Source organism: Rattus rattus, chromosome 5 (genome assembly GCF_011064425.1).
Source record: "Rattus rattus isolate New Zealand chromosome 5, Rrattus_CSIRO_v1, whole genome shotgun sequence".
In the NCBI taxonomy this organism is placed as follows: Eukaryota; Metazoa; Chordata; class Mammalia; order Rodentia; family Muridae; genus Rattus; species Rattus rattus.
In genome coordinates, this window is record NC_046158.1 from 47,812,588 (window position 1) to 47,875,198 (window position 62,611).

The following is a 62,611-nucleotide window of genomic DNA, read 5'->3' on the forward strand; positions in this document are numbered from 1 at the left end:
GTGAATTAGTACAGAGATATGGAAAGCAGTATGGATGGATGCCTCTAAACTAAAGATGAAGGAAAGGAAGGAGGAAGGAAGGAAGAAGGAAGGGAGAAAAAGAAGAAGGAAGGAAGGAGGAAGGAAGGAAGGAGGAAGGAACGATCGAACGACAACCACCCAACCCATCAGCAATTCTATCACTAAGTACCAATCCAAGGGAGGTGAAATTATATCAACGAGGCACCTTTATCCCCGCTTTATGCCAGCACCGTTCAGGGAAGCTAAAACACAGGCTCAAACTAGATGCTCAGCAGTGAACTAGGGGATAGAGAAACCATGATGTGTACACACAATAGACTGTTTTTCAGCTATAAAGAGAATGAAATCCTGTCATTTGGAGGTCACTGTGCTAAGTGAAATAAGCCGGGAGTAGACAGATATCACACACTCTCATCTGTTCATAGAAACTAGTAATTCCCACAGAAGATAAAAATGATAGCCCTTAGAGCCTGGGAAAAGTAAGGAAGGGGTAAGGAGCTAGGAAGAAATTCTTTAAGGCCTGCCAACACAGGGAGAATTAGTTTAGTTTTTGTTGTTTGGTTTTGTTGTTTGTTTTTTGTTTGTTTGTTTGTTTGCTTTTTTATAGCATGTAGCATAAGTGCTAGTTAAAAGAATTTATGGTATGTTACAAAGTGACAAAATTTTCAGCACATAAAAATGATTAATGTTTAAGGTCTCGTTGCCTTGGTATGATTATTACCCACTGTATACAGTTATCAGATTACCATAATGTAACCCATAAAGAGGTACAGAAATCTGTCTCAATAAATGTCTCAATAAAACATAAGTGGCTATAATTAGATTTGAAAGCACTGGCGCTCACTTAAAGAAACTATCTTTTCCCAAACCCTTAAAGTCAGGCAAGTCAGTATGTTCAATTAACAATATGTGAGCTGTATGCTTAATTTAATTCTATATGTGTAGTCTTTAATTTTAGATTTAGAGAAACCAGGCCCAAAGCAAACTCAAAACATACAAACACAGCTAAATTCAATTTAGCAAGTAATGATATAATGTTGTCTGTAATTTAGCAAACGAAGAGATAATGTCTGCAATTAGGGTATAAGGTACAATGAAGGCTCAAAGGTGAAGGAAATCTTTTAAGAACTCTGTGTGCCAAAAGAGAGAAACTGCACGCACAGATGACCAGAATACAGGACTAAGGTCTGCCAAAAGCAGCCTCTAAATACAAACAAAATTCCTCAACCAAAACAAGAGAAAGGGAAATGGCCTCAGGCAATAACAATGAGCTGATTTAGTCTATGAATGGGTATTCTGCTTGGAAGAACACTCCACAAGCTACACCTTCAGGATTCAGAATATAATTCAACGATTACCCAGAGATGACAGCTCAGGATTGACTGGTTCCCATGCCCCAGCAAAAACATCAGTGGGCTCGTATGCTAGAAATGCAAATCCAGGGGCTGGGGGCACAGCTTGGCAGGGTACATGCCCAGCATATACAAGGTTCTGAGTTCTATTCCCTCCCCAGGGCTACAGGAAGCCAGGCATCACAGAGCATGCCTGTGATTTCAGCACTTGGAGTGGAGGTGAGAGACTAAGAAGTTCAGAGTCATCCTCTGCTACCTAGTGAATCTGAGGATAGCCTGGGCTAATGAAATCTTGTCTCGAAGATGAGAGAAAGAATGAAAAGGCAAATCCATAGATCCAGTCCCCAAGACTTACTGACAGCCCGTGTGTCTTGGCAAACCCTCCAAGCGTGCTAACTTGCTTAAGCCTTGGAAGTCACTTATTTCAACCAGTGTAAGAAAGAAAGTCTGTGGAAAGGAACCAGAAACTAGCCTAACACATTTCTCACAAGTTACTTTGGGAATGGAAAACGAAGGACCCACTTGGCTGAAATGTCCCCTTAACTAAGACAATTGGGATGGGCTGCCAATGAGAAGACAGTAATAAAAGTCTTAATCAAAAAATGGTTCCTATGAGCACAATATGCAATTACATAGACAGTCCTTTTATAGTATTTAATGCCAGTCAAGGTTAGATTTTAAGTTATAAAATCACGTATTTCGTGTCTTATTTCTTCTTTCCTTTCATTATAACTGTATAAAGTCACATATTTGACATATTAGTGGCACTTTCTTCATAAAGTGGAGTATGACTTTGTAGCAACATCTGTTTTCTCTAAAGGAATCCTAGCCAATTCATCTAACTCAATGTCACTGGATAATTAATAGCTAAGAACCACAGGGCACACATTAGCTCCACCACTAAGAGTAGAAACCACACGCTTGTCCCATGCCGCAGAACTAGGTGGCATACAGAAAGATCAGCACCACTGGGAGCCTCTAATTTGCTCAATAGCTTTTAAAAGCCACCCAAGGGAGCTCAGAGGCCAGGGCTCTCTAGTACAAACAAAAACGTGCGGTGATCTCATAGATACTTGGCCAAACCCAGACACTTCACTCCATCCGCTGTTATCCCAGCCCACATTAGCCTCTCTTTCCCATGAAGTCATTTTTGCCCAAGAGCTATCTATTTCAGGCCTATTTTCTCAGTCAATGATCAATGCACAGTTGAGTAAAAGTTCTTTGAAAAGGAGTTTATTTTTGACCTTGGAAACAACAAAAAGTCTCAGGGAATTGCCAGAGTCAGTTTTTTGTTTGTTTGTTGTTTCCAGTACTTGGGTCCCTCTCTCTGTCCTTAGGCTAAACTACTTAATTACCATTGACTAAAGGTTCTTTCTTCCTTCCTTCCTTCCTTCCTTCCTTCCTTCCTTCCTTCCTTCCTTCCTTCCTTTCTCTCTTTCTCTCTCTCTCTCTTTCTCTCTTTCTTTCTTTCTTTCTTTCTTTCTTTCTTATAGAATTATTTATTTTATGTATATGAATATGCTGTTGCTGTCTTCAGACACACCAGAAGAGGGCATCAGATCTCATTACAGATGGTTGTGAGCCACCATGTGGTTGCTGGGAATTGAACTCAGGACCTCTGGAAGAGCAGTCAGTGCTCTTAGCCTCTGAGCCATCTCTCCAGTCCACTAGAGGTTCTTAAGAAGAACCCCAGTAAATGACAAAAGGGATGTTGAGGCTGTCTAGGTCATATCACACACAGACATACGAACACACACACACACACACACACACACACACACACACTCCCCAGAATCCTGAGAGATCTGTCCACGACTAGATAACTATGACCATCAATTCTGTTGGTTAACTTATCAGATTGGGATTGAAGATATTGAGAACCATTAATTAGACGTTCTCAATAGGCAAGCATAGAAAACAGCACGCTGGACCAGGGAAGCAGCCACACAAGTCTGTGATGCCCTAAGGGCAAGCATCCTACTAGAAACCCAGCAGCCAAGAAAAGGGAGCAAGGTCACTGGAGACAGAGACCAGGAGACACTCAAGAAGTCAGTGAGAGGTTTGACCTGACACTGCCAAGGGCCTGGGCACAGTGATGCTGGCTTTTTATGTGGAGGAAAATGGTCAGCCATACTTATTTAACTGCAGGTCTTGAGTTATGACCCTACAGCTGCTCATGAAGGTCAGGGGTGAGGCCAGGGCTGACTTCATTATAACCATCTCCCCAGTGATCTCACACTTTTAACTCCTACAGAGGAGGTGTCTACTAGGTGAGGAGATTCCTGGCAGGTTCGCAGAGCTGCAGGTGCATGACCATCCATTACGGAATCTTTTTAAAGTCCACAGTGTGAAGGGAGCATGGGGGTACGACGGAAGGATAGCTCCGAGGTTAATAGTGCTTGCCGCTCTTGCAGAAGAACTGGACTGCATTTCTACCACCTAGACAGTGGCTCACAATTGCCTGTAACACCAGTTCCAAGGGATTTGACACCCTCTTCTGACCTCTATGCGCCCCAGGCATGCACGGGGTGCACATACAAACATACACGAGGCAAATAGTCATACGTGTGAAATTAAAACAGTAAAAGCCCACAGCCGATGTGCTGAGACCCAAAATAAGAGCTGCTGAAGAGGGGGAAGATGCTAGAAGCTTTCTCCTATCAGTATACCATTGCCCAGTGCTGTCCAATCATGAGCCCTTCTCTGTCAGAATGTAAGAATTAAGACACCAAATGGCCACTTCTGTGGCTCAGTGCCCAACCCAAATCCAATACATCCTCAACAGGAGTCACGAAAGTTGATTAAATACACGTGTTCTAGACATAAATCTTTCTGACTAGTCAAATCAAGAAGTTATCAAGATTTATGATTAAAGTGGTGCCAGAGTCCACCAAACTGGGACTCTTCACTGTCGATGTGAACGCCCGTGCTCATCAGGGAAGCAGAGGTGCCGTCAGCTCAGGTCAGCGAGCAGGTGTCCAGGAGAAGCTCCCGTCTCTGCACTCTCATCGGTCACAGGATCCATGACACTTGGCAACCAGGTTGCCCTCCGGCCGTGTCTACAAGAGTTTTTCTAATATAAATTATATAGGACATCAAATAGTGAATCCAAGTTTGCATGTTACAGAAGTTCTAACCAATCAGCCACAGACAAAGCTTCTTCCCAGGAAGTTTCCATTCTCGGTGGGGCAAGCATTCTGCAACATCCCCCAGCCTCTGCGAGAGCTAGACTATCTTGTTAAGCCTCGCTGTGTGGTGTCTGTTACAGTAACTAAACACCCTAACTGGGAGATCCCATGGCATTTCTAGGGCAGCAGCTATTAGCAGGGCTCCTGCTGAGTCTCCTGGGGCAGCTGTAAATTGCACCCTTTCAGGAAGCTGGTTTGATAGTACTTGTTACCTCCTTTCAAGTCCTAGGCTGGCTGCATCCTTAACTCGAGTTCTCATCTCCCTCCCCACCCAAGCATGTCCTTTCAGGATGAGGCTGCGCAAAACAGCGCTGCTTCAGCCTTTGCTCATGCTAAGGTGCCTGTCTGAGTGAGGGCTTCTATTGGTGCAGATAAAACACCATGACAAAAAAACAAAAAAGCAAGTTGGGGAGGAAAGGGTTTATCCAGTCCACACTTCCAGATCATACTTTATCATTGGAGGAAGTCAAGACAGGAACTCAAGCAGAGCTGAACCTGGGAGCAGGGCCAGTACAGCCATGGAGGAGTACTGCTTTCTGGGTTGCTTCCTATGGCTTGCTCAGCCTGCTCTCTTACAGAACTCAGGACCACCAGCCCAGGGATGCCTCATCCACCATGGACTGGGCCCTCCCTAAATGAGAAAATGGCCTATGGCTGGATCTCATGCAGGCATTTCCTCAACTGAGTCTCCTTCCTCTCTGATAACTTTAACATGTGCCAAGTTGACACACAAAACCAGCCGGAGAGACTGCATTCAATTCTTCATCCATGCCACATATTAGGGCTCTTCTCATGAGTCCTCACTGTGTTAGGCATGAGAAAAACAGCCATGAAGGAGAGACAGACACAAGCCTCACCCTTGTGTCCACCAAGATCTCACGGGAAAACTGAATGTCACTCATATTCCTGAATATCTTAGGGTCTCACTAGTAGCCAAAAAAGAGATGGCATGCCATGTCATACATAACTCCCTCTAAATGAGGGAGATAGGTCATCTTCACTCACAAGCCTTCAGTGAAAACCGATGGCATAGATACTCCAGAACACACAGAAGAAACACAGCAGATGGTGGCCTGTTAACAGTGCAGTGGTGATTATCTTAAAATAATAAATAATATAAAATAATATCATGATTTTCATAAAATTCAAATAAACACAAGAGCCATAAAGACAGTGACATTATCCTTACCCCTCATCAAGAACTCCTGTGAACATTAGGACACCCACACACAAAAAAACCTTCGTTTTTTGACTTCACATAGGGTGCGGTGGGGACCTGTGCTGAAAGCTAGATATGCCCGATAAGGTTGTACCACAGTTCGGTTTCAACATGTCCCCCAAACTTCAAGGTCAAAAACGTGGTGCCCAAAGTCACTGTGTACGAGATGGGACTTTCAAACAAGTCACCAGGTAACTTAGATGTCACCAGGCAAGCAGGATTTGGTGTTGCATGCTTTAAACCCAGCACTTGCAAAGTTGGTCAAGAGAATTGTGAGTTTGAAGCTAACCAGAGCTACCTAGTGAGTCTGAAGCTAGCCTGAGCTACCTAGTGAGTCTGAAGCTAGCCTGAGCTACCTAGTGAGTCTGAAGCTAGCCTGAGCTACCTAGTGAGTCTGAAGCTAGCCTGAGCTACCTAGTGAGTCTGAAGCTAGCCTGAGCTACCTAGTGAGTCTGAAGCTAGCCTGAGCTACATAGTGAGTCTGAAGCTAGCCTAGCTGACTTAATAGAATCCTGCCTTAGACAGAGAAAGATAGGTTATTGGGTAATGAGAAATCTGGTCTAACAGGGATTAATGTCATAGCAGAAGCAAGCTTGTTTTTGTCAAAGAGGTTTATTATAAAGTGTGTTCGGCCTTGTTGCCCTGTCTCTCTCCTGTGTTCTTGCCTTCAGCAAGAACTTTCCTTGACAGATGCCAATTCCCTGCTTGGAAGTCCCAACCAGCAGAATATATATGTTCTTTATAAATTGCTCAGGTCTTCTGAAAACAAAGTAGGATCAATTCTTATCTCATATGGTTCCACTATGGGAGTGTGTGTGTGTGTGTGTGTGTGTGTGTGTGTGTCTGCGTGTGTCTGTGTGTGTGCTCATTTTGCATTAGGCCTCTATTATACCTCACTGTGTGATTTCAGGCACCTTACCTACTAGAGACTCAGTTTCCTTATTTTCAAAATGGGTATAATAGTACCCAGCTTATAGGGAGGGGTACTGCTGGGATTAAATTAGAGAACATAAATTAAACCAAACTTTTAAAAGTGATATGAGAACTGGGTATTGGTAGTAAGCAATTATTTTATAAAATAAATTATTTCCTTTAAAAAATAATATATTAATTGATACAGTACTATTTTGTGGTATAAATTTTGAACCCTTTCAACAATACTGCTCTAATTTTCATTTTAAAACATACATGAAGTTAATTTTTAACTTTTGTATCCACTTGAAATTTATGTCATATTTAGCTCAGAGATTCACATACATGGAGTCCATGTATGTCTTTATGAACAAAATGTTTGTGTCACACGTTGGAATTGTGATACCCACTATGGGAGCATCGAGTGGGGGCATTTGGGGACATGATAAGACTGTGAGCATGGAGTCTTCATAAATGAGATTAGTCTCCTCAGAGGAGAGCCTGCAGCCGGGGCTCCCCAGAGAAATAGAACCTATAGGAAGAAGACGAATGTCAAACAGGGATGCTAAATTGGCTTACACTGTTTGAGTTGGGCACCAGCCACAGCTGTCTGCACAGTGCATTAGCAGAGCGCCTGGCAGTTCCTCAGCCCTCAGGGCTGAATGCCTCCCCGGCAAGCTCAGTCTAGTGCTGAAAGCCCTGGTGGGTGCCTGGCAAGTTGCTGACCCTCAGTCCACTTGGAAGGCTGAAGAAGCTGAGTTCTGATATCATTGAAGGGATGCAGTGGGCAGGGGCCACAGCAGCAGCAGGCTAAGTGCACCTCCCATCAGGGTACAAAAGTGATGGGCAAAAGATGATGATGCATCTGGACTGCCATCCAAAAGGTGCCACCGACTAACCCTCCAGAGCTAGGGGGACAATTTCATCTATAGCAGTTCAGAATTACTAGGATATATGAAAAAATTCAATATGAAATAGATTACAAAAGATTACACACATGCATGCACGCACACATGCATGCACATATGTATATAATCAGAGGGGATCAGATCCCATTACAGATGGTTGTGAGCCACCGTGTGGTTGCTGGGAATTGAACTCGGGACCTCTGGAAGAACATCCAGTGCTTCTAACTGCTGAGTCATCTCTTCAGCACCTAATGTGAACAGTTTTAAAGAAGGTAAACTAATAATGGAATTCTAAAAGAATCAACAATCTCAAAGTGGTTAAGATCAAGGTTGAAACGAATCAACCCTTTACCTTAGATAATTTTACATTTGTGTTTTCCGTCTCTGCATTTAGTTAAATCATTTCTCTGTCTTAAATATGAAGAACTAAAAAGAACACTCAAGAAACAGAAACAAAGCATAGTCCTAGCTTTAAAACAAATAGTTCATTGTAATTCATATTTTCAGCTCCCCGCTGGGACTCAATACTTCTTAACTTCTTTATCCTAGGCAAACAATCTCCCCCTGACTTTAAAAGTGGAATTCCTGCACTCCTCCTTTGCAACATTATTTTCTTTTTCTCTGCAGAGTACAACACCAGCAACGTGTTAGACTCCTTCCCCTTTCTAGCCATTTAAATCAGCATTCCTGGGAAGATTCGCCTGCTCCATTGAACATCCTTTAAATGTGATCTCAATGCTCCATTTTATTGTTGCTATCTGCATAGTCTAAATTTGTGATGGGAAAATGCACTGTGAATAGCAATGAGCTTAGTATTCAGTTACCATAGATAAGACTTCTGTGGGGAAGACTGAACTCGGTTTTTTGATTCTTGGAGATTCTGTTTCTGAGCTCCACTGGGGCAAGGCAGCCATGTTAAAAAAAAAAAAAAAAACAGAAACGACATTTTCTGAGATCAGTTTACACATCTCTAACTGGGGTGAGTTTCCAGAGTTTCTGAAGGCAATTCCTTGGAAGCCCTAGTGACTGACTGATAAACTCTGGAGCCTCTTTGTGGACAGGTGCCCTGATGTTTATATTCTGATTTCCTTGGAAACCTACCAGCCGCTGCATTATCCCTTAAATCCCAGCACTCAGGAGGCAGAGGCAGGTTGATCTCTGTGAGTTTGAGAAGCCTGGTCTACGCAATCAGTTCTAGGACAGCAAGAGCTATGCAGAGAGACCTTCTCTCAAAACAACAATTTTTTTTTTAAAAAATGGCATGCATAACTTCTGCTGTACACCTGGGTCCTAAGAAGGCTGTCTGGAAACTCAACATCCCAGCTCGGGCAGAGCCAGACTGCCCTTTCACACCCATCCACTGGTTGACACAATATTTTGATACGCAAAATCAAGGAAAAAGGAAGGGAAAATGGAAGTAGCCAGCAGAGAGGGAGAAGTCACAGAGAAAAATTAACAGCCAGTTAATTAAAAGCATTAATTTGAAGACAGAAGCCATTTTTTAATAGGAGGTAAGAAATATTTAACATTCTCTAAAACAGGGATTGATTTGCTAAAATTCATAGCTCATTATATTAATGAAAAAAAGTACTGATTACATTAGCTAATAACGTATGTCCAGCCTGAAAGACATCACACAGAAGCTTTTTCAGTAACTTATTAAAAACAAGTAATCCTGGAAATTCCAAGCACATTAAAGAATCAGTGACGTGGGCAGGAGAGATGACTCAGGAGTGGAGAGCTCTGGCTGCTCTTCCTGGGTTTGATTCCCAGCACCCACATGATATAGTCACTCAACTCCAGTTTTAGGGGATCTAGTACCCTCTTCTGACATCTAGGGGCACCAGGCACACACATATTGCACACACAGACGCAAAACATTTATACACAAGATAAATGTAAAAGAAATTTTATTAAGTGCCATTCAGTTACACTGACTTTCTCTTTTTTTTTTTTTTTTTTTTTTTTTTTCGGAGCTGGGGACCGAACCCAGGGCCTTGCGCTTGCTAAGCAAGCGCTCTACCACTGAGCCAAATCCCCCAGCCCCTACACTGACTTTCTGTTCAGTATTTACTTCATTCTTGCTACCGACATGGTTTGAAGGATGAGTCCTGAGAAGAGCTAAGCACACCTGCTGTTTAGGTACATCCAAAAGCCCCTTTTATCATCAATAGTAACTACCTTACCCATCCCCACTCTCCCCGATAATTCTCATTAATCTTTTCTTTGTTCTCCTGGGCTCTCCAAGAAAAATGTGGTTCCTAACCAAAAAAAAAAAAAAAAATTAAAGATGGAAAAAAACTGGATCTTTCAACAAAATTTGTCATGTCTCCTGTCTTCCCACTCTACCATGCATGAGGACTGAGGACATCTCACGGTGACCAGTGACTTAGTGTCACTTTAAGGAAAGTATACTTAGAAAGAAACGGTTAGTGTGAATGCTCATGTTGTCTTGATGAATCCTGAGAAGGAAGTGTGTTTCGGCTATATCAGGAGGCATTTAACCCTAGGGCCACTTCTGTGATTGGAGATGATCCCTTCTATGCAGTGAGAAAAGAACATGCGCACTGTGGATACTGAACATGCGCACTGTGAATACCGGCACAGTGTCGGGTGGGGGTGGTGTGTGCGGTTAAGAATCCATACAGATGTGGAGGATGGGTAGCCAGTTACAGGAATCGATTTTCTTCTTGAAAGGCATATCCTTCGGACGGAAACACCAGGGCAGGAGTGAATGCAGCTGACAGCTGAACAGGAACCGTGTGGAGCAGGTACGGACCATGGGGAGGGGTTGGATATGAACTCGCTGCTCCCTTGTCCTGTAAGACAGCCTCACACACTCTCCTAAGACAGCTCCTGACTCTCACTCTTGGACAGGGTTTCTCATAACTCCTGATGAGTTTCTTACCTGCACAGAAAGGTAAGGGAGATGAAGAGCTGGGGGAGGGGCACGGCCGGGGCCGGGGGTTTGGGGTGGGGGTGCGATGACGGCATATGACAGGTAAGAAATAAGATGAACTGTGGGGGTCTGGGATAAGATGGGGATCCTCTAAGGAAAGGTGACCACATCGATGGGTTAGAAGTCTGATAGGGCTGAAAACGTGTGAGCTGTGAGTCTCCTCAGGGGACGAGCTGAGAAAGTGCTGTTCAGACGAGATGCCAGAAAAGGTGAGATGCCATATAGGAGCGTGGCTGCTATTTGTAATAAGCTCTGGGGAACTCGCGCTCAGGACAAAGTTTCTCTGTGTCGCCCTGGCTGTCCTGGAACTCATTTGTAGACCACGCTGGTCTCGAACTCAGAGATCCGACTGCTCTGCCTCCTGAGTGCTGGGATTAAAGGCATGTTCTAATACTACCCAGCCTAAGGCAATATTAAACAAATACAAACTAAGTAGCCGGAAAGACTGCTCAAGATGCTTGCTGCCAAGCTCAATCCTGACCTGAGTTCAATCCCTGGAAAAGGCCCAAGGGCAGCAAATAACCTATTACAGTATAACCTCCACGTAGCACCATAGCACACTCACACACACACGTTGGCACACACACATACTAAATGAAGAAATGCAATTTTTTAAAAATAGAACTATGGCGTAGCACAAAGGGACTGTCTTCCCTTTGTGTGTGACACACAGACATGTGACGTGTGAGAAGCGGCCGCTGCCTTGGGCTGAGGAGAGTCTTCAGCAAGACACAAATGTACAAGGCACTCTCTATCATGCTGTGGTATGAGCAGGAGGCAAAGAGAATCGCTAGTCTGCGAAAGGCGTGGTGGTGTGTTAGGCGTCCTCCTAGAGTTCTGTGAGCTCTCTGTGGGATGGTAGGGGCTTCCCTGCGCGTCTGGGGGAGCAATCCAACCACACTGTAGCACGGTGCACTTGAGACAGCAGTATGAAGACACTGGATCGGAAGTGGTCACTTACTTTAAGGTTCTGACAAAGCTAAGAGTCGTGACGGTGTGCCCACAGGAGTGGAAGGGCGACCTACATTGTGCACTGAGAAAGGAGTAAGTGTTTCACACAATTGACCCCAGTGGAATATCAGCGCGGGGATCACTGAAGAGAGTCAGGACAGTGGAATTCTCGACAGTCTCACTGAGACGGTTAAGAGGCCTAGCTAGCACTAGCAGCCGGTCACTTTCTGGTCTTTTAAGGAGAGATTGTATACGCAAGTCGACTTTAAAAATCATCATTGTTTTACATATACATCAGTGTTTAAACTCATCCACACATCAAGAACTGGAAGACAACCATGATTCGTATGTCTGCAGTCATAATCTTTCGGCACCAGGCTCCCTCTACTGATTCCAGAATAATAAATAAACACTTCACGGGCATCTCCTGACTAGACTCAAAATATGGAAGCCAAGGCAAAGGAGCTTGCGCGGGAACAAAGGTGATCCTTAATAGGAGGAGCAGGAAGCTCAACACTTGAAGACGCGTGAAAATATAAACTGCTTTGAAAAGTACCTGTATAGGCGGAGCTATATACAATATATATATGCTACTATATACAATATATATATGCTACAATATACAATATATATGCTACAATATACAATATATATATGCTACAATATACAATATATATGCTAACTATATACAATATATATGCTACTATATACTATATATGCTACAATTTATATATAATGCTACTATATACAATATATATGCTACTGTATACAATATATATGCTACAATATACAATATATATATGCTAACTATATACAATATATATGCTACTATATACAATATATATGCTACAATATACATATATATGCTACTATATACAATATATATGCTACTGTATACAATATATATATGCTACAATATACAATATATATATGCTACTATATACAATATATATATGCTACTCTTTAACCAATTCTTATCCACCAATGACAACACACAACTGTGTCATCAGCGGTGGCTATCGTAAAAACTCTCTATAATGAAACTCTCTAACTGCAATCATCCACTGACACTTCTTAACTAGAACCAACTGCGGGAAGTGTTAAGTCAAGTGCCATGCAGGAGTGAGTGTGTGATAATTTTGTTGAGAAGAAGTACGTTTGAGGTTAGGGTAAAGATGCAAAGTGTCTCCCATGAGAAGGGAAATGGGAGCAAAGCTCAGCCGCCCTGTGTTTACAAGAGGGAAGCTGGAAATTAAACAGCATCCTTAGCACTTTAGCTGTGAGAAGAGGAAGTGGGGTGATTTGCATAGACTTCAAACAATCTCACAACTATTGAGCAAACCAGCAAATCCTGGAAAGAATTAGAGAGAAAAGCCAAAGTCAATACACTTCAAACCCCCTCGGTGTTTCCCAGCAACTAGCAAGAAAGCATCTTCTTCTGGTTCACACTTTGCACAAAATAAATATTAAGTCCGTTGTTGGTACTTTTCCAAAAAGTTAATATTTTACAGTTCGGAATTTTAGTTTAAGACTGCCTTTGAAGCTCAAAGAATGCCTTTTTGAAGTTATGTTTTCATAGACCTAGGAATCTGATCTGAGAATGAAAGATGCCATCAAAGATTTATTTACAAAGATGGTCATCAAAACCTGTCTTTTCTCTCTCTCTCTCTCTCTCTCTCTCTCTCTCTCTCTCTCTCTCTCTCTCTCTCTCCTCCCTCCCTCCCTCCCTCCCCTCCCTCCTTCCTTCCTTCCTTCCTTCCTTCCTTTTTTATCTCCTGAGACAGGGTTGTTTTTTGAGACAGGAGACAGGGTTTCTCTGTGTAGCCCTTGCTGTCCTGGAACACTCTGTAGACTGGGCTGCCCTTGAACTCCCAGAGGTCTGCCTGGCACTTCCTCCCGGGTGCTGGGTCTAAAGGCCCTAACACAGCCCAAACCTTCTTTCTTACAATTACTGTTCAGCTCTTGCATCTCATGGCCAGAGTATAGCCTCACTCTCAGCTTCCAACAAAGATGTTCAGAAACAATGAATTAGCAGAAGAAAAGTTAGAAATTTCCAAATCAGGGACTGTCTGAACAAATTAAGTAAGTTGTAATATATATCATATATTTGCCATTAAAATATTTTGAAGGCTAAACACATTGTGAAACATTCGAGAGAAAATGTTAAACAAACAAAAAAAGGGTACCAACAACAGAGACCAACAAATGTCAGTAAGTAAACATGTGCCCAAAAGTAAAAGTTAACATGTGCACAAAAGAGGGCTAGAAATAAAAAATAAGAATTAATGACAGAGGTTACTACTGGGCAGTAGAATCCTGGGTAGTTTACATTTTTACGGTTGTGGGGTTTGGTAGGTTGAAAACTGTCCATCGTGAGAGTGACCCTGGGCTTTTGTTTCGAGAGAGATTGTTTTTTGTTTTCGGTGCCCAGGGCAGCAGTGTGATAGGCAAGTTCTTCATAGCCAACCTACAATCCTGATATTAGCGAAAATATCAACGCTAAACAATAAAAAACAATAAAAAACGCTAAATGTTATTTAAACGTGTTCTTTTTATCATACTCTGCTAACATTCAGATCGGTAATTTAAAAAAAAAATTACCCATTAAAAATCCTGGCGATAGGGCTCTGATTGTAGCTCCGACCGCTTGCCTAAGGTATAAAGTCCGGGATCCGGTTCCTAGGACCACCAAAACCCAAAGCACCATGGAGTGTAATAGTAGCTGCTGTGGAAGACATAGTATCTTCATGAGCATTTCCTCTTCACTTTAGAACAACTCTTTACTAGGCAGATCCTTTAGATTCAGTGTCTAAAAGCACAGGTTAGAACTAAACTTTGCTTTATATTTGAGCACTGTATCAAAAAAAAAAAAAAAAACCCAAGCAACTTCTGCTTGGAGGTTATAGAGTGAATTATTTCTGATGTTATGCAAAAAGTGAAATATAACGACCATTGTGGAGTTTAACAGGCACTGGGCCAGGTGCTCTACTGGAATGACCTTTAATTCTGTTACCCCGAAAGTTGGCTATTTTATTTAGATGCATAATAATTACCTGAGTCACCTGTCAGTCGTCATTTAGTCTGTAAAGAGTTTCTCTCTCCGTGTTCTGAGAAATAGAAACCACAGACACACCTTGAAAACCCTGCAGGGTATAAACTGGCTTGGGCGAATCCTTTGCGCTGTAGGGGGCAGAGACCTTTTAATCAGGTCGGTTTGATACTGTCTTGCACTTCCTTACAGTAGGACAATGTATGGAGCAACGGTGCCATTACCTATTTAGCAATACCAAGCAAATTTAACAAAACTGAGGGTTTTAAACATGATTAAGATTACACTTTCCCTCTGCCTTTTACGGAGAAAGAACTTGGGTAAAACTTAAGACATCTGATATGTATAGTGTTCCGGTCCCTGCAATAGCAGAAGTCCGGGCTTGCTGGGTCCTTATCAAACAAGGCCTGCATTTGTCAATGATTTCATTGAGTTCCGTAAACTTGCATTCTAGCTTTAAAAAGTATAATAATGCAAACTTTCTGTATCTTGGTTCATAGTGATTTGGCTGGTTCTATTTTTATAATAATGTCGTAATTAAGTCTGTTTCTATACATTAAAACGTATATATTTTCACCATCATGTAAAATGCATGTCCCCAGAGGACCCTTAAAGATAGTTATTATTTATCTTATATTCTGGCCACTATCTGAAATTCGAATCCAGGTTTGATTCCAACAAACGTGTCCCCTTCAAAACTTGTTGCCTAGCAACAAGTTCTCTGTGTCCAAGAAGAGAGGTTACCCATTCCCCCCCTAGAAGATAAGCTTGAGAGACTATTGAAATTTTCTAACAGTGTCCTCCCACCCTCTTTTGTGACCGAAGCAGTGAAGCATAAGACCTCCAACTGGCTGAGGTGCCTCAGTAGCAGCCCGGGCGGCGCAAAAGGGAACCCAGACTTGGCCCGGGGCTGGGTGGGAAAGGCGAGCCTGGTTCTAAACATCTGAACCGGATCCCTAGGAGAACTGATGTCGAGATCCCCAGGAAACCCATAATCTTCTCCGGGCGATCTCAGGTGCAGGGGATTTTTGTTCATTCATATCCAGAGGCACCCATCCCTCCCAACTCAAGGCATCTTTTCTTCCACAAGTTGTAACCCCCAATGAAGCCACCTCGCCCCTTTCCCTCCGCCACCTAGAGTCAGGATCAGGTATGGACACCGACTTTCCAGTCTCCCTGTCTCCAGCCTTTCTCAAAGTAACCAGGGTACGTGGTCAAGCCTGCCCCAGGGTGTGTGCCCCCAACTTGCCCCGCAGCGTAACCCCCAGTACCTCGGGGCGCTGGGCCCGCGCCGCCCGCGCCGCCCTTCACGTGGTTCCTGCAGCTGGAACGGCTCCCGCCCCGCCCCCGCCCCGCGCTCTTCGCCCCGCCCCGGGCCAGCCGCGCTCCGCCCCGCTCGCCCCGCCGCTGCGTCGGGTGGTCCAGTCGCTGGGCAGCTCCCGTGGTTCCCGGGCCTCCTGCTGCAGCCCGTCCTGTCTCCATGGCGACTCGGCGTCCCAGGCTCGCGGCTCGGAACCCAGCTCAAGTGCGGAGCGGGGCTGGCCTTCCTGGTCTGGCCTTCGCCGAAACTCCTTGGCTGGGCGGCCAGAGGGTAAGCAGCGCAGTAATGACCGTGAGTAACTTCCCCGCACCCCCAGAAGTGGCGGGTCCCAACCTGCACCTTCGAACAGCACCTAATCCTGAAATTTTATCTACCACTCCAGGTTGGGCCTCTGGAACCCCACGGCTGTCGAAGCACCGGCAGAGAAGGTAGGATGCTAGGTTGAGAGGAGGGAAAGTCTGCCTGTGTAGGGTTATCTCACCCTATCGCAAAATGAGAAACTTCCCTTCCATCCTAGGGCCTCCAGCTCCGCCCCCGTTGCTCACGATTCTTTTACTTACTTTTGCAAACAACTTAATGGTTTATAGAGATGAGCATATACCTAGGCTTGCCCTCTATCTGTAACTCATTTGGCACTGTGAACTTTGGCCCTCCTGGATCTCCCAGGAGAAAAGTTCGCACTACAAACTGCCCCTAAATCCAATCCGGATGACTTGAAATATCCAAAAATCAAGATTTTGACTTTTGACTCCTTGAACCACTCTGCACCACACACCAATAGCATTTAAATATTAAGTATCACGGTGGCACCGGTACTGTAAGGTGACTTACTTGCTGAAGCAAGTTTGTTCTTATCCCAAGAACGTTGCTTTTTAAAAGGAGATCTGGAAAAAAAGGAAAAACAAAACAAAACAAAACAAAAAACTACGTTGTTTCATTCTCCTAACAACCAAAGTCAAATACTTGGCTCCCAAATACAAACACTTGTCTGTTACTAGGGTTTGGGGGTTTGTTTTGATCTCCAGAAAGCAAAGCACCTCAGCAGAAAAAATCTCTGTTGAGTTTCCAGAGCTCAATCCCCAAACTCTAGGGATTCCCACTGCACCCTCTCCACAGTTCCATTCTCTCACCCATGCATGGCAGTAAAGCTGTGTACTTTAGCTGTGCCCCCTGCTTCCGTGTCCAAGTAGAACTGGTTTCGTTTCCGAGTACATGGTTCACGACTCTCCTTTCAAGGCCAAGCGATGGGTACTGACAACATAAGGAGGAGTTGAGGCGTTTACCTGTATTCCCAGTTAAGCTCTGTTGTATGTTCCCCTGAACAGGAGTCAGGGGGTAAGGGATTGACTCAAAATTACAAGGTCTGTCGAAATTTGAACACAGGCTGCCTCCAGCAAGCTACCATCCTGTCAAGGAGGAAAGACACAGTTTATATTTTAAGTACTTCTGGGTATAAGTGATGTGTGGTAGAAATTTTCAATTTTAATCTGGGATTTTTAATCCCGCCTTTTTAACCATTTAGTTTTCAGAGAACACACACACACACACACACACACACACACACACACACAGCCTTTTTATATTTATAATAAGCCTTAATAAGCACTGCAGCTGGACAGAAATCTACCCTCTATGTTATTAAAACTTATTTTTGATTAATAACCCTGTTATTATTTACTATGTTTTATCTGGGCTGCTCTTTACTCCAATTGGCCAGCCCTCAGGCTGTGCTTTTTGACACTTAACCCATGGTGTCTTCCTCCTCCTTCCTCCCTTACCTTCTCTTCATAGCCTCCCTCAGCCCCGAGGCTGGGAACATCAAGCACCACCTATGTGTCTTCTGTCCCGCTATAGGCTGTAGACATCTTTATTCTTGGGGGTAAGGTCACATGGTGTCACTTAGATCTACGTGCAGACTCTCTTGTCTCTGGGGCAACTAAGTCTTGGGGACCCACACTTAACATTACAATACATATCAACAGACCAAACCTCAACAATTTTTTTGTCTCATTAAAAAGGCTTTTTAAAAAATATGAATTGAATATAATTATAATAATTATGAAAATTATAAAGTCTCATATATATTTACAACATCCAGTCCATTATGTTTGGCAATTTAGATAAAGTTTCTTCATCATTTATCTTATTTTAGTGAGTTAGAAATTTGTATATACATTATTTTACTCATTATTGTATATGTATATACATATGTAATGTATATACATTATTATTTTGACTCATATCATTTTAAAAACATATTTTAGACCTAGAACATTTGTTTATTTCAAACCAAGAGATTTGTAGTCTTTAACCACATCATAGATTTGAGAAGGAATAAATATTATTTGAGTATGTAGGAAGTGCAGGAATGAAGTTTTTAAAAATTATAGAAATGACAGATAGCTTATCACTTGGGGAGTCTCTGATATCTCTTACAACATTGGTGCATCTGTCTCTAGCCTTCTGGCCCAGAACATCTGACAGACTTTAAGTGAAGCAGGAATTATGAAGGACTAGCTTACCTTGTTTGGCAGAGCTTAGGAGTTGATTGTTTTGAATCTATCTGTCCTTTTCAGACAGCATTTTGTCTACAGATAAAGTTAGGGCTTTTTTTTTTTTCTCTATCTAGTGGTTAGCCTGCCACAATGGAAGCAACTTTCTTTGTAATTATTGATGCTTAGTATCTTTATTGAAGTGAAATGGGGTTACTGTTAGTAGCAAATGTGTCTCATAGTCAAAAGATTTTTTTTTTAATAATGGGATGATTTTAAATGTTATAATTTGTGGATCTTTGACATTTTTGAAGATCATTTATCTATTTATAGCATACTTGAATAAATAAACACCGTTTGATTTTAGCTATTTATTATATGTATAACCCAGGATGTATTTTTTGTGATAATTTAAAGTAGTACCTAATATGACTATGAGTTTGACTGACTGTTAACTCGTATTACTTAATTATTTTAAACAATTTGTAACAGTAGTTATTAAAGGGATTGGGATCAAGCCTTGTATTTTTATATGAGTTTTATAGGCATAATGTTTATCCAAGAGTAACAAAATTAATCTTAAATTTTGTATTAATATACAAAGATTTATATCAATGAAAACCTTAAACCTGTATTAATATATAAAATTTTGTATTAATGTAACAAAATATAACCTTAATTTTTTATTAATGTAAGATTATGACCATAAAATAGTTTTGTATGTTTTTTTGTGGTGTTTTTGTTTTTGTTTTTTTTTGGGGGGGGGGAGGGTCCTAAAGTTTACTCTCCAGATCAGACAGGTCTTGAATTCAGAGATCTGCCTGTCTCTGTCTCCCAAGTGTTGAGATTAAAGGCATGTGCCACCACTGTTTGTCCTCGAACTCATAAGAAACCTATCTGCCCTTGCCTTTGTCCTCTAAGTATTGAGATCAAAGGCCTGGATTTGTTTATTTATCTATGTATACTTGAAAACATTTTAATTTTTATTTCTTTCTCCCTTTGGAGAGTAATATCTCTGTGAATAAATATACCCCCTTTCTCTTTGTAGAGATTAATATTCTTTTATTTAACTTTATTTAAATTCCCTTCTATTACTGAATGAGCGTATTTTCAAGCCATCATATATGTGTCATGTGCTAGGACAAGAAGTCCCAGTATTCCCCTAGAGGCCACGTTGAAGGAAACCAGTTGCTTAAGGTAGCATAACATCTTAATTTATTTATTTTTATAATTTTTTTAATCGTGGGAGGCATGCAGCCTTGCTTTTTGTTCTCTGAGCAGCAGGATTTTGCCAGCTTCGTTGCATACCAGGGTCTTCTAGCACCTGTGCGGTTAAGTTGCCTCTCCAAGGCAGCATAGAGTAGCGTCAGGGAAGACCCCAGGCTGGAGTTTGAGCCTGTTGCTTGGCGTGTTGGTTTGGTTTAGGACTTTGCATGTTGGCATTGTGTCTGTCTAGGGTGCAAACCCCAGAATCATGTATACCAAATCAGGATGGATGTTAGCCCTAGTTCTGAACCCTGCATGGCTTGGGGGAAAAAAAAAACAACTTTGTTAAGAAACTAGGTCTCCATAGTCTTAAAGGGACAGCTTGTGCTTTTCATTTGATCTGAAATTTAAAAATTTTAAAGTGAGTTTTTGCCCCATATTGGGCACCAATATGCTGTATTTTTAATTTTAACTTGGGGTTTTTATCCCACTTTTAACCATTCAGTTTTCAAACAGAGCACATATCCAGCCTTTATATTTATAATAAGCCTTAGAGCTTATTGTAGAGCTGGGCAGATATCGCCCCTCTATGTTATTAAAATACACTTTTTTATTAATAAATCCAGGTTATTACTTACTATATTTTATCTGGGCTGCTCTTAACTCCAATTGGCCAGCTCTCAGGGCCATGTTTTTGTTTTTTGTTTTGTTTTGTTTTGTTTGCTTTTTGACTCTTAACCCATGGTGTCTTCCTCCTCCTCTTCTTCCTCCTCCTCCTCTTCCTCCTCTTCCTCCTCTTCTTCCTCCTCCTCCCCACTCCTCCCCCTCCTCCTCTTCCTCTTCCTCCTCCTCCTTCTCTTCGTGGACTCCCCTAAGCCCCAGGCTGGGAACATCAAGCACCACCTATGCCTCTTCTGCCCAGCTATAAGCTGTAGGCATCTTTATTCACCAATCGGAAATAACTTAATGGGCAAGATCACACAGTGTCTCTTGGTCTACATGCAGACTTTCTTGTCTGTGGGGCAACCGGGTCTCGAGCCTGCACTTCGCATTACAGTACCCAGCAGCAGAGCAAACCACAATAGTGATGGATGATCATTTTATATGCATTTGGGGCTGTACGGTAAAATGTGCCTGGGTTGTGCTCTGCCCGCCACCGCACTTCACCACAGTTTCCAGGACAGAACATATACACCCATCTGTCATTTCATCCGTTCTCTGCCAGTTAGAGCATAAGGTTGCTTATGAAAACAAAGAGAATAAAGAGTAGAATAGTTCCATAAATACAATGAAGAAAAATGTCATGTCTTCCATTATTAGAAGAGAAACCTAAATGAGACTGTTTGAGAATCTGAATCTTCAGTGTTAACAACTCATTTGGTAAAAGCCTGTTTGGACTTTGCAGCCTGAGTGACCCCACTGGCTGCTGTTAGTGGCTTATACCTAAGGGTGTGTGTATGTGAGATAATCTTACCTCAGTTTTGGGTACTATTGTCTTCTAAATCTAGACTTCTAAATGGGGTGTTCAAGTCCTCCATGAGGCTAGTGGCTGCCATGTTGAACAGCTAAACTCCAGTTTATATGTTGTGTTCTCTGTTTCTTTCCAGTTCTACTCATTCAGAAAATGTTTACTGGGCATCAGATCATGTGGTATGGAGTGCAGTAGACCCTAGAAATAGGCAGATACATGAAGTCCCTTCTACGAAACTCCATCTAGTAAGAAGACAAAGAAAGAATAAGTGAATGAAACTATGATGAGCTCATATGGAAGACCTCTAGACCTCCATTTTTCTTTTAATTTGTCTTTCTTCTCTTCCTCTTCCTCCTCCTCCCTCCTCCTCCTCCTTTAGTGTAAATATTTAGCACAGGTTGGCCTGGCACTCATGGTCAACATACTCCTGCCTCCGCCTACTGGGATTGTTGGCACACACCCCATACCTAACCAGCAAGGGAGCTTGTTTGTTCGTTTGGTGGTGCTGGAGTCCAGTCTAGGCAGTACCTGATGACACGATGCTTTTAAGCTGATGTAGGATACACGTTTATAACTAAGAAACAATTTCTCTCTGTTTCTCTTCCTCTCTCATACTGAATGAACACAGGATCTTGCAAATGCTAGGCAAATGACCTACCACCGAACATTTGTGTTTCAGACAGATGCGAAGTTGTCCAGGCTAGCCTTAAACTTGGCTGTATAGCCCAGGCTGGCCTGGTATTTGTAGCCCTCCTGCCTCGGCCCCCCTGCACTTATAGGTATTTTGACACTGTGCTGGGCTAAGAACCAGTTTCCTTTCTCAAGATCCTTCCTGGATTCTCTAGCCATGTCTCCACAGTGGGGGTGTGCATATTGGTATGTCTTCTTATCTGCTTCCTGGATATTATGAACCATGATTCTATCCTTGAGCTTCTCTCGTTCTACATGGATGATGTAGCCATGTTCACTTCTGTTCACAGACTTAGGCAGTGAATCACCAACAGGCCAGCAACTTCTCTGAACTCTTATCTGGTCTTCTTGACTCTGTTCTCTCTCAAATTTACCCTCCACCAAATTTCTGTGATCAATTTAATCTTCCATTCTTCTTCAAAGCCTTGAATTTGGTTTGCACTGTGCAATAGTTACAACCCTAACTCCTTAGCAATCTGGCAACTATTGACACTACTGTTTGATTCCCACAAACCTTTCTAACTTCTTCAGCAGACACTCTCCAGCTCTGAACTGGACAATTGCTATTACTACCTGACTGTGGTCCCAATTTGGATAAATGTCACCTTCACAGTGAAGCTTGGCTCAGGGGCATCCTATGGGGAAGGATCCAACCTTAAATGTTACAAGCTTGTGGCTGGGATTCTTTCCATGTATTCAAAGTTGGCAGGTAGATTGAACACTTCTGACTTGACATGCTCAGAGGCTATGCTACTTCTATTATCAAAGCTCTTATCACAGGATACCAAAAGGAAAAAAAAAAAACCTTGGCAGTCAAGGTTTCTTTTGGTTTCAAATAACAAAAACAAAATCCCCATAACTCAGATTTGTTTCAGGTATAAAATGAGAAATTAGCTGTCTAACCCATAGTAGGGAAAGAGATTGAGTGGATCAGGAACTCAGATAGCATTAGAGATGTATGTGTATGCCTCTTATATTTGTGTTTATTCTCTCTCTCGCTTCTGCTCTCTCTCATTCTCTTCCTCATCCCCCTTGACCAACCTTTCTTCCTTTCCTTATTTTGCATCCTGGAGTTCTAGACTCACATGATCCTAACTTTATGACAGTCCTACTTGGAAAGCCTATGGAAAAGACTGTGACAAATTAAACTTGGGTCACAGACACATGACTAGGCCTGTCACTGTTAGCTTATGAATTACCACAGTGAGTGTCCCAGTTAGAGTTAGTATTGCTGTGATGAAACACCTTGACTGTTGTGGTTTGAATATGCTTGGCCCAGAGGGTGGCACTATTAAGTGTGGCCCTGTTGGAGTAGGTGTGGCCTTGCTGGAGTAGGTGTGTCATCGTGGGTGTGGGCTTTAAGACCCTCATCCTAGCTGCCTGGAAGCCAGTGTTCTGCTAGCAGCCTTCAGATGAAAATGTAGAACTCTTAGTTACTTTTGCACCATGCCTGCCTAGACTCTGCCATGCTCCCACCTTGATGATAATGGACTAAACCTCTTTACCTGTAAGCTAGCCCCCAATTGAATGTTGTCCTTACAAGAGTTGCCTTGGTCATAGTGTCTGTTCGTAGCAGTAGAACTCTAAGACAGTGACCAAAGCAATTTGGGGAGGAAAAGGGTCTGTTACACTTTCATATCACAGTCCTTCCCTGAGGTTAGTTAGAGCCGGAACTCAAATGGGGCAGGAACCTGGAGATAAGAGCTGATGCAGAGGCCATGGAAGGGTGCTGCTTACTGGCTTGCTCCTCATGGCTTGCTAACCCTGCTTTCTTGAAACACCCAGGACCACCAGTTCAAAGCTGGCACCAACCACAATGTCCTGGACCCTCCCCATCAATCACTAATTAAGAAAATACTCAACATGCTTGCCTACAGCCAGATCTTATGGAAGCATTTTCTCAGTTGTTCCCTCCCCTCAGATGACTCTAGCTCATGTCCAGCTGACGTAAAACCAGCCAGCACAGTGGGTCTGCTCGGGAACAGCACCATGACCTTTGTAGTTGGGCAGCTAGATCTTTCCAAAAATCTGGGGACAGATTATATAGTACATTGTTCATAGATTCTTGTAGAAAATACGGCTATGGAAGGAAGGCAGGAAACAGAGGTGCTGTGTCTGGATTGTGGCCCCAGAGCGTGGTTTAGGCACAGCTCACTAATGCTCTTCCTCCGCCCCCACTCGTGCCTCCACTGCATGCAGCCTCCTCTTCACTTGCCCTTAGCCAAAAGGCCTCGAAGCGATGTGCAGCCTCCTCTTGCACATCGCCTCTTGTCCGTGTGCTCAAAGAGACTGATTGATCCAGTCTTCACTGTCATCTCAAATTGAACAGTACAGAAAAATTGCACTGAAGCCTCTCAGAAGCCTGGGTAGAGCACTCTGAAGCCTGGACAGGAGGAACCTGTTTCTGCCTTGAGATGCTAGCTCTCAAGGGCAGGAAATCCTCATCCTTGTGCCTCCCCAACTTAGCACAGACTTGAAGGTTTTCATTTCCGTTTTCGTGCTGAGGATGAAACCCAGCACCTTGCACATACTAACTACATAGTACACTCTTCCCCTAAACTACAGACCAGCCCAAATTTTTGTTTTAAATAGATGTTGAATGTTACATGTGAATTGGAAACAGTCATAATTATTCCCATTGCCAAAGGAGCTGTTGACAGACGTGAATAAGCTCAACCCTTATTCCAGAATCCAGAGGGTGCTCAGGGCTTCCATGTTCAGCATTAAAGCATTCTCCTGAAGCCGTGGTCTGGGTTAACATGTATCAGTACTCCAGGGCTGAGGGGGCTTTGTAAGTTAATTAAAAAATCTTCAAAGTTAGTCTGCATCTTTTTGTTGTTTTGTCTTTTTGAGACAGGGTTTCTCTATGTAGACCTGGCTGTTCTGGAATTCACTCTGTAGACCAGCCTGGCCACAATCTCAGAGTTCCACCAGCCTCTGACTCTCTGCTGGGATTAAAGGCTCAGGCCACCACCACTCAGCTAGTCTGCTTGTCACAATCACGGCTTGTATTTTGCTTCCCCAAACAATCTTATCACAAAGGACATATTTTGTTTGTTTTTAAAGATGTATTTACTATTTACACAGCATTTTGCCTGCGTGCCAGAAGAGGACACCAGATCTCATTGTAGATGGTTGTGAGCCACCATGTGGTTGCTGGGAATTGAACTCAGGACCTTGGGAAAAACAATCAGTGCTCTTAACTCCTGAGCCATCTCTCTAGCCCCATGTGTGTATTTGCTTGTTTGTTGGTCTTGTGTGTGTGTGAAGGTTTTTTGTTTGTTTTGTAGCTGTCCATTCTATGTGCCAGTCTCTGCACTAAACCCTTCATATAGTTCACCCCACATAGTATTTATCCAGCTAAGTCAGCCCCATTGAAAATCCCCATTTTTGAAGTGAAAGAGCTGAAGCTTAAAGAAATGAAGTCACTTTCCCAACTCACCCAAGTAGTGGAGAATCAGCTTTGAATCCAGCCTCTTACCAAGAGCTCAGGCTCCTGAGTATTACAGACTTGTAAGGAGCTCAGTGTTAGGATGAGACAGGGCCGGTGGACAGACATTTCCTTGAAATGGTAAAGGCCGGACTGAAGACAGTCTGGGTCTCCATCAAGATCTGAGCTCTGGCTGTTCCATTTCTCCCGAAATGGGAAGAGAATGCTATGTCTGATAGTGTGGTCCAAATAAGGGTCAAAGTCCATGCAGATCTGAAGCTGGAGAGGAGGGGAGGGCTCTAAGGCTCTGCCTATCTTACCAGAATGTACACAGTGTGTCCACAAGACTACAGCAATCCATGGAGCCTCTTTATTTCATTGTCGCACTGTCTCATCCTGACCTAGAGAACCAGAGAAAAATATTTGCATTTATCCTACTGTTTGCCTAGAGTTTTCCACAACTGGTTTCCCTCCAAAGATCCTTGTTATTCTGATACTCATATTCTGATAGCTCTCCATCAGCTCCACAATGGAGAGTCAAGTCAATAACCTATTTCATGTCTGTCTTGGTCAGAGTTCCCAGAATGCAAAGCCCTGGGTGAAAGTCTCTGCTTTGCTCAAGACAGAGAGTCTGTGTGAGAGAGACTGTAGCGGTGAATAGTTAATCTACTTTAGGATCCCCGTGGGGTGTGCATGGTTCCTCTGCACCAGCCCAAGAGCTCTGGATTCAAGAATGAAAGACAGACAGACAGACAGACATACACACACTAGCTAATTTTGATATGCCTTGACTAGCTCAATGTCTGTGCAGTTCCAAACCTCCCCGTGGCTAGCACACACTCTCCTCCTGTATTCCTGAGTTAATACCTTCTAAATATATATATATATATATATATATATATATATATATATATATTAAAGATTTATTTATTTACTATATATAAGTACACTGTAGCTGTCCTCAGACACACCAGAAGAGGGCATCAGATACCATTACAGATGGTTGTGAACCACCATGTGGTTGCTGGGATTTGAACTCAGGACCTCTGAAAGAGCAGTCGGTGCTCTTAACCACTGAGCCATCTCTCCAGCCCCCTAAATCTATATTTTATCTTTGCTGCCCTGTTACCTTCTGGACAGCCCTCCCATGGGGCTGCTTTCCCTTTACACCTACATTGCTGGATGATTTCTCTCTTGCAGCTTTTAAATCTGATCTCTCTGCTTCTGAGTCATGGGGATTCTCCTCTCTCCCTCAGTCCCTTGCCTGTGTAGTCTGAAAGTCCCACCCCATCTCCTTGCCCAGCCATTGGCTGCACAGCAATTCTTCCCCCCCACCCCCTCTCCCCGGTTCTTTTTTTCGGAGCTGGGGACCGAACCCAGGGCCTTGCGCTTCCTAGGCAAGCGCTCTACCACTGAGCTAAATTCCCAACCCACGGCAATTCTTTATTACCAGTCAAAGCCAGCTGGGGACAGGGACCCTCAGTGTCTGGAAGCACAGCTCTTGGGGGCCGAGTTAAGACAAAGCTTTAGAACCATTGTCAACGAGAGCCATTTGAAAAGGGAGTGTACCAAGTAACGCCTCTCTGCTTTGTTGTTCACAGTCTTGTCCCTGAGTTTTGTATTCCTGAAATTCCCAGGTATGTAGTAACAACCATTTTATAAGTCTGGTTTGAGGCCTGGGCATGATGGTACACATCTGTAATCCCAGCCCTTGGGAGGCAGGTGAATCTTTGTGAGTTCAAACCCAGTTTGCTCTGTGTAGTGAGTTCTAGGTCAGACAGAGTTACAAAGTAAGACCCTATCTCAGAAACAATCCTCTCTGCCCTGGGCCGTGGAGCCAAGTGGAGGGACAAGTGAATTGTTTTAAAAAAAAAAAAAAAACAACTAAATGACTTATCCGGATATATAGCGGACTCCATTGTGAGGGAAGTCAGTCCCATAACTGGAGAGCCTAGAAAGCAACAAAGACTTGGAGAACGCCTCATTGGATTAAATAAAAGATCGATTTGTACATGTATACATTTAAATAATCCTTGAATAAACCCCATATCCTAAATGTGGAAGCTGCCACCTTCCGCTGGCCCCAGTTTTCTCTAAAAGTTATCTTTGATGGCACCAGCAAACTGGACAGTGGCGTTTATCATTCAGTTTGTTGAAGCTGAGAGAGACGTGTATCTGTGATTTCCAGAGTCAGCTCAGGGGAAAGGGTTTCCTAGGGCCTGCTGTGGATTGTATTTTAGTCTAGACCTAGAGTCCAAGATAATGAAGTGAGGAGATAGCAGAGCTAGTGGATCGTTCAAGACATTACCACTGTCCCATGCAGAATCGTCCCTGCAGCTCTATTTAGGTGGACCTCAAGGTGAGAGAGAAGAAAGTTGGTTTCTCTAGAGCAGCGGTTCTGAACCTTCCTAATGCTGAAACCCTCGTGTGCTGGTGACCCCCAACCATAAAATCATTTCTGTTGCTACTTCGCAACTGTAACTTTGTTACTGTTAAGAATCATAATCTAAATATCTGTATTTTCTGATGGACATCTGTGACCCTGTGAAAGGATCGTTTGACGGCCCCCCCCAACAGGGTCACGCCCCCAGGTTGGGGGTTGGGAACCACTGCTCTAGGTTTTATAATATGGCTTCTTAGCCCATGCTTGACAGCCTGCTCCTAGTACTGTGCTCTGTTTCATTTACATCTGTACCGGTGTTGAGACGTTTATGAAGTAAAGATTCCTTGTTTGTTTTTCAGCAACTACCTAGACAAGACCGAAGTTGTAAAGGTAAAGGAGCTGGGGGCAGATTCAGTTGGTACAGTGCCTGCCTAGCATGCACACAGGAAGCCCTGGTGTCCACCCAGCCTGGACAGACTGGCACTGTTGCACGTGCCTGTCATCCGTGTCCTTGGTCACTCTGGCTTATGAGCCTACCCTTGTCCTGGTTAAGCCGTTTCTCCACCTCAGTCCTAACACTTGGGAGGGCAAAGCAAAAAACAATAAATAAATAAATAAGTTCAGGGTCACCCACGGCTACATAGTAGGACCAAGGCCAGCCATGAGGGCATAAAGAAGCCTTGTCTCAAAAGAAAGGAAATAAAAACTGCATTGCTGGAGGTTTCGTTCTTGCTGTTGTGGTTGTTTTTAGAATGCTTTGGTCAGATTTACCATCCGTTTATAAGGTTTAGAAACAGTTGGCTTTAGTACATATGCGCATAGAAATATGTTTTCAAAATCCTTCAAACTAAAATAATAATTGTAGTTTTTATTCCTACTTCTGTTTTAGGCACCCAAAAGCAGACAGAATGGCAGGTTGCTACTGTGTGATCCAAAGGGTAAGTGACTTATTACTTAGACTGTGTTTGACCACGATCCTGTTCTGAATATTAATTAAGGTTATTGGAATGGTTGGATGTCGTTGTATAACTAAACAGTTCCGTTCTGTGTTTCGATCTTTAAAAAAAACTTAGCTATTTCTCAATTAAAATTTTATGTCAGGTATAGCACTGTTGAAAAAATATTAAGTATTTTTTTTCTCTTTCAGAGAAACTGATGAGCGGCTCCAATAAAGAAAAGCCACAGTAAGAAAACGTCTTTGGCCTTTTAAGTAATTAGAAGTAGATAACGCAAACCACGTATCACCTAATTAAACCTGCCAAGGCAGCCATGCGTGGGTGGCTTCTGTTGTTAGAATAGAGGGATGTCTAAGGTGAAAATGAAACTGTGGAACAGTGGAATAGGTGTGAGGCTCGCTTCTGCCTCCAGTGCTTAAACATAGCGCTCTGGCTACTCTGCCTTTTATTTGCTTAATTTCCTCTCCTCTTTCCCGTTTCCCTCTGATGCTGCTTCCTTCTTTAGAACATCTCTGTAAGTGAACACTTACTGTAAAACTAGTATTCCAGCTCATTTAACATGCGTCATAGTCCTACATAAAGAAAAACAATCACCTCGAATAGTCGAAGAGGCTGGTATTTGAAAATCGCAGTGTAGATCAATAGAATCCTAACAATGAGTTATTAGCTCCACTGATAGCATCAATTTCAGTGCTTGCTTAAAGTCCTTTACAATACAGTGGTCTCCTTCCTTTTGGGAGGGGAAATAGGATTTTTTTTTCTATGAAAGATTAGTTTTAATATTGACCTTAGAACAAATTCCTAGGGCTGGAGATATGGCTTAGCAGTGAAGCACCCCTTCCTGAGGACCAAGTTTGATACATGGTGGCTCACCATGACCTAACACCAGTCTCAGGGAATACAGTGCCCTCTTCTGGTCTTTTTGGGCATTCCACACATATTGTGCACAGGCACATGCACATATACACATCAAATGAGAAAAGGAAAGGTGCCAGTGCCAGGCCTGGCCATGCGAGTGCGCGCGCGCGCGCGTGTGTGTGTGTGTGTGTGTGCATGCATGCATGTGCATGCAGCGTGCATGTCTGTGTGCGTATGATTATAGCTCTTGGGAGCTCAAGATACATTATCTATCATGCCATCCTGGATCATTTTGAATACTATTGGCTGAGAAAAATTCTACTCTATGAAATATATATATTAATTTCCACACTGTAATAGCTAAATATATTCATCTTTACTTTTTAAAATTATGTTTAATCTTTTTTTACAGTCCAGTCATTATCCCTCTCCTGGTCCACCTTCATACCATTCCCCCCCTCCCCTGTCCCTGTCTCCAAGGGGATGCTCCTAATCACCCTACCCCACCCCGCCAGGCCTCCCCACTCCCTCTTCAGGGTTAGGTATCTTTTCTCTCACTGAGGCCAGACCAGGCAGTCCTCTGTTGTAAATGTGTCCGGGACCTCGTATCAGATGGTGTATGCTGCCCGGTTGGTGGCTTAGTATCTGCACTATCTCAGGGGTCCAGGTTAGTTGAGACTGCTGGCCTTCCCATGGGGTCGCCTTCCTCCTCAACTTCCTCCAGCTTTTACCCAGTTCAACCACAGGGGTCCCCACTTCAGTCCACGGGTTGGGTGTAAGTCTCAGTCAGCTGCTTGTTGGGCCCCTCGGAGGGCAGCCATGCTAGGCTCCTGTCTGTAAGTACACTATAGCATCAGTAATAGTGTCAGGTCTTGGAGCCTCCCCTTGAGAAGGATCCCACTTTGGGCAGTCACTGGACCTCCTTTCCCTCAGTCTCTTCTCCATTTTTGTCCCTGCAGTTCTTTTAAACAGGAACAATTCTGGGTCAGAGTTTTTGGCTGTGCATGGCAACCCCATCCCTCTACTTGGTGCCCTGTCTTTCTATTGGATGTGGACTCTACAAGTTCCCTCTCCCCACTGTAGGGCATTTCATCTAAGGTTCCTCCCTTTAAGTCCTGAGAGTCTCCCACCTCCCAGGTTTCTGGTACATCCTGGAGGGTCCCCCCTCCTCATCTTCACGTTTGCTGCAAACTTTATACATCATATAAATAGAATACTTAAAAAAAAAAAACCCTTGTAGCCAGGCATTGTTGACACCCACCTTTACTTGGGAGAGTACTTGGGACACAGAGATAGTCAAATCTCTTGAGTTCAAGGCCAGTCTGGTCTACAGAGCTGGTTCCAGGATAGCCAGGGCTACATAGAGAAACTCTGTCAAAAGAAAGAAAGAAAGAAAGAGAGAAAGAAAGAAAGAAAGAAAGAGAGAAAAAAAAGAACTTGTATTAGGCATGAGTCACATATGTGAAGGTCAGGAGACAGCTTCCAGTAGTTGATGTTTTCCTTCTGTCATTGAGGCCTTGGGGCTCAAACTCAATTCACCAGGCTTGGCAGCAACTGCCTTTACCAACTCTCTCTCTCTCTCTCTCTCTCTCTCTCTCTCTCTCTCTCTCTCTCTCTCACACTCACACACACACACACACACACACACACACACACACCAGTATGCATCAAAGAGAAAGTATTAAGTAACAGATCAATGTCAGAGGATTTACATTTGTTTCAAGTTATAGTCCACCAGAAAAAAAATCCTGTATGAAGTATATCCATCTACCTACACGTACTTCTATGTATCCTGTTATCACACCGTTGAAAGCACACTCCAAAAGAGATACACTGTCCAGGACTAATGTTCAGGCTTCTGCCTCCCAAGTGCTGGGATTAAAGGCATGAGCTACCACATCCTGTTAAAGCGAGTAGCTTTTTATGGCTTGTGATTCTTCCAGTACTAATGGAAGTTAACAGGCCATCGACAGAAATGAGTGACTGTTGTGTCAGTATACCCAGCTGTCAATATGCCCAGTCGCACCTCTCGTTGCTGTGACTAAATGCCTGACAGAAGCAACTTCAGTGAGGAGGTTTGTTTCGGGTCATAGAATACACCACATTGTGGCTGGGAAGGAGGCATGGTGGCAGGAGTACAAGGTGGCGAGTCACACTCTGGGCGTGGGAGATGGACGCAGTACTCAGCATTAAGCCGAGGTCCCACCCACAGAACGGTGTTGCTCATTAATAGCTTCTTTCACTTTAGGTATCTCAATCGAGAAACTTTCCTAAGTAAGCCCAGAGCATTGTCTCCTAAGTGATCTAGACCCTGTCAAATTGACAACCAGAGGAGATCGTGTAGCTTAGGCCTGGTATGGTTGTAGACAGTAATGGGAACTAATCCTCATAGCCAGTGTTTGTAGATGATGCTAAGCAGGGCTGGGCCTGAAGTAGGGGTGATCCACATCCCAAGGGAGACATAGCCCAGGAAGTCAGTGCAGCCTGGACATGGACAGAGGATCGGAGGGACAGTCATTCCCCTGCTCAGTACTGGCTGTATTGGACTGAAACTACCTTTGCAGGAACACTGTGGTCAGGTGTCCCTGTGCTGCTCATGCAGAGACAAGAGCAAGGCTGGTAAATGTACCCGGTGAGCCTCACAGGCGTGTGGTGTGTCCATCCCAGGTCCCTTACCGAAAGAAAGTTAAAAGTAAATGAGGTTAATTTTTGACAACAGGTCATCACAGTAAAAATGGAAAACTGTAGGGACCAAAATTCAGAGATGAACTCATTCAAAGTCAGTGAATTTCTCAGTGGAGCCTCCCATACAAGCTCATCTCACTGTTGGCTCCACCTGCTGGCTGGGAGGTCCAGTTTGGTTAGGTAAAGACCCTACCCGTGCTAGGTTAAAGAACACTAGTGTCTCTGTCTCTGTCTCTGTCTGTCTCTGTCTGTCTCTCTCTCTCTCTCTGTCTCTCTCTCTCTCTGTCTGTCTGTCTCTCTCTCTCTCTCTCTCTCTGTCTCTCTCTCTCTCTCCTCTCTCTCTCTCTCTCTCTCCACCTCACCCCCCTTGTTCTGAGTCTTCACTCCTGTCCCAGCTACAGTGGAAATGATCGAAGCAAATCCACAGTTCTTTGACCAAAGTTGAAGGAACTGTATCCTGGGGTTTTGTTATATGATTGATGGTGTGTGTGCTGTACCACCTTTTCTAAAGTGAATGCTAAGCTGCTTTCTCATTTCTACTTCACTTTTAAGGAAATCCTCCTTTGGACGGAGACCAAGATTGTCCAGCAAGCTTTGTACTTCTCCAACACAGATCTCGGGTGGAACTACTGTGTTCTCAGCAAGGTAAGATTTCAACAGTTTTGGGTTCTGACCTATAGTTGATTAATATAAGTCATTTAAGATGAAATCTAAATTGTAAGTTTTCTGAAAATACCACTAATTCTAATAGCAATTGGGGGACATTTTCTAAATCTGCCAGATAGAGTCTTTAAAACTAAGAAAAATACTAAATTCTAGGATATTTACTCTTCAGCATAGCCACATTCTGCCAGACTATCTAATCTGAGTAATTTCGTAGCTTCCAAAACTACTTAATTTAATACCTTCACATCCAAGATGTTGGTACATACAGTAAAATTGGCTCTCTTCCCTCCATCCTCGCTGTTGTGAAAGCAATGAGTCTCTTCACTGATTTCTTAAGTAGCTAAGAGTTAGAACATCACCATCTCAAAGGGAAGTTAGTGGGGTTTTTTGTTTGGTTTTTAGAAGAAGGCCTGGAGACAGGGTCTCACCAGGTAGCCTGGGTCGTCCAGGAACTCACTCTGTAGATCAGGCTGGCCTCTAACTCACAGAGATCTGTCTGCCTCTGCCTCCCAAGTGCTGGGATTACAGACACGAGCCGCCACATCCTGCTAAAGCAGCAGTTTTTAGTTGGAGAAAAGGTTGAGTGTACGGCTTGTGATTCTTAGTGTCTACATTGTAGACTGTACAGAAAGTGAGAAGAAAAGGGCTCTGTGCTTTACTGTTAACTGATTGGGTCAGCCCTCAGGCAGGCTTTGGTCATGGGTATTCTTGGTTGCAGCTTGCAACAATAGCTAGTTATGTCCTTCCAGAGGACAGTGACCTTGTCACCTGCCTCCATGTGTTTAGGTTAATCAGAACATTTTCAACTACTCCAATCCTCGGAAGTGTTCTGGCTAACTCCCCTATTTAGGGATATAAGTTAATGGATCTGCAGACATCCTAGTTCACAGAGTACCATACCATACCATACCATACCATACCATACCATACCATACCATACCATAGTGACTTTAGTTACGCCGGCTTTAGCAATGCAGTACATAGAACAATGTCTTATATTATTGGCATCTAAAAGTCAACAAAATTCTGTCATTTAGTGAAGAGAAAGGCATGAGAGCCCTTTTCCTAGAGTTGATATGACCATATGTAAGTTTTGGCAAGCGATTCTATGGCAGCCTAACTGTAGTCCTGCCGTCCCAAGCAATTGAGGATTCTGAACTCTCAATGTAAAGTTCCTCTGACACAACTAGAAGACCAAAGGGTCAGAACATAAATCGTCTCATGTGCCTTCTTTATGTGTGGAGAAGGGGTATGTGGGTTGGTTCCTGCTGTCATTTTCATATCTTTAAAGGGGAGGGGCTAGGTGCACAAAGTATGAGGTTTCATCATGCCATCTTCACATGCGTGTCATATGTTGTTCTGTGAGTCCCCTCCCCTCTCACCCTTGCAGCTTGCTTCCTCCCTTTCCCCAGTCAGCTTCCCTTTCCACTTCTCTTTTCCATGTATTCTATTACCCTGTTTCCTACCACTCTTGAACTGCTTTGCTCCCTTCTAGTTTCATAATCTATAAACACATGTATAAGCACACATACATATACATGCATACATATACACACACATACATACAATTTTAAATTTGGGTTCTGTATCTATCTAAGTTGGGTTTCATTACTGTGAACAGACACCATGACCAAGGCAACTCTTATAAAGGACAACATTTAATTGGGACTGGCTTATAATTACAGTTACAGTTCTATTATTGTCATGATGGGAAGCATAGCATTATGAAAGCAGACATGGCGCTGGAGGAACCAAGAGTTCTGTATCTTGATCCAAAAGCAGCCAGAAGGAGGCTCTATTCTGATTAGGACCTCAAAGCCCACCCTGGCAATGACACACTTCCTCCAACAAGGACACACTTACTCTAATAAGGACATACTTCCTAATAGTGCCATTTCCCATGGGTCAATCATATTCAAACCACCACAATATTTAAGAAAACATATACTGTCTTGGGCTTATTTTTCTTCACACAATGATTTTCAATACATCCATTTTATTTTCTTGAATGGTGCACAAGTTTTGTTTTTCTTTTGGCTTTGAGACAGAGTTTCCCATGTAGCCAGGCTGTCCTGGAACTCACTGTATAGACCAGGTTGACCTCCAACTCAAAGAATCACCTGCCTCTGCCTTCTGAGTGCTGGGATTAAAGCTGCACACATCACATCCAGCTTGATGGTGTATAACATCTCATTGTGTGTATGCACCATGTATTTTCTTCACATATCCATCTTAGATAGGTTTACTGTTGCTGTGAAGAGACACCATGATGAGAGCAACTTAGGAAAGAAGCATTTAACTGAGGGACTGGCTTACAGTTTCAGAGAGTGAGTCCATGAGGAGTGAGGAGTATGGCAGCAGGAAGGCCACATAGCCCTGGAGTTGAGAGCTCACATCTGACCTACAAGTTTTAGGCAGAGAGAGAGCAAGGCTGAATCTAGCATAGGTTTTGAAACCTCAAAACTGACCCCCAGTGACACAGCTCTCCCTACAAGGCCAGACCTACTCTAATAAGCCACACCTCCTAATCCTTCTTATAAACAGTTGCACTAAATGGGAACCAAACTTTCAAACCGTTGAATCTGTGGGGACTATCATTCAAACCATCACATATCCATGGATGAACATTAGACTGGTTCTACTTCTAGCTTTGAAGAATAGTCCAGTAATAAACAAACATGGATGTCAAGTTTGTTTATTGGGATATGTTGGCTTAAATTTTTCGGGATGGACAACCAAGAATGGGATAGCTTAGTCAAATGTTCTAGGGAAACAAAAGCTCCATTATTGTCTCTACAAAGGAATGTAACAAGCTGGTTGCCTCATTTGTAAAGTTAAAATCCAAGGGCTAGCAAGAGGGAGCAGAAGGCAAAAAGGAGCTTGCCACCCAGTCTGATTTCTTTAGTGTGATCTCCAAGACTTAAATGGTGGAGAGAACCAGCTTCTAAAACTATTGTCCTCTGACCTCCACATACATGACATGACACATGACCACACACTTAACATGCAAAAAGGAATATAAAAAGAAGGAAAACAGCAGAACCCAAGATGGCTGATGATGGTGATTATTTAGACTTTAGTCTTCTTTGAAAGGGCAAAACCACCATAATTTTATCATTTTGTATCTTTTTATGAAACTAGAAGCTGATTTTTTTTCAAAAGAGACACAATAAAACATTGGGTTATTGTGTTTGTTTGTTTGTTTGTTTGTTTTAAAACAGGGTTTCTCTGTGTAGCCCTTCCTGTCCTGGAACTCAAACTGTAGACCAGGCTGGCCTCGAACTCACAGAGACCCAACTGCCTCTGCCTCCCAAGTGCTGGGACTAAAGGTGTATGGCCCATACCTGGCTGACACTGAAAGATCCTTAGCTCTCTGCAAAGGGGTTTGGATCATTCTCACCACCATAGCTGGGTTTCCCTGTGCCTGGAGTGCTGCATCCAGGATGCTTTTTCTCCATGTGCCATTGATTGAGATGAAATTTCCAATGTGAAAGCTAAGCTGTTTTATGACTGTAGGGTTAATCTTAGTGTTGGAACCTTACTACGATTATAGCATTCAGCAAGAGCAGGCATCTATTTACAGACTTCAAAAGCCATTCGAGGCCAGGTTTTTGGTTTTCTGTCACCACATCATGACAAACCATAAATATTTTCCTAAATGATACTCATATGTGCTGTGTGTTGGAACTCTAAAAAGATTCTATGACTTGTTAAATGTCAGATACCTAGCAGAAATGGTTTTTTATAAGCAATAAAAATTATGCTTTTCCAAAGAGCCAACATTCTATTTAAGTCTATGTTTTTGGTATATTATATTCTGATTTTCTTTGAGGCCTAGTATGCATGTGTGTTTTGAGAACCTTTATAAAACATGAAGATCACCACAACTAAGACATTTTACTGTCTGCTTTAATGGTTAGAAAAGAAACCTCTTCAAAGAAGATTGAAGATAAAGTCTCCTTGAAAAGCAGTGAAAACAGACCCTCTTCAAGGAGTATTGAAACATACCGGCAGTTCGACCTGTGGTCCTCTTCCTTCCTAAAAGAAAACTCAGGTAACAAATAGCATTAGTCTTACTGAACTGAGTAATTGTGGCTTCTGTTTCAGCTCACTGTCCACGACCTATGGACATGAGTTGACAGCGCTGTTGCTCTAAGGTCAAAGGAAGCACGATGTGTAATATACTGGATTATTTGATATACAGCCAGATAGGACATCTGTGGCTATATATTATATAAGATAAACATTACAGGGTGTTAAATCCTAGAATGGATTAAAATAATATGAAAACTTAACAAGTTATCATACTAGATACCAGCCTAAAAACCGGATCCAGTTGTCAAACAGACACTGACCTTTCTCTTAGGATGTTCATCCCCTAGACAGAGATGGTTCTTACAAAGTAAGCGTTGAAGAATAGATACAAAGGAGAGAAATACTGTCGAGTGTTAAAGATAAAGGAAATCCTGTCTTACCACATGATGTAACTGGAGATTTTTACATTTCACGAAACAAGACACGCGGAGAAAGACCTTGCCAAAGGGCTCTTATTAGTGGGACCAAAAGTTAAAAGACTGGAGAGGTGGTAACCAGAGACTAGGCAGAGAGCAGGGAGAAAGGAGTGCTGAGGAAAACGGCCAGTGCAGGTTAGATATAGGAGTTAGAAATCTGATGTGTTGTTAAACAGTAGGATGACTAGAGACAAGAAAAATATATGTTTCAAAAAATTAGACAGATGGAGTTTGTTTTTGCCATGAGGAAGTGATACATTTGATGAGGCGTATTTAACCTGCTTTAAACATTACAAAATTTATGCATTCATCAAAACATTACATGGTTCCACGACAGGGTCTTTCTGTAGAGCTCTGACTGTCCTGGAACCTACTCTCTAGACCAGGCTGACCTTGAACTCAGAGATCCACCTGCCTCTGCCTCTCTCTGCCCCTCTGCCCCTCTGCCCCTCTCTGCCCCTCTCTGCCCCTCTCCCCCCTCTGTCTCTGCCCCCTCTCTGCCCCTCTGCCCCCTCTCTCCCCCTCTTTGCCCCTCTGCCCCTCTCTGCCCCTCTCCCCCTCTCTGCCTCTCCCCCCCTCCCCCTCCCCCCGCCCCCCGCCCCTCTGCCCCTCTGCCTCTCCCCCTCTGCCTCTGTCTCTCTGTCTCTCCCTCTCTCCCTCTGCCCCTCTCTCTGCCCCTCTCTGCTCTGCCTCTCTGCCCCTCTCTGCCTCTGCCTCTGCCCCTCTCTGCCTCTGCCTCTCGAGTGCTAGATTCAAAAGTGTGTGCCACCACCACTCAGCTGAATAGTTGCAATTATTATCAATCACTTTAAAAATAAAAATTTTAAACAGTGATATAAACCACCACCAAGAAAGATAATTTGAGGGTGTAAGAGGGCGATGGTGACATTAGCAGCACCCAGGAGAGAGTGCTTTGGCTGCAGAGATCAGAAAGCTTCCTCACAATGCTGAGTGTCTGCATCGAATGAGACCATCCTTGTGATGTCACAGGGTGTTCTTAATCACCTATTATGACCCTTCCCCTGATGACATCAATATGGTGAGGTAGCGCACAGGCCAGGTGCACTTTGGCGGTTCAGGAGGGCGTGATTACATGGAGACTGTGGACGAGACAAAAGCAGGTAGATGGGACCCTTAAGATCCACTCTCCACTTTCACAACGGCCATTCAGTTTAGAGTCACTGTCCTCCCCCGCCACCCCTTGTCCATGTTTTGCCAGCCTGTCTTCTCTGGTGCTCTCCCCTGAGTGTCTTCTTTTCCTTTTTCATATACGTGTTTATATGTCATTTATCGTACCTCATGGCCATGATCCCATTGAAGAAGAGACTTTATAGACACTCAGAAACCTCTGAGAAGGGGCTGTGTCTGATGAGTTCAGTATGAAGGACTACACAAAGCCAAAGGCACAGTTCATACTGCTTCCCAGAGGCCCACACTAGAAGAAACGAAGTAAATATTCTTTTAAATTGCCCTAATAGTACATTTTAATGTACTTTAGGAAAGAATAATACAGAATGTCAGTAGGAGTATTAACTCCAGCCAGACTTACTCCCAGACTGATGAGGTTGCCATTTAATATGGGGTTGTTTGATTTCTGTGCCCCCAGTCTCTTCATCAGTAGATAGGGACAGAAACACTGCCCAGCCGGAGCAGTGCTCAGCAGTAAAGAGCACTGACTCTTAACTGTTCCTGCAGAGGACCTGGGTTCAATTCCCAGCACCCACAGAGCATCTCACGACTGTAACTACAGTTTCACGGGTCAGACATCCTCACACGAATATAGGTGCAGGCAGAACACCAGTGCACATAAGATTAAATTAAATTTAAAAGATTTTAAAGAAACCTTGTCTGAATAACCCCCCATATTAAAATTTAAGTAAATAAATACAAGAAACACTAATTATCTCATTGGGAAGTTGATAGAAGTAAAGACCTAATATGCATACAGACGGGAGGAGTGATGATTATTTTGTGCGCCGACTGTTTTTATTAACATGTCAGTCTCACGGATGCTCATAGGATCTGGTCCAGTTTAACACCTAAACTTTCCATTGTTTGTTGGTTATGCGTGTTCCATTTAAGGTGAAGTGAACAAGGATTTGGTCCTTGCAAAGCAAGAGAAACCTAGTGAGTATTGCCTTGAAGACATTGAGGAGAACTTGTCAGACTCAACGGATGGTGATGGCGAAGAGGACAGCAACAACGAAGACGACGAAGGCCCCGCTAAGAAGGAGACTCGAGCCCCACTGGAGCTAATGGCAGAAGTAAGTCTGTGCATGTGCATTGTAACTGGAGGCATACACACACCGAGATGGTTAAACAGGACACAGTCTTCTCAGCTAGAGGAGATGAATCCATACGTATTAATTATTTTAAAATTAGCCTATTGTTTTGTGGCACAACCTTCCCTAAACCTGGGACTTACATTATCTTGATTTAGCTGGAAGCCAGCAAGCCCTAAAAATCCTTCTGTCTCCATCTTACCCCAACCAGACCCAGAGCCAGGGTCTCGGGTGTGGACAGAACTCATGGCTGGTTTTACAAGTGCTTGGATCAGAATTCTGGTCCATATAACTATGAAGCTAGTACTGAACCCTCTGTCCAGCCCTCAGAACTTAGTTCTAAATGGCTTATTGGCAATTAAAAGTGTTCATTAAATATTAACATCAGAAACTGGAAAAATTACAAGCAAGAACTGAAGAATTGACTTAAAATCAAAGAAAAGTTAATAGATCAAGTGCTAGATATTTGAAAATGGGCAGATAAACCAATGTATATCATAATTAAAGACAAGGCAGAAAATTGTAGGCCTAATAGCACACACCTATGATCCCCATGGTGGTGGGGTTGGGGGGTGGGGTAGAACAAAAGGTTCAGAGTCATCCTTAGCTAGAGTTTGAGGCCAGCCTGGGATACTCGAGACCTTGTGTCAGAGAGAGAGAGAGAGAGAGAGAGAGAGAGAGAGAGAGAGAGAAAGAGAGAGAGAATGGAATGGAAAGGAAAGGAAAGAGAAAGGAAGGAAAGAAGCAAGGAAGGAAGGAAAGGGAGAAAGGGAAATAAAGTACATTTTAAAATAAAGTAGCTATAAAAAGGAAAGGAAATTAAAAATAGTGGGGCTGGAGGGCTCAGCAGCTGAAGCACTGACTGCTCTTGCTGCAGACCTGAGTTTGGATCCTGCGTGTGCTCACCTTTCTGACAGCTCACAACTGCCTGTGACTTCCAGGGTCTCTGATACCCAGTTCCGGCCTCTGTGGACATCTGACGCACACATGAAACTCATATGTACATGCAGGCACTCACATAATAAAATAAGTGCAAAATTAAATTAAAATCTAAACCTTGGACAAGAATAGAGATTTTTTTAAGTAGTTATGGCATTTGTTAATATGTAAGGAAAGAAGGACTTGAATTAATAAGCAGCAGAAACATTTCTCAATGAGTTCTGTTTACATTACATTACAAAGCTTTTAATTACATTTTTCTTTTATTTGCTTAGTGGGAGGTGGGTGTGTCTGTTTCAGCACGCACATGTGGGTCCTGGGATCTGAACTCAGACCATCAGGCTTGGTAACAAGCACCTTAACCAGCCGGGTAGCCATATCACCGGCCTAGGAAAGAAGTGTTTATAAACCTTAGGATAGAACCTGAGAAAAACGTTAAAGACCTACTTCCTAAATTGGTAAATGGTTCTTTTTCCCAAGTGTGGGAGTGAGAGGAAAATAGCTCCTCATTGTGCAGGGGACTTCACTCTTGTAGATAGATCCCTGTGCTTGTATGTAGTTCAAAAGCTGTCTTACACAAAGAAGGACTGCCATCAGATAGTAGGGTGTTTTGTGTATTAGAAGCAAATTAAAGAGCTAACAATATGTCTTAGTTAGGGTTTCTATTCCTGCACAAAACATCGTGACCAAGAAACAAGTTGGGGAGGAGAAGGTTTTACTGCTGTGAACAGACACCATGACCAAGGCAAGTCTTATAAAGGACATTTAATTAGGACTGGCTTACAGGTTCAGAGGTTCAGTCCAGTATCATCAAGGCAGGAGCATGGCAGCATCCAGGCAGGCATAGTACAGGAGGAGCTGAGAGTTCTACCTCTTCATCTGAAGGCAGCTAAAGAAAGACTCACCTCCAGGCAGCTAGGGTGAGGGTCTTGTAGCCAACACCCACAGTGACACACCTGCTCCATTGGGGCCACACCTTCTAATAGTGCCATTCCCTAGACTGAGCATATACAGACCATCACATTCCACTCCCTGGCCCCCATAGGCTTGGTCAAACATATGAGTCTATGGGGGCCATACCTAAACATAGCAAAATGCAAAATACATTTAGTCCAACTTCCAAAGTCCCCATAGTCTATCTCAACAATGTTAAAAATCCAAAGTTCAAAGTGTCTTCTGAGATTCATCCAATCACTTAACTGTTATCCCCAAAGCAAGACAGGAAACCAGCTGGGCAAACTCCACACTCTGCATCTCCATGGCAGTCTTCAGATCTCCAACTTCTTTTTCATCTTTGTTGACTGCAACAAACTTCTTTCCCCTGCTCTGGTTCCACTCCCATGAGCAAATAGCCCACAGCTCTGGCATCTAGAACATCTTGGGGTCTCCAAGGCAACTTCAATGTTACAGCTTCCAGTTTAAATATCTCAATTTGTCTTAGTCAGGGTTTCTATTCCTGCACAAAACATCATGACCAAGAAGCAAGTTGGGGAGGAAAGGGTTTATTCAGCTTACACTTCCACATCATCAAAGGAAGTCAGGACTGGAACTCAAGCAGGTCAGGAAGCAGGAGCTGATGCAGAGGCCATGGAGGGATGTTACTTACTGGCTTGCTTCCCCTGCCTTGCTCAGCTCACTTTCTTGTAGAACCCAGGACCACCAGCCCAGGGATGGCACCACCCACAATGAGCTGTGCCCTACCCCCATTGATCACTAGTTGAGAAAATGCCTTACAACTAGATTTCTTGGAGGCATTTCCTCAACTGAGGCTCCTTTCTCTGTGATAACTCCAACTATGTCAAGTTGACACGCAAACCCAGCCAGTACAATTGACCCCTGGTCAACTTGGCACACAAACACATCACTATTAAGCCTCAACCCTTACTTTCTTTTTCATCCCCAAGATCTAAATAACTTTAAAAGCCCCAGTCTTTATAAATTCTTACATATTAAAATTTCAATCCCTTTAAAATATCCAATCTCTTTTAAAATTCAAAGTCTATTTTCAATTCAAAGCCTCTTAACTGTGGGCTCCACTAAAATACTTTGTTCCTTCAAGAGGGAAAATATCAGAGCACAGTCACAATCAAAAGCAAAATCAAACTAACTGTCCACTGTCTGGGGTCCACCCACGATTTTCTGGGCTTCTCCAGGAGCTTGGGTCACTTTTTCAGCTCTGCCTTTTGTAGCACACACCTTGTCTTCTGGGCTCCAGCTGCCTGTCCTCCACTGCTGCTGCTGCTGCTGCTGCTGTTCTTGGTGCTCATCTCATGATGCCGACATCTCCAAAACACTGCTGCCTTCTGCTGCCACTAGGCTTCACCAATAACCTCTCATAGGCTCTCTTCATGGTGCCAAGCCTCAACTTTTCTTTGCATATCCCCTTCAGTCTTGGGTCATTGATTCTAACTGAGGCTGCACCTTCACCGATGGCCTTCCATGGCCTCTCACAGTGCAAAGCCTCAGCGGCTCTTCATGACCCCTTCATGCCTTCAAAACCAGTACCACCTGGGTGACTCTTACACATTACCAAGTACACTCACAGCACAAGGTACAACCTTGGCTATCTCTGGAATACAGCTTCTTTCTGCTCTCAGAAAACACTTCCCAGAAGATTTCACTCAATGATTTTGGCCCCTTCTTAATCACCACTAATTTCTTAGTTACAGATAACCAGCATCCAAAGTCCCAGTAATGCAAAGGTTTCCATTTAGTAGTTCTGGTATCTTGTTAATCACAGCTGATTACTCAGCCCCAGATAACCAAAATCACAGAATCTTCACAATCAAAACAGCAGTGGTCCTGATAAGAGTCTTTAATCTTCCCTCTGAAATGTCACAAGTCAGGCCTCCATCGTTTGCATTGTTTTCAACGTTATCTTCCAAGCTCTTATAGATCATTCCACAGAGCTCTTAACACCTAATAGCTCTTCTAGCCCAAAGTTCCAAAGTCCCTTCTACAGTCCTCCCCCAAAACATGGTCAGGTTGACACATGAATACCCCACTCCTGGTACCAATTTGTTTTAGTCAGGGTTTCTATTCCTGCATAAAACATCATGACCAAGAAGCAAGTTGGGGAAGAAAGGGTTTTACTGTTGTGAACAGACACCATGACCAAGGCAAGTCTTATAAAGGACATTTAATTAGGGCTGGCTTTACAGGTTCAGAGGTTCAGTCTAGTATCATCACGGCGGGAACAAGGCAGCATCTAGGCAGGCATAGTACAGGAGGAGCTGAGAGTTCTACATCTTCATTTTAAGGCTGCTGGTGGAAGACTCACTTCCAGGCAGCTAGGGTGAGAGTCTTGTATCCCTCACTCACAGTGATACACCTACTCCAATGGGACCACACCTTCTAATAGTGCTATTCCCTAGGCTGAGCATATACAAACCATCACACAATACAATGTTATTCTAGTAAAATTATACCCTAAGTTAGGAAAACTTTGAAGAGAGACTGTTCAGGTCTAGGGATGTCAGCTGGATGGTAGAAGACATGCTCAGTCCATATAAGGCCCTGAATCAACTTCTGTTCCCAAATAGCAAGTAGACTATTCAGTGCCAGAGAGTGATCAGTTTAAGTTTCTGAATGATCTTAATACATATGCACATAACTGTTATACATGTGTATATGTGCTCATTTACGTTTAAAAATGTCTGAAGGGGGGGGTGCTAAAAAAAATGCCTGAAAGGAGTTTGTTGGCTTCTTGACTAAAAGCATTGGCTGTTCCTGCAGAGGACCTGGGTTTACTTTCCTGCACCCACAGGGCTGCTCAAATGCATCTGTAACCCCACTTCTAGGGTGATGCCCTCTTCTGTGGGCACTAGGCATTCACATGGTACACACGCACACACACATACACACACATACACACACACACATACACATACACACACACACACACATACACACACATGCACGCATGCACTCAGGCACGCAGGCATGCACGTGCATGAATAAAAACAAAAATCTTAAAATATAAAAATACATAAGTGGTTAGTTGACTGACTACAGACTCAACCATAGAGAAATGAGCAAATGTTAAAAGCAGAATAGCTGTAGGGTAAGATGGGCACTTCCCTTTGATCCCAGTCACTCAGGAGGCAGAGAAAGGCAGATCTCTGTGAGTTTGAGTCCACCCTGACGTACAGAGCAGGTTACAGGACAGCCAGGGATACACAGAGAAACCCTGTCTCAAAAAATAAAATAAAACAAAAGCAGAATAACTAGTCACTAATCAGTATTTTTTAAGGGAGTTTGTTTAAATTTTGTCTTAAAATCACTTATCTGAAGAATTTGTTTTCCAGTTCCTGAGAGCAGAAATGGGTCGAGACTACCAGCTGGCAAAAAAGTTATGTCAGATGAGTAAGTACAAAACACTATACCTTCTCCAGCTCCCCTCGCTTCTAGAACAGAGCCCATAACATGCAAATGGCTTGACCATCCCAGTCTAGTAAATTCTCTGCCAATGTCTCAGAGATCCTTTAGCATAAATGAGTTCAGTTGATCTGTGAACTCACTGGGACTCCTAGAGCACCTCTGTGTATTAAATTGATGTAGACAGACTGATGCCGTCCTGGAAAGCAGAATCTTCATGACAGGAGACAGTAAATCGCTTTATGCTGCTAGTTTCAGAGTAGAGTCAGGTGGCCCAGGAGTCCATATTAACTGAACATGTGTTTATTCCACAAATGTTCAGCACTGTGTGAGACCCTGGAAAGTCAGCAGTCTACCGAAACCAACCCCACAGCCATGTCTAGTGATGGACAAACAATAAAGTAATAAGTAAATGGTGTGTCATGACTGATAGGCGCTATGGAGAAAGCCAAAGTAAGGAAGAGGAGGAGAAGGTACTAGAAGGTCAGTTTCCATGGGATGGCCTGGAAGGCTTCATTCAGAACTTGAGCACAGAACTGAAATGTAGGAAGTCAGAAGGTAGGCATATGGAGGAACAAGGCACAGAGCAGGATGAACCGTGGATGTGCCGAGAGCGGAGGGGCCTGAGGCAGCAACACAAACCAGTGTGGATCGAACTGGGCAAGAGGCATGTGCTAGCATGCAAGCCAGAGACACGACATGGGCATGGGCTGAGAGGGCATCACCGACCTTTCCCCAGCTGAAGGACCGTTTTCCCTGTGGTAGGTGGAAAACACTGGAAGCGTCTGATCAGAGGAGAGATAGGGTCTACCTCATCTTTCTAGCTGGTGGTTGGTGGTTAGAATTACTCAGAATCATTGTGGTTTTCTTGATGTCCAAGCAATGGGTGCTTTACTGACTTTCTTAAATCTGTGCTTGATAGTTTTATCAAGTTCAGAATTTTCTTGGTCATTACCTTTTCACATACCATATCTGCCCTAGCTGGTCAGTCTCCTTTTCTTGGGTCTCCAGTTAACAGACAAAATTAATAATAAAATAATGAATAATTTAATAGTAATAATAATAATAATACTATTGCCTAACATGTATCTTTGACTTGGCCTTGAGTTTTAAACTTTAGATCTGGGGGCTAGAGAGATGACTCAGCAGTTAAACACTGGCTGCTCTTCCGGAGGACCCAGGTTCAATTCCCAGCAACCACAAGGCAGCTCACACCTGTCTGTAACTTCAGCTCCAGGTTCTCAGACTCCCTCGCACAGACTTACGTGCAGGCAAACACCCATGCACATAGGATAAAAATAAGTACATTCTTACATTTTAGTTCTGTGCTTTGTTCTAGGCGTACTCTGTTGACCTGTTTTAGGGGTTGTATACCCTCCTTCCCCATGTCCAGTCTGCTGCCAAAACTATCCAGGGAGAGAATTTCAGAGATTCCACTTTACAACTTTACAGCATTTCTTTAATGATTTTGAAATTTCCCAGCTCTCAGCCGGCATTTGCTGTGTTTCCAACTCCTCTGTCCACCTTTGCTCTTTGTGTCTTTTGAAGCACAGGAATAGCTGATCTCATTTGAGCCCAGGAGATAATCCTGATCCCCACAGGAAAGTTCCTAATGTGTCCTAAGAATTGTTAGCATGCTTCACCAGAAAGGACCCATCATCAAATAAGTTTGGAAAGCCATAATCCAAATATGTGAATGGTTCGGTAAATCCTGTGTTTACTCCTCCATGTAAACTTTACCTCCTCAACTGACCTAGTTTCCCAAATACACATTAAGAAATGGGCGTGCAAGGAACAGGCTCTACAGAGGGTGTTTGCCTCACAGAAATCTGATGATAAGCATATTTTAGTCTAACTTAAAATATAGAAAGAAGTAGAGTTTTACAAGAAGATATTGGTTCAGAGGACACCTGATGTCCTTGAAAGGAATTTTTGAGCAGGCCCATAGTCCAGCTCAGACTGATGATGTTAGCCACATCAAAAATAGTCACCGGCTTGGGGTATTGAGACGAAAGCCAAGGGATCATTTCCCCAATGGAGCCTTGAACCATTCACAATTATCACATATACACAGACAGACAGACAGACAGACAGACACACACACACACACACACAAATAGCACAATTGGTGTTTCAGTGCCCCCTGGGGGGCCACCAAGATAGCGTGAAGAGGTGACTGGAAAGAAACAGGAATAATCCTCGAGGCTGGTGGGAAAGAGACAGAGGGTGATCTATAGAGTTTTGAAAGTATAGGGTGACTCTGAAAAGGAACTGTGGCTCTAGGATATTGGTAGCATGTCTACAAGCCCAACAGAAGTGACACAGGTACAGCAAGAATCAGCAAAAGGGAATATTACTTTAAAAAGTGGGGGCAGGGCATGGAGAGGAGAGGACATAGAAGTGTCAGAGGCCAGATACAGACTAGGGGTGAAAGCTGTCAGAATGAAGAAAAAGAAATACCATCGTTTCCCTATTTGAAACATTGGCACTTATGTCATGGAAGGGTTGGTACAAGGGAGAAAGCTACTCTTTTGGGATAGACAGGACCTTTATGTAGGCACTGGGTGGGTGTGGTTGGAGCAGGAGCAGGGTTAGCAGTCACTCAAGTTGTCATTTGCAAGACTGTTGCCCTTTGGAGAATTTCTTCTCAAAGAGGAGCTATCTCGGCCTGGGAAGGAAGCTGTGCTGAAGAGGTTGTGTTCTTCAGATAGGAGGTAGGAAATTCGGGAGAACATCATTTAACCCATAAAACTCCAGAAAGAAGTGGAGCGTTTCCTTTGTTCTCAGATGACCACGTGATGTGTTGTGGAAGCTCTTGCTTTGTGCTTCCGCCTGCTCTGATTGACAGCTTCTGGCAATCTCGTTATTGGGGGCTGTTTGCTGCAACACTCTCGATATCAATAACATGTATTCTTTTGTCCATTTTCAGTCCTAATCTATGAACCAGAAAATCCTGTGGCCAAAGAATTTTTCTCACTTATTGAAGAAATATTGCTGAAGGGTAATTTTAAATTTTAAAATTCCTTTTTTTTTTCATAGAACTGTAAATAGTGTCTAAAAAAGTTAAGAGACTGTGAAAATATATCTTCAGGGAATGTTGAAGAATGTCTAACACAGTGATTCTCAAACTTCCTGTCGTTGACACCTTTTAATACAGTCCTTTATGTTGTGGTGACCCCCAAATATAAAATTATTTTGTTCCTATTTTATGACTAATTTTGCTACTGTTATGAATCATAACATAAATATCTGTATTTTCTGATGGACTCAGGTGCTCCCTGTGAAAGGGTTTTGACTCCCAAAGGGGTCAAGATCCACAGGTTAAGAACAACTGGTCTAAATGGGTGTTTAAAATGGTGAAGTAAAATCAGCTTGTCTTCTATGAATGAGAGAGGTGACTGCCCATTCTCTCCATGGGATGGAACTGCCCACACAAGCCAGCTCCCTTGAACATGGAAAAGCAGAATGTGTCACCATGCCTATGTGTCACAGTATTATGTGTCTCACAATTTTCAGTGACACTAGAGCCCCCTAAGCCAATTCCCCTTAGTCTATTTCAGATTTTCCTTTCCCTTTTACAAAGTTTGGTTAGTTTGTTTTTAAGACAGACTATCAAAGCCAGCCCTGAAATGATCCTCTTGCCTCAGCTTCTTGAGTTCTGGGATTATACATGTAACATCATGCCTGCCTTTTAAAAGATTTCATTGTTAATAGTAAGAGTCATTTTTTATAGACCTTTGCTTTAAGTTAATTTTGAACCTACAAAACATCTAGTCAAGATAACTACATTGATGTCCTTGTTCTATTTTAATTCCACCCCAAGTTCATCTCGGTTTTCACAGTCCTGAAAATGCACATTTGGTGGTAGAGGGAGCAGATATCTAAGAGCTTTGGAAGAGAGGGGCCCTGGGGGCAATGGTTAGCATCTCTCTCCTCTCTGTGGCAGAGAAAGCTCAGGAGGAGGAGGAGGAAGAGGAAAGTGATGAGGACTCCAGCAGCGAGAGCGAGGTGGACAGCAGTGAGGACGGCAGCGAGGACAGCTCGGACGAGTGTGAGGACGGGTCCTAGCGGGTGCTGCCATCACAAGAGTTATTTTCCAGAGTATATGCCATGCAAATCCAAATATAACGTAGAGAGCTGCCGCGTGGCGTAACTGTGGCTTCTTCGGTGCTGAGTTCAAGCGTTCCGCATTCCTAGTTTGAGCTCCTTGCTCATGTTCAAGCCTGACCATGTAGGGAAGCATGGATGAGATAGAATGTGCCAGGAACACAGTTAGAACAGTAGAACATAAAGTGCGCTCTACGTACTTCATACAGCCTTACAACACTACGTAGTAAGTATGCTCTATCCCCATTTTACAGGTGAGAAAAGCAAGGTGGTGAGGGTAAATAGTTTTCTCCTATTTGTAGTGTCTAGATTTGCCTCTGTAACATCATGGCTCAACATCTGTTCTTCCAGTCCCCTTTCAATGACCACATCAAGCCTTAAAACAAAATGGAACTCACTGTTCATGTAGCATGTGTCAGTATATGTGGTGTTCAGTTTCTCCTCCCTGGCCGAGAACATAACCTCTGTGTTCCTCAAGCAGGACTTTGGTGTTCTTCATGATTGTATCCCTAGCAACCTGGAAGTAACTGGAAAATAAAGATTGGTGTGCGTGCATCTCTCTTTGCGTGAGTGTCTCTCTCTTAGTGTGAGTGTGAGTGTGTGTGTGTGTGTGTGTGTGTGCATGTGTGTATGGCCTTGGTAGGGACAGAATGATGGTTTCTGCCCCTGGGACAGGCCAGCAGGTATGGGCCTCCATGAGTGTCGATGGCTGCTATGGGAGTAAGGCTTGTTTGTATAATAATGTACATATTTTCACATTCCTCCAATGATTGTCCTTGTCCTCCCTGTTAACATTAATGACTCCATGATAGTCAGAGACAACATCAGTCCGGAAGGCAAAGGTGTGGCTAATGTCTCAGCAAAATAGTAAACACTGGGACCTTTAGGACAGCCCTTAAGGATGTTGGAAAGAATATTAAGAGCATGAGTTCAAAAGTATATAGTGTCTCAACTATGCAAAAATAGAAGGATGTGATATGAATTGTATAAGGAACTTCACAGATCTAAAGGAACAGAGGTGACTGCACTATGAGCCAGCTTGTCAGAAAGATACAAAGGCAGGCAGATACAAATACAGGCAGATCCCCGAGTTCAAGGACGGCCCTGGACAGAGTGAATAGGTCCAGGCACCTTTAAAATGGTAGTTCCAGGTCGGGGTCCCACCCAGCTAGTTTATTATCTATGTATAACAGAGGTAGGTAGATCTCTCAATTCTTTTGTTTGTGTGTGTGTGTGTGTGTGTGTGTTTGTGTGTGTGTGTGTGTGTCTGAAGGTGTGTGTATATGTGTCTCTGAAGGCCAGAGGGGACATTGAGTCCCCTGGAGCTTGAGTCACAGGTGATTATGAACCACCTGATATGAGTGGTGGGAACCAAACTGGAGTCCTTTGCAAGAGTAGCCAATGCTCTTAACCATTGAGCCATCTCTCCAAACCCAGGATTCAGTATTGTTTGAAAATTTTCTGCCATTTTTAAATTGGCTGTGAGATAATTAAGAAAATTTTAAAAATCATTCCAAAATAATTTCTTCATGAATATGCCAATCTGAATTGAGGGCAAGATCTTTTTTTTTTAACTTTTCAGATATTACAGTGCCATGGTATATCCAAAATACAGCATAGTTCACAAGATACTCCAAAATTGTTACTGAAGACTAAGTTTGATTTATGTAGGTGCACATGTGTATGCCTGTACACACATTTTGCCACGGTGTACACATATAGGTCAGAGGACAGCTTAGGGAAATCAGTTCTCTCCTTTCCAAGTGTTCCAGGCATGGAACTTGATGTTGTCAGTGCCTTTACCCACTCAGCCTCTTTACCAGCTCATAGACATGCACAGTTCACACTAAAGCAGCTTTACCAAAGAGACTTAAGGGAATACAACACAGAAAAAGACAGAGCTCAGGAAAGAATCTCACTGGACGAGTAGAGGAATTATGAAAACATGATTAGGCAAATCAGCAAACCTATAAAATGATTAATAGGAAGCACACACCTTTAAATAATAACCTTAAATATACATATATATTACATATGAAATACATTTTCAAGGCAAAATTTCTTGCCCAGGCTATCCTCAAAGTGTACACACTATATAGGAGGATATTATCTCTAAACTCTGACGTTCTCAAGTGTTAAAATTTCAAGCATGCACCACCATGTCCAGTTTTATGTAGTTCTGGTTGTCAACCCCAGGGCTTTGTACATGCTGGGCAAGCATTCTACCAACTGAGCTACATCCTTAGTCCAACAGCCCTAAAAATAAATGGTCTTAATTCTCCAATTAAATGATGCAGACTGGTTGAATGGTTTAAAAAACAAAATCCAACTATTTGCTGTCTGCAAGAAATTCACTTAATGATTAAAGAGACAATAGAAATGGAAGGATGGAGAGTATTTCAAGCAAACAGAAACCAAATCAAAGAATAGTTATACCCACGTGTGACAAAGCAGTCTTTAAACCAAAAGGAATTAAACGAGATTTTTAAGGCTACTATAAATAAAGGGAAACAGTCTATTAAGATACCACCATTATAAGTACTTATTCATTAAATAGTGATATGTTACAGTAAAAAAATAAAAAAACGTCAGAACTGGTTCCTGTGCCTACCCTGGCAGTCGCTAATCCCAGCTCCAATGGGCCATTGGAACTACAGCTAATTTATCTCAAATTAGCACCTCCCCCGGCGGCTCTCTGCTAGCCATTAACCCTCTGGTTCCAGCTACCCAGTAAAACCATGGTTCTAGAAGTCCAGCAGCAGCTGGCCTATCGAGGCTCCCTGACACGGACTCTGCCCACACTCCCAGCAACCTCCCCCTGGTAGTTAAAATATAAACTCCCAACTACCCGGTAAAATCAGGACTCAACAAACTGCAAGCCAACAATCAGATTTATATGTTCAGTTATCAATCCACAATACATCCACACAATAAATTCACTGCCAATTACTAAAGATATAAGCCACCCACCTAGACAAGATAAAATTGACCTCGTCCACCTGGATCTGGATCATCCTGCTCTGTTGTCTCCACCTTGACTCCCCTCTCTCCTCCTCCTCTCCCGCCTTACAAAAGCTTTGTCCCTGCCTTATTTTTTTCACTGTCCAATCATGGCCTTGACCTAACTTGTCTACCTTCACCTGCATAATGAACCTACACTTCACTCTTTCTGACTAATTAAACAAAAAACTTTTCTCTCAAATATAAGCTGAGCACAACTATTATCATTTTGTAATTTAAAAGTATAAGATATACCTAACACCCAGTCCAACATTTATCAGTTAAACAGAACATTTAGTTATCTACGTTAGCTTAAGAAAGGCTTAAAACCTATGTTATACCCTAGCTAGTTTGTATACTATCTGATAACTATATAATTAAATATGTATTCTTAAAGTTAAACAGCCTGAGTAGGCTATGAGACTATAATCAGTCTTCAACCCCATCAAAAATCTGAGAATGACCAATATATCATAACATATATCAGTCATAGGCATGACAGGAAGCCTAACATGGTTTCTTGAACTGAGACAGGTTATAGTGACAATTTTCTACTTGCACAGTCCCCTGTCAGCAACAAGTGAGAGCAGACCTTCAGCCTTCTGGCCTAGGATCATCTGACAGACTTTTGAAACACAGAATTTTGAAGGGCTGATCACTCTAGCTTGGCAGAAATTATCAATCAACTCAATCTGTATTGTGTCCTTTTCTGGACAGTATTGAGTCTGCAGATGAATTGAGGCAATTCTTACCTAGTGGCTGTCTCACCACAATACATCACCTCACCTGGAGGTAGAGATGTTCAATTTCTTCTTTGAATCCACCAAAGGGGGGCTGTTAGACACAGACATGTCTCAACAAAAGGTAAATAACGTTAAATGTAGATTTCGTGGATTTCTGACGTTTTTGAAAGCCATCTAACTATGTAAGTAATCTGGACTGTTGTCTGTTAATTATCTTAATAAATTATCTTGAAAGCACTCTAACAATAAACTTAGAGCCATGAATATGCTATTTAGCCCTTAACTCACATGCTGAATCATGTCAGATTAGTTTTTTAATAACAATAAAGAACTGAGTCTAAGCCTTGTATGCTTAAATGTGCTGTATAGGGACAATGCCTGTACATGAAAGTAACAATATTAATGTTAAATCAGTTAGAAATTTATATCAAAGAAAATCTAAACTTGTATCAAATAAATTCTTTACCAATGTAAAAGATTATAACTTTAGTTTAGTAACAAATATAAGGATTTCTACCAAATGAGCTCATGGCTATACAATCAATTCTAGCTAATTCCTCCCTGCTAAATAATGACCATTTCTAAATTCCTCAGAAAAACAGCCTTAGAATAACCACCTTCAGCCCCCCCCCAAAGTCCAGGGAATTGGGGCGACAACTCTTCAATGGCTTCTTCAAGCTGTACATGGACGTTGAGATATCTGGGGGGGGGGGGTGATGAGGAAACTGGCCACACCAGCAACTGTTGTAGTCTTGATGTCTGTCTTGGACTGGATCCTAAGGATCAGGAGTTCAAGCAGGTCTGACCGTGAAACTCACCAAAGCTGTACATTCTGTAACATACAAATCTCAAACAAAGCCTTAGTATCATCAAGATATCTGTATGGATTGAATCAGACTGTATAAGATGTACAGACTGGTTAGGATGAAATCCCCATGCGATTCAGATAAACTCTGTACTTTTCACCGCAGGGGACCTAGAGTCTGTGAGCAGACACCCCTCTGTTCCTTTGTTTAAGGTTCCCGTGCTCCAGCTGCTTCTTGACACTTTTACAGACTCATGACGATAAACAGAGCCTCGAGGTTTCTTCTGGATGGAGCCACTACTGCTGATTCGTGTTTGGTGTTTTGCTAGTGGACTGATCTGCTGATAATGAAGATTGAAATCGACCCAAGGAACTACTACTAAACAGGTCCACGTCCCCCTTGTCCTATTAGCTATTTTCCTCTCCTACAGTCGGTTGGGAGTTAAAAGGAAGGGAGGGTTAAGCATTTAAGAGCCCTTATTAAAGTAGGCTTTGAAAAATATAAGCCTACAGGAGAACCCTGTCAAAGGTACTTTCTGTCAAACCTGATGACCTAGGTTTAATCCCTAGAATCCATATGGTTGAAGAACCTACTTCCAAAAGTCACTATGACCTCCCCCGCCACACACAAATATATGCCATGTTACATGCATGTGTGTGTGCGCGCACGTACACACACACACACACACACACACACACATACACACACACACACATACACACACACACACACAAAGTCAGTTTTTGAAAATCAGCAAAGAACAGAGCATGGTGGAACATCCCCATAATCTCAACATTCAGATCTCCCCCCAGGTAAGCAGATCTGATTCAAGGCCAGGCTGGTCTACCAAACAAGTTCCAGGACAGCCAGATCATCGACTTGATTTCATTCCAATGATGGAAGAAAAAGTCAATACGGGCAAATCTATAAATTTAGTAGGCATATAAATAGAATCAACAACAAATAATGATCCCATGGTTGTAGTGAGAGATAGAGATAAAAACTTTGACAAGATTCATCATCTCCAGTGCCCGAAGATAATTAGCTAGCCCTGGAAGGAGCATGCCTCCACACATAAAGTTATAAGCGGCAAATCTCTTGCAAATGTGGAATAAACTGAAGGTATTAAATCCAGAAGAAGACATGGGTACACATCCTCTCCACTCTGATTAATTCTTTTTAAATTCTTAGTCATGACAGTAAATAAAAAGGAAAAAAATCAGAATTTACAGATGACATGATCCCACTTAAAAGACTCCAAATTAGACTCCACAAGAAAGCAGGTCTTATGAGCACTTTCAGCAAAGTATCAGGATTAAAAATCTATATATACAAAACGAGTAGCTCTTTATATACTAGTACTATGCTGTAACAGAAATTAGGAAAATTTATTCACAATAACTTTAATAGCTTGTACCTAAGGAAGAGGGGACAGATTGTAAGACCCAGGCAACCCAGAAATCAGCTATGAGATCGTGTCTTCCAGAAATGACAGGAAAACTCCCATGATGCTTCAGCAATATGACTGCCTAAACAAGACCTGAAGAGGTCACCAGCAGTGAGACGTGCCAACATGGAAGGGGAGCTCACAGCATCTCACCTGTAGACAGAAGTGCGAGCAACTTAGGCAGTGGTCCTCAACCTGTGGGTCATGACCCCTTCAGGGACTAGAATAGCTTTTTCAAAGGATTCATATATTAGATATCCTGCATATCAGATACTTATGATTCATAACTAACAAAATTACAGTTAAGAAGTAGCAATGAAAATAGCTTTATGATTGGGGGTCACCACAACCTGAGGAACTGTATTAAAGGGTCACAGCATTAGGAAGGCTGATTTTTTTTTCTCTTAGGATAATCTCCCTAACTGGTCAGTCCTGCAAGCCTATTAGCAAGTAACTCTAAAAAGACTGAGCAGGTCGTATCTACATAATTAGGCATTTGCACCTGTGTGTGGGGGGGGCAGCCCATGATTTTTGAGAGAAAAGCAGAGTACATGGGAGGTATTGTAAGGACAACTGAGAAGGGGGGACGTGAAGTAATTAGTAGTTATATTTTATTTTAAATTTAATTTTTTTAAATGGAGGCTGGAGCAATATCTCCTCAGTTAAGAGAAATGACTGCTCTTCCAGAGGACCCAGGTTCAGTACCAAGCACCCACATGGGAAGCTTCCAGCTGTCTGTGACTCCAGTTTCTGGGGACCTATGCTAGCTAATTTTATGTCAAGTTGACACAGCTATTGTCATCTAAGGGCATGAAACCTCCATTGAAAAATTGCCTTGGCCATTGGCAGGCCTGTAGGGCGTTTTTCTCATAGGTGATGTGGGAGCCTTTGATCACTGTGGGTAGAGAGAGCCCTGCCTGTGTGCTACGGGCTGAGCAAGACAAAGCAAGCCGATAAGCAGACTCCCCCACGGCTGACGTTCTTAGTAGTGAACTGTGGTGTGGACTTAAAAGCAAAATCAACCTTTCCTCCCCGAGTTGTTTTTTGGTCATACATGGGGCTGTAGACTATGCCAGGAAACTTGGTAAGGATGAGTGTGCTCGGAAGCCCCGGCAGCTCATACCAGAGGATGGTAGGAGCTTCTCCTGCTCCTGGACCGCAGCACCCCATGGAGAGGATCCTGACAGTCGTATAGGGGCAGCACCCCAAGCCCCTCCACATACAGATGAGGCCTCTCTGACAACTCAGAGCAAGCCAGTAGAAAGCATCCTTTTCAGACACCAACCATCCCATAATGTACATAAGATCCTACCCAGAAGGAATAAAGGTGTGAGAACTACTTCATTTTGGATCATCCGAGAGCTTCTGTCATATAAGCTACAGTACTTACTTCCCGGCTTTCACAACTGGAAGCTGCCTGGGCTACCTATCACCTCTCCAACCTAGCTATACCACCTGCCCTCCCCCCAGCACACACGGGCTCTGTGCAGCATTTCACCACTTTACACTGACTCCCCTCTCCCCTTCAAAGCTCCTCGACTGCTCCTACCAGACCAGAGCTCACAGAGCTCCTCAAACAGGGTCCTATATACAGACCAGCAGTCATGGTGTTTCGCTGTCACAATAGTAGCCAATGTTCTGTAACCAGACAATGCTTCTGGTGATGGGACTGGGACACCAACCCAGGCACAAAAATTTCAGCCTACAATCTGTCCTGCATGCCAGGTGTGCTGGGGCAGTAGTGGTGCAGAACGTGTGGGAGTGCGCACCAATGACTTCACTGCCTGGATGACCGGGAACTGGAGGTTGGATAGCCCAGAGACCAAGAGTGGAACCAAACATGACTGGCAAAAAAGGGGATCTCTATTCATAGATTGGTGCCTAGTTCAGCAGCTGTTGGGAGAGGATGCTGAGGCCACAGCCAAACATTAGGCTGAGAGAGAGTCTAGGTTGGAGTTCTCATTGGGTCCCTCCAGTTGGAGCTCAGGAAACCCCGAGAAAGAGGGCAAGGATGAACCTGGGAGCCAGAGGGAAGACAGAGACGAGAATGTCCCCATGGAATCAACTAAGCAAGGCTCGTGAGGCCTCACAGAGACTAAAGCGGCCATCGAGGAGCCCGTGCTAGGCCCTTTGCATATATGTTATGGGCGTTGGCCTGGGGTTTGGTGGGACTCCTGACAGTGGATTGGGAGTGTTTCTGATCCTTTTGTGGGCTCTTAGAATCCTTTCACACCTACTGGGTTACCTCGCCTAGATTTGATGTGAAGGTTTGGCCTGTTTTTATTGTGTCTTCTTGTACCATGTTGAGTTCATGTCCCTGGGAGGCCTGCTCTTTTCTAGAGGAAGACAAGGTAGGGGTGAATCTGGGGAAGATGGAAGATGTGGGGCGACCTGAGAAGAGTGGGGGAGGGGAAGCTGCAGCTGGGATGTATGAAAGAATAAACAAAAATTAGCTAATACATTTTAAAAACACTGGGTATTGTTGGCATTATGGTGCAGCCTTAAGTCCTCAGGAGGTGAGGGTAGTGGGGTGAGGAGTTTGAGAACAGCCTCAAGTACATGAGACCTTGTCAAAAATAAATAAGATGCTTAGAAATAAACATATAAAAGACTTCTGCAGTGAAAACACACATGCACACATACATACAAACATACATGTATGCATACATACACATCATACACATTACATACCACAAACAGAAGTCAAAAGTCAACTGTGTGAACATGTGCATATATGTGGGGTTTTTTGTTTGTTTGTTTGTTTTTGTTTTGTTTTTTTGAGGCAAGGCCTCTCAGTCTGTAGACCAGGCTGGTCTTGAACTTACATCAATCCTCCTTCCTTTACCTCCTGAGACACTCACTTCAATTATATATTTCAATTGTTAACTTTCATGAGTTCCTTACTCCTGTTTAACATTTTAGCTATTTTGTAACAAGGCATCTATGTAATACAAATTACTCTGCAAGAAACAGATCACTTGGAAATTGGCATTCTGTTAGGGTGATACATTTCAGACTAACTTGTGTACCACTACACAGTGTGCTCAAAGGGCAATCTTGACCATCAGAAAAAGTACCAGGATCAGTTTCTTCTAGTGTTGAGAGAATTTAACCAAAAGTGGAACAATAAACTCCCTTTACCATCCCAAAAATACTTTCTCTTAACTCAAACCCCACCAGGGAAAGTGAAAGCATTAAAATCAAATGTTAAAGCTGGTGGTGGCAAGTGCACACCTTTGATCCCAGCAGGCAGGAGGCAGAGGCAGGCACACTATAGGTCTACAGAGCAAGTTCCAGGATAGCCAAGGCTACACAGAGAAACCATGTCTTAAAAACCCAATTTAATAAACAAGTTGCTAGGTGAAATTAAGAAGACACTGAGATTTGTCTCAAACCAAATCTACTAAACCTTGCTCTCTTTCCATCTGCTAAGACAATGCTTAGACACTGCTGCAGTCCACTATGGCACTTAGATTCTTCCAGGAGGCTTTGGTCTAGGAGGGAGGACTTAGCTCCTTGCTCTCCCTTCCTCTGCCTTCTCATTAGAATCCAGAAGAAAAATAAACAGCCCAATAGGAAGCAGTCACACTCATTCTGCAGTCACCAGGTGCCTTCTCTCCCTGATCAAAATCACAGATGTCTGCTGGGAGATTTTAGGAATGTGTCTATTCAGCTGTACAAAACAAAACAACAAAACAGGAATTGAGTGGTTACAGTGCTTTAGGAATGTTCTGTGCTGGAACAGAATGGCAAGACAGTAATGACTCAGTTTCTCAGAACTGTGTGCGTCTGTCTGTCTGTATGTATGTATGTGTCTGTGTCTGTGTGTGTGTGTGTCTGTGTGTGTCTTTGTCTGTGAGTGTTTGTGTGTGTGTGTCTGTGTGTATCTGTGTGTGCCTGTGTGTTTGTGTGAGTGTGTCTGTCTGTGATTGTGTGTATGTCTTTGTGAGAGAGAGAGAGAGAGAGAGAGAGAGAGAGAGAAAGAGAGTGTGTGTGTGTGTGTGTGTGTGTGTGTGTGTGTGTGTGTGTGTGTAGGCCAGATGTAGATATTGGGTGGTTTCTTCTATTGCTTCCCACCTTGTTCTTTGAGACAGGACTTAACCCAGTGGTCACCAACTGATTAGACTGTCTGGCCATAGAGGTGCCGATGTCAGTAGTAGGGTTGCAAGTGCACACAGCCATAGCTTTCCATGTGGAGTTTAAGAATCTGAATTCAGGTCTTTCTGATTTACCAACTCTCTAGCCCCAGAGCTTATCTTTGTGGGAAGAACAAATACTAAATAATGTAAATAAACACATTTTTAAGAGGTACAAAGGGTTGGGGAAAGAGGTGTCCTGGAGAATCTCGGTGTTAAATAGAAGGTGGGAGGTCTCACTGAGGAACGCACATGAGAGAAAAGACTAGAATGTGAAGGACTGAGGCTTGGTCTCTGGCTGTGCAGTGAATGTAAACACTAGCCCTGGTGTTGCCCAGGGACAAGGAGACTCAGGTGGTGCTATGTATCCTTGCCCCCCAAGTCACCTCTGATTGGTCAATAAAGATGCCTACAGCCTGTAGCTGGGCAAAAGAGAGGTAGGCGGGTTTTCAACTCCTGAGCTTGGTGTCTGAGGCAGGACCATGAGAGAGGGGAGAGAAGGTGGAAAAAGGAAAAGACGCCATGGGGTAAGTGAATCATGAAAATATGGCCATGAGGGCTGGCCAGTTGGAGTAAGAGCATTCCAGGTGGAACATAGCAAATTATATCACAGAGTTATTGATAAAGAAGTAGACAAAATAGCACAGAGGGTTGATGTCTGCCCAGGTCTAGTGCTTTAAAGGCTTATTGTAAATATAAATGGTTTGTGTCTTTTATCTGGGAACTAAATGATCCAGGGCAGGGTAGAAACCCTCATTAACATTAAATATCACCATGACAGTGAAGGAACTAACTTTGTGCATACGAGGGGGGACTTTCCAATCCGATGGTAATTGCAAAGCCCCTGAGATGGAAGGATGCCTAGAATAGTCAGGAAAACAGCAAAAAGAGCAGCATGAAACAGCATTTCCAGATGTAAGTCCAGGATCCAGGGGGCCTGAGCAGTGGGAATGTAACAGAGCCTATGACTGATACCATAACTGCCCTGCCAAAAATGAAAACAAAAACCCAATCCTTCAAATCCATAGTTCTAGGGAAGTCCCTAAGTGTACTAACCTTGCGTTTTTACTTTTAAGTAGTTCTACTTCTAGCTAACTGTTCTTGTTAACTGAGCTATGTCAACCCAGGGTGTGGTTTTTATATTTAAAAGCTCACCCTGAGAAAGGCTCAGGACTGCACTCTGGTCCTGAACACCCGGTTCAGTTGCTGGCCAACTAATAAAGACCTTCTATTGTCTTGAACCCATGTCCGAGTAGTCTTCTCTGGTGGATACCTCACAACAGGAGCACTGTGAAGACCTGGGCTTCATTAAGACTGGGCCCTAGAAGCGCTTTGAGTATAACAGTGGCAGGCAAAGACCTGGGCCTAACTGTAGATAAGGGCCTCAGAGAGCATCACATAGAGGAAATCCATCACGGATCCTAGCGTGCTGGCCATGGGGAGGAGAATGAGGGCAGTAGGAGCAGAACCTGATGTGGATGAAGTTTAAAGGTAGATCCAGTGATTTACCACAAATGAAAGTGTAAGGCTCCAAGTGAGTCTTAACTACTGGGAGAACCCCCAAGTGAGACATGAGAATGGAGTTCGATGCAAACACAAGAAGTTTATTTTCTGGCGCCTCAGGGTCCACCTTCAATCAGCCCCTTGTAGCGAGTGACTGGAAGGCAACCCTGAATGGCTATCACAAGCTTTTTTATGCATTTTAGGGGTGCAGGTTACATCAGCAAGGTTACAGTTTATTTAAACTTACTGTCTAAGCATATTGACCTTTGAATCTATTGGCTAGCAAGCATATGACATGCATTCAAACTCTATCTGGGATCAGAGGGCAGGTGACTATCAGTCAGTACATTCTGAGGATTTTCAAGAATGTCCCTGCTCCTCCCAAGAATGGTGAGTGGAGAATGGTACTTGCCCTATCCTTGACCCGAGGCAGGAAGCTGGTACTTGGCCTAATCTTGACCTGAGGCAGTGGATGTAAAGCTGGCGAAAGACCCTAGGGTCTCCATAACCTACCTACTTCCTACCAGGCCAAGCCTCTTAATAGCTCTTACACTTTAGTAAGAACTAGGGTCCTTCAAAAGGGCAAAGACAGGGATAACTCCAAGATGTTTGCTCATGCCAGCTAGAAAGATGGAGATGTCTCTTATTTGCTGAGGTGCAGAAAGTCATAATCCCTTTGGGGGAAGAACAGAGACTTTAATTTGGACTACTTTAGAGTGCCCGTTATTAAAAATCTAAGTGGAAAAACTTCACGAAGCATATGGACCTGTGATGTTGGGCGAAGGTATAAATACTCATAAATGGGACCAGCATTTAGTCACGTGACTAGATGAAATCGCAGGAGGAGCATTGGAACTACATAGTGTCAGCTCCTCCTAGGGATTCCCTTCTCCTCCCACATGAGTCTGGATTCCCCATCGGAATATTGCCTTCTCCAGGAATCAAGTCTGTGTGAGTCACACAACCTTTACATCACTAAGAGGAGGAACCTAGACCATCCCTCGATGATCAGCAACTCTGCTGAAATTTGGAAGGTAGCTGACGAGCTTAGCTGGCAAATTTAGAGGACAGGGATGGAGGTGTCGAGGTTCATCAACCCCACTCTTGAACCTAGATGTGCCCAAGCTCAGTTCCAGCCTGTTCAAGTCCCAAAGGGGAGGTGCGAAGTTATAGAGGGAAGGAGACAGGTGGGATCTGAGGGTGAATCAGGACAGTTTGTGTGTTTATTGAAAAAAGGCTACACCTTTATATTCCACATTTACATAGTGTCTTAATCATGGGTGATATTGAAAGCAGACTTGATGACTCCAAGAGACGTATGATCTTTTCTCAGATTGTTTTAAACCCATTTTAGCCCTAGTTTTCAACATCCTGAATGTTAGAGGTCATTCGCTTTATTACAGTGTTCTTCTTTGAAACAGAAGCAATGAGTTCAACAAGCATCTAAGTCCTTACTGTTTTCTAAGGTTCAGCAGCTCCACCATGTGCCCCTTTACGTCTCCTCTCAGGAGGTGACAGACATTGAGTCCTGAGAAGCAAACCTGTAAGAGCAATTTTCACTCCTCCAGGGGCACAACGCGGCCTTTGCACCTTGAGACATCACGAGCATTGAGCTGTTTGCTCTTCGTGTTCCAATGTGGCTTGGTCTTACCCTATTCTCCCCAAAGGGAAGGCCTTGACATCGTACTCTTTCTCCAGTCTGCTGTGCCACCCTAATTCCTTCAGTGTGTGCTCCTGTTTATGGCAGAGGGGGATCAAGACATTCTACCTTCTCAACGGAATCTACACTTGTGGAGCATATTAGATCTTGCCATTCGTCCTGCAAGTCTCATGCCCAGGGAGTCCATCGTGGGCACTGTTCTACACATACTAACCGAACTCTTTCCCTCCACTGCCAAGGCCTCAGACTCTGAGTCCGGACCCTTTGTTTGTCTCAGTTGTGTGTTTCCATCCCTGCGCCGGGTGTGAAGTGCCTAAGAGTTCCTGGCACCATCTTTCAATTAATAAATCTTTAACTTCTCTATTCTTGGTGCAAACAGGAGG

General features: G+C 43.2%; 1 protein-coding gene across 2 annotated transcripts; it reads left to right on the plus strand.

Annotated features, from left to right (window-relative positions):
• The first annotated feature begins 15,434 nt into the window (after positions 1 to 15,434).
• Erich2 (glutamate rich 2) lies at positions 15,435 to 49,488 on the plus strand. Of its 2 annotated transcripts, XM_032903462.1 has the most exons (13): positions 15,712 to 16,171; positions 16,263 to 16,308; positions 19,513 to 19,569; positions 26,771 to 26,806; positions 27,912 to 27,942; positions 28,442 to 28,490; positions 28,700 to 28,736; positions 32,604 to 32,696; positions 36,638 to 36,771; positions 39,311 to 39,492; positions 44,757 to 44,814; positions 47,756 to 47,827; positions 48,773 to 49,488. In XM_032903462.1, exons 1-13 carry the CDS (start codon positions 15,712 to 15,714, stop codon positions 48,892 to 48,894), a joined length of 1,377 nt encoding a protein of 458 aa, XP_032759353.1. In that variant the 3' UTR covers positions 48,895 to 49,488. The 2 variants fall into 2 exon arrangements, with proteins under 2 accessions (XP_032759352.1, XP_032759353.1); XM_032903461.1 differs by lacking the exon at positions 19,513 to 19,569 and having other exon boundaries at positions 15,435 to 16,150.
• Positions 49,489 to 62,611: the final 13,123 nt, after the last annotated feature.

Bases quoted from the DNA above. Each gene is read 5' to 3' on its own strand.
- Erich2 (XM_032903462.1), top strand. From the start codon at position 15,712: ATGGACACCGACTTTCCAGTCTCCCTGTCTCCAGCCTTTCTCAAAGTA. The intron at 16,172-16,262 runs GTGAGTAACTTC...CTACCACTCCAG, and splicing joins TAAGCAGCGCAGTAATGACC to GTTGGGCCTCTGGAACCCCA. The intron at 26,807-27,911 runs GTATGTAGTAAC...TTTGTTTTTCAG, and splicing joins TGTATTCCTGAAATTCCCAG to CAACTACCTAGACAAGACCG.